Source organism: Zea mays, chromosome 7 (genome assembly GCF_902167145.1).
Source record: "Zea mays cultivar B73 chromosome 7, Zm-B73-REFERENCE-NAM-5.0, whole genome shotgun sequence".
Taxonomy (NCBI): domain Eukaryota; kingdom Viridiplantae; phylum Streptophyta; class Magnoliopsida; order Poales; family Poaceae; genus Zea; species Zea mays.
This window is the reverse complement of record NC_050102.1, coordinates 102,782,075-102,854,163: the sequence shown is the minus strand read 5'-3', so window position 1 is coordinate 102,854,163 and position 72,089 is coordinate 102,782,075. Positions and strand designations below refer to the sequence as shown.

The 72,089-nt window shown below is 43.1% G+C and overlaps 2 protein-coding genes across 3 annotated transcripts; one reads left to right on the top strand and one right to left on the bottom strand.

Moving 5' to 3' along the window:
* Window positions 1–36,460: 36,460 nt before the first annotated feature.
* LOC109939251 (uncharacterized) lies at window positions 36,461–42,724 on the top strand. Its single transcript, XM_020541439.3, has 13 exons — window positions 36,461–36,758; window positions 36,853–36,949; window positions 37,023–37,705; window positions 37,858–38,027; window positions 39,846–40,032; window positions 40,132–40,601; window positions 40,678–40,770; window positions 41,063–41,161; window positions 41,249–41,593; window positions 41,674–41,850; window positions 41,945–42,181; window positions 42,262–42,301; window positions 42,378–42,724. Exons 4-13 carry the CDS (start codon window positions 37,866–37,868, stop codon window positions 42,407–42,409), a joined length of 1,842 nt encoding a protein of 613 aa, XP_020397028.1. The 5' UTR covers window positions 36,461–36,758; window positions 36,853–36,949; window positions 37,023–37,705; window positions 37,858–37,865; the 3' UTR covers window positions 42,410–42,724.
* A 24,522-nt stretch (window positions 42,725–67,246) lies between these two features.
* LOC103632644 (CRM-domain containing factor CFM3, chloroplastic/mitochondrial) lies at window positions 67,247–71,870 on the bottom strand. 2 transcript variants are annotated; one of them, XM_008654395.2, is made up of 9 exons: window positions 70,516–71,849; window positions 69,956–70,421; window positions 69,729–69,859; window positions 68,931–69,281; window positions 68,620–68,776; window positions 68,159–68,451; window positions 67,968–68,027; window positions 67,782–67,871; window positions 67,247–67,693 (listed from the first exon to the last, which is right to left on the bottom strand). In XM_008654395.2, the coding sequence occupies exons 1-9, from the start codon at window positions 71,776–71,778 to the stop codon at window positions 67,610–67,612; spliced, it is 2,895 nt and encodes a 964-aa protein (XP_008652617.1). In that variant the 5' UTR covers window positions 71,779–71,849; the 3' UTR covers window positions 67,247–67,609. The 2 variants fall into 2 exon arrangements, with proteins under 2 accessions (XP_008652617.1, XP_008652616.1); XM_008654394.2 differs by having other exon boundaries at window positions 67,433–67,708; window positions 70,516–71,870.
* Window positions 71,871–72,089: the final 219 nt, after the last annotated feature.

Below are 72,089 nucleotides of genomic sequence, written 5' to 3'. Positions count from 1 at the left end.
GGCTTCGCAATTCGAGAGAAATCTGGAATGAATCTTTGATAATAACCAGCCAATCCTAGAAAACTTCGAATCTGACAGACAGTTGTTGGCGGCTTCCAGTTCATCACCTCTTGCACCTTATCGGGATCAACAGCTATACCTACCTGAGAGATAGTGTGACCCAAGAATTTGATTTCCTTTAGGCAAAAATCACATTTTGATAATTTGGCATAAAGACGGTGCTCTCCCAGACGTTGAAGCACTACATGCAGATGACCGGCATGTTCTTCTTCGCTCCTTGAGTACACCAAGATATCATCGATTAAAACCACCACGAACTTGTCCAGTTCAAGCATGAAGACCGAGTTCATTAGATACATGAAGTATGCTGGTGCATTAGTCAGCCTAAATGACATCACCAAAAATTCATACAACTCATATCTAGTTGAGAAGGCAGTCTTCAGAATATCACTTGCTCGTATCTTGATCTGATGATAACCGGAGCGAAGGTCTATCTTGGAAAACACTTTGGCTCCGACCAATTGATCGAAAAGAACATCAATACGAGGCAAAGGATACTTGTTCTTGATAGTCACCACGTTAAGTGGGCGGTAATCTATGCACAGCCTTAAGCTTTCATCTTTCTTCTTCACAAACAAGGCTGGACATCCCCAAGGCAAAGTACTTGGGCGGATGAAACCTTTGTCCATCAATTCTTGCAATTGCTTCTTCAATTCTGCTAACTCAGCGGGCGGCATCCGGTAAGGTCTCTTGGAAATAGGTGTCGTTCCCGGCTGCAACTCGATGGCGAAGTCAATATCCCGGTCTAGTGGCATTCCTGGTAATTCATCAGGAAAAACATCCACATACTCACAGACCACTGGAATCTTCTTCAAGGGTAACTCTATCATAGCAAAAGCACATGATCGAGTAGAATCTTGGCGGGGCAGAAGTAAGGTGAAACTCCCACAGATTGGGGATTTGATTTCAATGATGCGGCTAGCTACATCTAGCACTACTTGGTGTCGGGTCATCCAATTGGCTCCCAAAATAATGTCCACATTTTCCAATCCTAGGATATGGAGCGTGGTTTTGACAATGTGGCTTCCCAATCGAATAGGCACACTTTGATTTAATTGGTTTGATGCAACCTTGCCTCCTGGCTTTGCGATCATAAAAGACCCTCGGGTAAGATAGAAAGGCAATTGACACTTAGCACTGAACTTCTGACTAATGAAGCTATGAGATGCACCAGAATCAAACATAATTAATATAGGTTGATTATAAACTGAAAAGATACCAGTCATGATGGGGGCTCCTTTTAGGTAACTCCTCCAGAGTAGTGAAGTTGAGCTTCCCTTGCCTGACTTGCACCTTCTGCTTTCTTCCCTTGTCTTGATTCGGTGCTGGCATCTGCCTTTGTTGATTCCTTGGGCAATTCTTGGCATAATGGCCCACATTGCCACAAGTGAAGCACTTGTTCCCATTTCCCTGGTAGAACTGCTGCTGCTGCGGAGGTTGATTGTTCCTTGGAGCGGGAGCTGGAAAACGATTGGGTGCTAGCGGCTGCTGCTGAGGTGGCCTGATCACCCATCCGCCTGCTTACTGCTGAAATCCTCTTCTCTGATTGTGGGAAACAATCCTGAACCGCTGGGGTTGAGCGGAGGGTGCTGACATTGGTGCCTTCCTCTTCTTCTCTGCCCAGTGAGCTACAATACAATCCTCCTGGGAGATGGCCAGGTTGACCAACTCATTGAAGCTATCAGCCCGAACAGTGTTGAGACGCTCACACAACTTGGTGTTGAGACCCCTGCGGAAGCGGTCTCTCTTCTTTTCATCAGAATCAGCATGATACCCTGCGTACTGGCACAGATCGTTGAAGGCCTGAGCATACTGTAATACCGTGTTGGTTCCTTGATTTAGTGCCAGGAATTCATTCAGCTTGCGATCAAGAATTCCAGCTGGGATGTTGGTCCCTCTAAAAGCAGTCTTGAATTCCTCCCAAGAAACTTCATGAGCAGCAGGTAGCATGGCGCGAAATTGGTCCCACCAAGTCCGAGCAGGTCCGCGAAGCTGCTGCGCGGCGAAGCGAGCCTTGTTGTCATCAGGGCGGTCTCCCGTGAGGAGGGGAAACTTGGACTCCACGACGCGCAACCACACGTCAGCGTCCAACAGATCCTCTGCCTTGGTGAATAAGGGCGGTTGCGTACTCAAGAACTCCTGGTAAGTTGTCGCAGCCGGAGGTCGCTGCGGCTGGCCTCCACCATGCTGCTAAGGGTGGGGCTGGCGCTGCAATAGCTGTCACAGAATTTCGTTCTGTTGAGCCATCAGCTCCTGCACCGTGGGAGCTGGGGGAGGTGGTGGGGGAACTTGCTCGTTTTGCCCGTGACGCTGCCTAGCTGCCATCTGAAAACAGAGATTGTCGCCATTGTTATCCCAATTCACAATTTAAACAACATGCTTTTATCTCTTATGGAAAGAAATTGTCATAATCATATCATTAACTTTGAACGAGGATAACACGGTTACAAACATTCCACTGATCTCAAAAGTTCTCATGGGATACATCAACCCTAGTCCAAAATCTGCCATTAACTAAGCTCGCGTAGGTTTCTATCCTCCCAAAGCGCCAAAACAACTTATCAACCCTAAGTAGTGGAAGCGACACTGGATACGGGTGAAGGGGGCATCACGGAGGTAGTCACATTGGCACCAGGGGCTGGTCCTGACTCCTCGGGAGCCTCTTCTCCCTCGCTTCCGGCCTCATTGGCCTCCATCTCCAGGTGGTGCATGTCCAGGTGGTCATTGGCTTCCTCAAGTTCCTGCTGTACATCATGGAGCTGGTTTTCCAGGACATCAATGGTGTTGTCCCGGATTTCCACCTGCTGCTCTAGGGTGGTGATACGCTGGATCAACCTTTCCACCTGTAGGTCCTTCTCTACCAGCTCTGAGGACAAGTCGACCACGAAGTCCTCTCGGCTGTTAATGGTGAGCTTGGTGGTTTGAGCGAGGTTGGCAAGATGTGCCATAGCGTCGCCCTGCAGGGCCTAAAGGCGGTACAGCGCACTCATGCACTGAACGATGATCCTCCCAACCAAGTGAGGATACATCGCCCATACATCCTTCACATGGCTCACATGGTTGCACCACATGGGGTCGTCCTTCTTCTCAGCAGGGAAGAGTCCCAAGTGGTGCATCACCATCTCCAGGGGATGGTAGCCACAGAAAGTCTTCAGGGTCTTCATAGCTGCCGCTTTGGTGGTGTCGTCCGTCCTGAATCCAATCGTCTCGGAGTCAAGGGAACGCCAACCCGGCTGAAGGGGATGAGCCTCCAGAGTCAGCTAGACTTGGCAACGTGGCACCCGATGCTCCTCGTACAGCTGCACTGTATACAAAGGGGGCGTAGGGTAACCGGCGGAGTTGAGCACTTCCCACAAGATGGAAGGAAAACCCTCGTGAGAAAGGAAATAGGAACTGAAACGAGTGTCTCCTCCACTAGCGGGGGTAGGTGAAGTCATTTGCGGAAGGGTATCAGATGTAAAGATTATGGTGAAAGAAAGAAAAATAAAAGAGCCTAGGTGGTTGAAAAGAAGCAGGTTAGATCAAATTTTTACTTCTTTAATTTCTAATCCTTTTAGTTTTATAATGCATGCATGCTGAAAATAACATCTCCTCTCCGAATCAGAAGAGTGCTTTTTAGGGCATCCTTTAAATCCTAAGACTGGCCCATAGGGCCTACTTAACTAGCCACCTATTTCTCCCACTATTCCTAAGGCCTTTCGTCCTAGGTCTAGTGTTCTAGTCCTGACGATTCAACACTAGTTTCTAAGCAAGTTTTAGATTTTTGAAAGTTGGCATTCATGGTTTATTGCTTTCTCTATGATGGTATTTGCTCCAATACCAGCTGTGGCAGAACCACCTGAATTATTCTAGCTTAAGTGCCTCAGTCACACCTTAAGGGCCGCAACACACTTAAATCGGAATAACCCGTCAGTCCCTAAGATCAAGTCTGATAAAGCCACTTATCCAGGATCAAATACCACTAACTCACTCGATGGTGGGTCACAGAAGAAATACAATAAAACAGGAAAACCTCAATTTAAAGTGCTGGAGTTATTACATAAATTGGAGTTTTTCAAGTAGCGGATATAAGTTCATGAAATAAACTGCAGCGGATAATCGATATCGTCGAAAGCGAGGAATAGGGCAAGGCCAAGCCCACTACTCCTCCTGCTCCTCTCCTGCCAGAGCAGCATCCCACTCGACCATCCAACCCGGTGGCAAGGTGGTAGGCCAAGTCACACCATCAACCATATCCTGAAGCGTACCTGCAAAAATTATGCCACAAGCAAGGCTGAGTATGCTAATACTCAGCTAGACTTACCCGGTGTGAGGAATCTACTCCTCTACCTCTAGACCATGCAACTGTTTGGCTGAGGGGTTTGGTTTGCCAAAAGCACTAGCTAAGTCTAAAATCAATTTTTAGCTTTTCCAATTCTAGCATCATTAATTTAGCTAAGTTTGCTCCTTCTAAGCATACATGGTAACAATCATTTAATACAATCAACATGTTATCTCATGTAATCCTCATTTCACTTCTTACTCAATGTAGTATAAGGGGACAAGCAGTCTCATTAGCTGCGAGAAGCAGACGATTCGAATCGAGTTTTAACCTTAGAAGGTAAACCTAAACACACGACATGTCAGGGCACTCTGTCCCCACACATGTCAACTGTTCCCATCGATTTCTCGTTCGCAGCCAGGCCTCACCGCCTTGGCATACAATGCTCCACTGACCCCGGCTGCCGCCGTGCAGTGACCACACTTGTACCCACCATAGCTAGCATGGGAGACCCAGTCTCAGGACGCGTGAGGGGTAAAGTCCGCGCCCGGCTTCACTCAGGTACTAGGTTTACCGGTTACCATATTTCCTGACATGTGTTTAGTACGTTCAAACGCTTGACTCAGGTATCCACACATTAATCCTTAATTCCTTTTTCCCGTCTTATGGACAAGGCATCCTCCCTGGATCCAAGTCCATAGACCATCATCGATCCCGTTATCAAGATGAATATAATCAATTCCTGACCTCGCGCGAGTGTTAGAAAAATCACCCGACTTCTACCGAGATCCTGATTTAGCAAAGCAGCTACTCGACCTAGCATACTAGTATCCATCTCAAAAAGGAATCCTGAATTCATGCAACTAAGGGTTTCAAGCAACTCCTACACTTAAGTGCACATTACAAGCCTACAAACATTAAGTGTAGTAAAGTATCATATATATACATATATATATATATAACTTGGTTATGCATAAAACTAGGGCTTGCCTTCAATTGCTGGGGCTGCGGGGAGATCCTCGATGGCAAGCTCGGGAGCTGCCTCCTGATCTTCCTTGTGGATAGCTCCTTTCTAAGGGATGAGCACGTACTCTCCGTCAGCGAGGTTGCAATCTAATGAATGCAATGAGTAAGATATATATATGGCATGATATGCAATTTAGTAAATAAAATTGTATGGTGAAAGATTAATTAAAAGGAAATAGAGTTAAGTGTGGCTATTAGAGATTTTTGGGGTGTACTTAGCATGTTTGGGTCAAGTTTGATTACTGAATGGTTAGACCATTTTTAGTGTTTTACTAATTTTCCTTTTTATATCTTAGTGATATTTTTTTAACAAGATTCTTAGTTACAATTATTGGGGTGATACTTGATTAATCTTTCTAATCTATCTTTTTATTTCTATTTCTTTTATGCCTTTAAGGTGGGTTTGAACTATAAGATAGTTTTACAAATTTCCAAAAATTCTGTAAACATTACAGTGGCTTCTCACTGGTGTATAACTCTCGGTCTTAAAATTTGGGGCTTAAGAAGTGAGTGGTTCTCTCTGTACAAATTTTTTAAATATCAGGGCAGAGGGGGTGTTTTGAACTACAACTCCCTTTTTATAGTGAGTTAATCTCTAAGGCTTATTTTTGCCGACATTTAGGTGTAATAACATGGTCTTGTACAAATTTTCAGCCACTAACTCTTAATGGTTATTTTACTCTTATTTTCTAAAGTTTCTAGCCAAAGGGGTGCTTTCTACTATCATTATACTTGAAATATATCAAACAACAGATTTCTAAATTTTCTTATCTTCTTCTTCGTGCAAGAGCAATCATTCTAGAAATTGGTAACTTTTTGCTTAAGGGAAGAGGTGGTAAAAATTTCTTGAATTAAATGGCCTTTTTCAAAAGGTAGGGGCAATGAGTGTTATTTTGTAGTTTTGAATAGGTTTTGTATTTTTCTCTGGTGGCCTATTTCATTAATAATCTGGTAAAAAATTATTTGCCCATTGTTGCACACTTTTTGGCTTACTTATGATTTAATTGGAATATGGCTAAATATCAAGTTTTATTTGTTCAACCCACTTAAGATGATGGGTTGGGGTGTTTATCATTTTTGTAGGGATGTTCTAGTAGTTAGGAGTCTACTGAATTTTCTTACCAATTTTGAAATGGTCCTTGTATTTTTAATAATAGCATTTATGGTTTTATTAGAGTCTAATAAAACATTCCACCTTGGATTTTTTCTGGACTAGGGTTCTTTATATTTTTCCTAGGTTCTTCATTGCTTAAGTGGACTAGGAAAAATATGTTCATCCACTGTTCAATATTTTCTAGTGTCTTTCTCATTTTCCTAAATTTTGGGCAGATATAGTTTTTAATAGATAACTTGTGTTAATCTTGTATACTGGGGTGCTTAGTATTTTTAAACAGTGCCAAAGTTGGGTTTGGACTTCTACAAATTTTCTTAAGTCTAGCACAGAAGCATAACTATTTTTCTCCATTTTAATAAGGTTTGGGTAGTTTCCTTATTTAATTCCAAACTCTAAAATTTAAAACAGAAAGCATAGAGTTCAGTATTTTTAATTGATAGTTCATAATATTTTGAATCCAGTAAAATTGGTTTGACTAAATTTGGTTGAACATTTCTCAAGATACAAATTTCCTAAGTTCTCTGCCTATTTTAAAAAGAAATAACAAAAATGGTTTAAAGGAAAAAGGTTTTGCATCTGGATCCTTGACGAAAGGTTCTAAGTTTATTACAGATAGGTCCTCGGTTTACTATTCACATGAGTCCATGACTATGCAGAAAACCCCCTAGGTGTGTGCTAAATCGAACTCGCGATCCTTCCCCTAATGGAACGGTGACCGCGGCGAAGGAAAAGGGTGGAGGGGCTTACCGGCGGCGAGATCGCTCCGGTGAAGTGGTCGAGGGTGTAGGGGAGGTCTTGACGGTCACGCCGATGTGCGGATCATCTCCAGCGATGGTCGGAGTAAGTCAGTCCACGTGCGTAGGCGGGTGAACTCGTCGGCGGCGAGGATTCCGGCCTGCTCACGGCGCGATAGTCCAATTGGTTAGCTCGGGAGGCTCGACCAGGTGATGTAGAGACGGTTTGCAAAAGGAATTTGAGAATGGCGCAGAGACTTACCCGGACCACGTTCGCCGGTGAGCGGAAGGAGTCCGGCGAGGGTGATTCGGCGTCTCCGGTGAGGCTCTACCGGGTCTGAGGACTTGGGGAGCTTTACGGGCCTCTAGCGAAACTAACCGAGCAGTTGGCGCAACCTGGAAGTGGCTGGAGTGAGCTTGCCGCGGGTGCCGAGGCTCGGGTCGCTTGGCGGATGGTGGCGCGGCGTGTTCAAGGTAAAGTCCGGTGAACTCTGGCTTGGGTAGGACCGAGAGCGTGCGGGGGAGTACAGCCGAGGCCTTGGGGCTACTTTATAGGCACGGCGCGGTGCACGGGCGGGCGTGGACCAGCGTGGGCGCGCGGTTGTGCTCGGTTGGGCGCGGGTGCGCGAACTGGCGTGAACCGGGCGTGTCAGCCACGATCAAACACGTGGCTTCAATGTTTCTGCCCGAGTTCTAACGTCGATAGGGCGCAGATCTTTGCGAATTTGGGCAAGATCGCTGTTTAGGATTTGTTCTCCCGACTACACTCTATCATTTACGCGTGGAGCCGAGCGATTTTGGGTCAAGGGCAGAGAGTTGTCTCCTCGGCAATGTGGCAGTGTCACAGGGTGGAGTCCCGAGGCAAATCTATGCCAAGATCATGTCAAACGACCGAATTTTGCTCCCAAATTTCTCCAGTGTGTGTTCAAGGTAATTTGGTGCCTCTTTCATATTTGGGTTTTGTAGATTTGAGTTTTGGAAAACAGAGAACACGGCTGAACTTTACAAAGGGCTAGAAATTCAGTTCTGAATTTTCTGAATTTCCCTTTTGAAGTTTAGCTTGAAGGGCCTTTTGAGAATTTTGCAAAGCCTTGCTGATCAAACTTTTTTACTATGTTTTGTAGTTTATTTAGTGCATTTTAACTTTGTTATTTGGTTCTCATCATGATTTTGTGTTTTTCAAAATCTTTTTGCAAGTTTTTCCCTTTTGCACTAAAATGGCCTATTTAGGGTTATTTAGGGTTTGTGAATTCTTCTCACCCTGAGGTGCATGACATGGTTAAGGCATAATTCTTAAGATGAAAAGACTTACTTAAACCTTTGTTCCTAATTTTTGAAGTCCTTTACTCAATTTGGTTCACATGTGATAATGGTTATGAGTTAGCTCCGAGAAGAAACCCTAGGTGATACTGGGGTGTCACAATATGGGTGAATAATGTGATGCCAAAATGAGTAGTACCTCAAAAGTTATTGGAAATGTTCACAAGAAATTAAGTTTGATGGGTTTGAGCGGCATAAAAACCCTAAAGCACCCAAAAAACCCTAAATGGAACCTTGGAAACCCTAATTTGTGCCTATATGGTGATTTTAAATTCTAGGAACTTTTGGACCAAAGTGTATATATCAAAGTGGTAGAACATCAAAAACCAAACAACTTTTACATTGGAGGATTTTCATGTGATGTGGAGCAAATTGGACTTAACTGCAAAAAGCCTCAAGGGCATCTATGTGGTTAACTCTAAAAAATCAGTGTAATTAGGCCAAGTTTGGAGCCCTATATTTCTTAATCCATAAAGGTTTTGCCCTAGGTCAATACATAAAACTTGTAGAGCCATGTTAGGAGTACAATTTTGATTAAGAGACTAAGCATTGGTGTTGTACAAAAATTGGAGAAAATGGACTAAAAGTTGGGCTATCAGTCGTATCAGGTGTTAGGGTTTGATTGACATTGAGTTCGGATGAATTTAGAGGCTGAATTCTATATAATTTTTGGTGAGAATTTGATCAAGGTCTATATAACAAAATCCAAGCTGGTTTATAGACCAACAACTTTGGTGCAGATGGATCGGTAGCTCTCCACATGAAAAATGAAGAATGGAGCTTCTCAATCTTCTCTGTGGGCACACTGAAAGGAACTCGCATGGTACAGTAACCTGACGAAGATCGCTAGGTTCAGTGCACCGCCACCGGTGATCCCGCGTCGTGATCCTCGTCGGCGTTGCGATTTGTGCCTGGTGGCGTGCGGATAACTACGTAGGGTGAAAGATATCGCGCAGGGGATGAAGTCGGGGCACTATTACTGCCCAGTTGTCGTACCCACTTGCGTAGCGACGTGGCCAGACGGTCATCGCCGTGGAGATCGCCGTTCACTGTGATTGCGCCACGCCGTAGTCGATTCACCACGTCGTCGCAAGCTATAAGGACTCGGCAGTGACCGTCGTAGATAGTTAGCCAGTGAGCGCCACGTTAGCGACCTCCGGTGACTCTTCCCCCTTCTCACCGCGAGCGCTTCCCCGTCCAAATTTTCCCTCCTCTCGGTCGTCCTCTATAAATTGAACCCAGTGAACCACTCCTCGCGCCCGATCGTCCACCGTAGCACCCTAATTTGGAATTTCCCCCAAATCCACTCTCTGCACTGCCGTGAGCACCTCCTCCGTCGACCCACTGTCATGTCCCTCCACCGGCCTTCCTAGCTGTCGTTCTTGAACCCTAGTACATTGCAGAAGCTTACCGTGCTCCCAATTTGTGTGTTTATGTACTGTGTCGTCGGAAACACGTCGGGATTGTCTCAAGCTCCGCGGTTGCGCGTGGACTGAGCTTTAGGGTAGCGTTCGGGTTAAATTGGTGATTCCCAGTGGATCACCAAGGTCTGAATTAGGCGTAGACCATATTAGGGCACGGATTGTTGTGTCTTACGGCCGGTACGAGTTCGCCGGAGAGCGCACGCCGTCGTTCACCGTCGGGGATTTGGTCTTGCGAAGAAATTGTAGTCTAGGGGCCTTGGTGCAAACGTCAGTGAGACAAAGGAATAGTGCCAGGGATTCCTTTCTGGTTATTCAAATCACCGAGGGCCCTGTGCAAAATCATCCGCGCGGGCGCGTTTCGCCTGGTCTTGGGCCGGGTCAGGATAGTTAGCCAGTGAGTGTCACGTTCGCGACCTCCGGTGAATCTTCCCCCTTCTCACCGCGAGCGGTTCCCCGTCCAGTACAGTTCATAGTTTTACCTTTTTATTTTTTGCCAGACTTGGAAATTTATAGGAAATTCTAGAAAAATGGTAAAAATAAGAAACCAATTTTATTAGACTTCTAAAATCATCTAGTATTTATTAAAAATAGTTCCAAGATTTTTAGTCCAAACCTGGATTTATTTGGTATTTAAAGATACCTAAACCTAGCCTTTTAGAATTTTAGGATTAATTTGGTAGCTCCAAAAATAATAAAAAATTTTGGGTAAGCTTAATTTGATGATTAAAACCCTTGGGTAAAGTTTGGCATGCTTTGGACAATGTTTGGTCCCAAACCCAAGATACTAGCCTCCTAGGATATAAGTGCCTAATTCTAATAGAGTACTAACCTAGGAAACTCTAGTGACTAGTGGGCACCGTGAAGGAAAGTTGTATTCAAGATACAACTTAGTTTGTTTTATTACAACTACATATTCATAGCATCACATAAGCATTCATGTATATGTATTGTTATGTATAGAGAACGAAGAAGAAGTGGTAGTCGAAGAAGAAGTTGCTCCGCAAGCTGAAATTCCACCTGTCGAGAACAACTTCTACTTTGATATCTGTGGGATAGACCCTGAGTCTCCTACAACACAAGGCAAGCCCCGGTGCATTTACCCCTTTCCTTGTTGTTTTAAACTCTTTATCACTTGAGATGATGCATTAGCTGATAGGAGTTGTGTGCTAAACAATTGCTGCATTCCCTTCCTTGGAACTGATTACCATTCCTTGATACCTGTTTTACTTAAAGGTTTTCTTATGCTTAGTTTTGCTTAGAAAACAAAATGTTTTGTTTTAAACTAAAGATGATGCTTCATATGGAATGGGAAGTTTTCAAAGAAAAGACTTGATGGTGAATCCATCATGGCCGTGATGGGTTCAACATCTGAAAAGATGTACCTCTGTTAGGTACCAAACTTTGGGTTGTAAATGATAAAGACGAGACCGGGTGGGTGGTGCACGAGAAGGAAGTCTCGGTGTAGTGTCTCCTTCTGAGTCGATTAAGGACCGTGTCGACATAGGCTTGATGATCGAGGACCTTTTAACTGGCCACATGCCTCGTCATGGGTAAGCTTTGCCTCGGTCAGACCAATACCAGAAAGGCCACCACACAATGGGAGTGGAGAGATGGCGAGAGTAGCGTGTACCCTCTGTGGCAAGAGGCTGGATGGTCGTGTATCTGTGCTCTCGGTTGGTGTGAACCCATTCTGGTGTTGAGAAACCAGGTGGCGAGTTGGCATATGCAAGGGTTAAGTGCTACATATGTCGTGTGGTTGGAGATCCCCAGCTAGGTATTAATCAATTCGGATCGCCGTTACTTCTCGGACATGAAGACTTGGTCACTGACTTACACGTAGCAATCCAGTGAACACAAGGGGTGATAAAAGATGGCTAGTATAGGCTAAGGGCCTGAACTAGGATAGAAAGAACTCTAGATACAGGTAATGACTTAACCTGATAATAAGACTAGATTTTTAAGGATCCACTGTTAGTAAGCATTTCTGCAAACAGAGTCATTGATTCTTGATAAGCTTACCTTGAATCCCACAAGCCATCATATCCTTGAGAGTCTTTTCCTTTGTCGGGTAAGACTTGCGAAAGTACACTCCATACTCAGGGTTTTCGAACCCATGTTGTAGGTGATGAAACAACCGAGTTTTGTTGTTTCTGCTCGAAGCTGGTGCCAAAGGAGGAGGCAAATCAGTGAATTTATTGGTGGGAGGATGTTTTACCTCCCTGATATGTAATATTATGTTATGCACTCAGACACCCGGTATTGTAATAAATACTCTCCCTATATTTTATGAATGTAAATTAAGTTATTTTCATTCGCTTCCGCTTATTCTTTGCTCCGACTATGTGTGTAATATCTGTGTGATGGGTGAAACGCTCTTGGGCGATACGATGATGCTACAGATGACCGAACTTGTCGAGTGATTATGTGCATCTACATGATTGTCCGAGGTCCTTAGGACAAGGATATCTGTAGGTGGGCCTAATACCTTGGGAAGTTCCGTGATAGCTGGTATCGGAGCGAAGCCAGTCTCTTCGGACATTACGTAGTACTTCAAAAGAATTTTAAATACTTACCTTGAAAAATTCTTTCGTTCTTATCTTACCACTTTCTGGTAGTCACTTTTTAAAACTGGGTAACAGAGTGTAGTATATGTAAGGAAGTAGGGGATCGACAAAAGATTGATCCTATAATTATTAGGTTATGCATGCATCATGTTTAAACTATACTAATAAATCTTCCCCTCTTATGGAGATATGGCGCGCACTAAAACTACCCAGCGCAAATCAACTGGACCTCATGGTGTGCTCAACAGTAGCTGACCTCTAGGCATGAAGGAAGAAGCAGTGGAAGTAATGACCCCATCGGGGATTTGGAGGCCAGAGTGGAGCAACTCAGGTCTGAATTACGCCACGGGTGTAGGGAGCGTGTGCGCGATAGTCGCCGCATTGCTGAACTATCAGCCGAAGTTAATCGCCTGCAGTATGAAATTTCGGAATGCGATACGACCATTGAATGGGTCGTAAACTCGCGCTCTTTTGCTTGGGACTATGAATCCAAAGCTCTAGCTCGAGTAGCAGAACTTAAAGCATCCCTCAAAAACCTGCAAGCATACTGCAACACCTTGCATGAAGATGTGCACGTGTTGTATGACCGGCTGCACCCGAACGTGCCACCCGATGTGGCAGCAATGGGAGCTGGACCATCTAGAACAACAAATGGAGGATCTAATGAAGGGATTGACCTTTTTGGAGCCCCTCCTTCCATGAATCTTGTAGATGAACGATCTCCTGAAGCAGGCAGTGGAGTAGCTAAGGATGAAGAAAATTAGAATAGTATAGTTTAAGTAATGTACTTATGTAAAATAAGTAAGGAAGTTGAGTTGTATAATCACTACAAGAAACTGATAAATGTTCGTGGGTAAAATTAAGAACGTGGGTACCCACGCTCTTACTTGAGTTAAGTTCATGGGTTATGTTAAGAACGTGGGTACCCACGTTCTTAAGTTAAGTTCGTGGGCCCTAAATAAAACCGTCGAAGTTAACAAGTTAAGAACGTGGGTACCCACGTTCTTAACGTAAGTTCGTCGGGCTTGTACACACCGTCGAACTTAATCCTGAAAATCTAAATCCAAAAATCCCACGCGCGCGGCTCTTTCTCTCACCCTGTCTCATCCCGCCCACACACACGCGCTCCTCTCTCACCTGGCGCCAGCCCGAGCCGCCGCCGCGCCACCTCGAGCGGCCGCGCCGCCACCGCGACCGGGCCGCGCCGCCGCCCCGGCTCGCCAGCTCGGCCCCACCCCGCGCTCCATGCATGCTGCGGCTACGTACCCTCGTTAAATCTCCTCACTTCTTCTCCGGTTGATTTCAGTTCTGCTTTTCCCTCTCTCCCGCCCAGGGCCGTTCCTGGCTTTTCAGAGGCCCAGTGCGAAATTCGATATAGAGGCCCCATCCACGCATAAATATATATAATTATACATATATCACAGAATATTTGATGTATAAAAATTATTATGCACTGTTTTAAAGTTTATAAGATAACATATATAAAATATAGCAAAAAACACTTACTTGTTACATGATATTATTAAAAACATCTTCTAACATTTTGTGATACAAAGTCATCGCTTATATCATCGAGATCAATCTCATCCAACAACTTTTTTATATATAGAATCGCCAAGCTATTTAACCTCTCTTGAGTTATTGTTGACCATAAATAGTTCATAAAAAATTTAGTTTTAAAAAGCTTCTCTCTACCAAAGCAACCATTATATGTATAGTTTATAATACTCTCTCTATATAAAAATAAAAATTATTTTTCTTCTTTAGTGGATTTATCATCATCAATATAAACATTAAAATTCAGAGCTAAACCAAATACTATTTTGAAACGGATGGAGTATTTGATAAGTAATTGAGACATTAGTTTAACAATATAAACGAGACTAGTCGATAACTCGATAGCGCATCGTTTTTTGTGTATTGTGTCTAGAATAGATAGGTTTAACAAAAAAATACTAGCGTCCACTGGCTAGGGGGCCCTTTTTTGGGGGGCCCGGTGCGACCGCACCCACTGCACCCCCTCAGGGCCGGCCCTGCTCCCGCCCTAGATCCGCTGGGATCCATGTCTCTGTTTGATGCTGCTTTCCAAGCCCCACCCTAGATCCGCTGGGATCCGAGTCTCTGTTTGATGCTGCTTTCCAAGCCCGAGGAGTTCCGGCCGGAGCGGTTCATAGGCAAGGAGAAGAGCGTGGACGCCACCGTCGGCAGGAAGGTGAGGAGAAGAGTGTGGACGCCACGCGACGTCATACAATCGTATTATTGTTTGGTTGGTACTCTAAAGAAGCCTCTGTTTCTAATTTATTGCCTGCAAAATCATATGCTAAATTAGAAACAGACGCTCCGTTTCTTCCTAAATAGAAATACTAATTTGCTGCTTTAGAATCTAGACAAGTGAACCACACATCTACTATGGGTTCGACTGTTTCTGCCCAGCGATTAGTGCTCCTATGTTAACTATTTTAATAATTTGTCTCTGAGATAAGCACCTCCGACAAGATCGCTTTTCTATTAACTATTTTTCTGTAGAAATGTGACAATTTGTATCTACTTTCTGGGAAAGCATTGAGAATTTGACGAGTAAAGCCTAATAGAGTTTTAGTGTGCAGTAAGGGCTTCAAACTGGAACAACAAAGCATGTTTGAGAGTTTGATGAGTAAACAGATGATTGGGTGTTCTATATCAGGCTAAGCACTGCTTCCACACATTGGAGTTACAAGAGTACATCGATTCTCTGTCCTAAACCTGCTCCTTGCATTCAAAGTAGAATGTTTGAGGAATTTTGCACATTTCACAAGCACTTCTTTTAATTGTCACTCATTATGTATTTATGCATCATAATATAGCAGAATTTACTTACAAGAAAAAATATTACGCGAAAGCAGAAATAATCTACAAGATCAAGGGTACTCACTGGAATAAAATTTATATAATGATTCTTCCTTAAATTCTTAATGTTTCATGATCAGTTTTTTATATGTATAGAACAGCAGACAAGCACAAACAGACCAAATGGAAATTATAAATTATCATTTCTTTATATATTTGATTCAATTATCACACGTGTAGTTATGTATTGGTCCATGTGTGTAGATTAGAAATAAAGATGCAGGTATTCAGAGGTACACTTCTAGACATTTAGCAGTACAAGATAATCATGGTTACTGATCCATCTGAGTATCAATTCATTTTTTCCTCTGTTGTTGTCACAAATCACAGAGTAAAGTCTGAGATGATTCGAATATCTATCTTTCCTTGTCCCTATAATTAGCATTATTTTTTGCACAGTCCCCTGCACAACTATGGTGAAACCTAACAAATCACTACAAGAAACTAATAAAAGTTCGTGGGTTAATTTAAGAAACTATGGTGAAACCTAACAATTATTGTAGGATTCTGTATTTACAATATCTGTTCTGCCTAAGAAAAAAATTATTACCATGCTCTTTCATTCCAACACTCTTAAGTATGTAACTATTATGTAATCCCTTTTGGATTAATCTGTGTTCCCTTTTGGATTATTTTTTCTGAAGGTCACATACAATGTTATTGATCAAGGGTGGAGGTCATGCTATTTATTTTAGACGTTGGATTGAAAATAAAATCTAGAGATTTTTTCATTGGTGTGTTTATGGTTGTTTGATCATCTGGTGACTATGCTTGTATGTGAATGTAGGACCTAAGTAAAAAGGAGAAAGAACTGCAGGCAAAGGAAGCTGAGCTAAACAAACGGGAAAGGGTATGTGCCTTTGTGATCAAAACTTGAAACCACAATATGAACTCGCATGTTATCCAATGCGCTTTGTTTTTTTGTCAAATGTCAAACCATGTGTTTACAAATTCTTGAAGTGGCCCTACTGTATACAGTAGTTCTTTACTCCCGTGGACAAAAATCCTTGCATAACCTGGATGATATCTTGCAAGGCTCCTGGATATTGTGATTTTATTGAGCTAAAAATATGTAGGAGTAGAGCCAGTAAAGTATTATTATGTTCACTTTACTTTTTCCAGAGTTACTAAAAATGTAACCAACTAATCATGAGGCAATATAGTAACTGCTCAGCTTAAGTTGACATGACACACTTAAGAGATCACTCCTAGCCATTAAGTAAATCACCAATAAGTTCACCTCCTTCTGTTGACGGGGAACCACCTTCTTTTAGCTAGGTGCTGCAGAGCTTCTTACAAGAGCTGAGCTGAGCTTCTTACAAGAGCTGAGCTACAAGAGCTTCTTACTTTTTATGTCTATATTCAATTGTGCACTCCACTTGTCATTTCTGGATTTTTCTGCTTGTTTGATATACCGTTGTTGTTAGTGTGCATATTATTTATTATTTAGTAGTTAATGCCTAAGTTTGGCTTACTTATTGGTACTTCTATATAGCAAGATATGCACATTATTTTGTTTGCTAATGTATCTTTATGCAAGTTTAGGTAATTCGGGATCCCTTCCAGCATTGTTGCCTGACCAGGTCCGAAAGCTAAAGCAACTCAGTGTGCTAACTCTGGCAGAGTCAACTAAGGTACAAATTCTGACAGAACTTGTCTAATACCTGGAGCAATCATCTGTAGCATGCCAATGACACAAAGCTATGATTATTTGTAGCTATCACTTGCAGCCATGTAAATGGTAGCTACCCATCTTGTTATGTAGGTTTCTTAATCCTCTTTGTTCTTCTAATGGCAAATATTTCTGTGTAGTAGCCTAGTAGGAACCAATTCTGAAGGGGGAAAGTGTTATTTTCTTTAGTCAATCAGTTAACCAAAGGCTGAAAAATTAACCTTATATGTACGCCAAATCTATGAAATACAGGGACCTATATTATTCTTAGTTTAACATTGGGAGAAGCGTTCTTGTAGCAAAATCTTTTACTTTCTATTCCATACCATATTTTTCCTGTAGAATTCTAATGTACTCCTTTTTTTACTATATTTTTTTCTTCAGATACTACCATATGATCAGCTCATGCAAGAGTTGGATGTTTCCAACGTAAGAGAACTCGAAGATTTTCTAATCAATGAGTGCATGTATTCAGTGAGTTGTTACATCCTCTTTAAATTAGATACTTAATATTTGTATAAACCATTCTTGTGAGACTCGTAAATGTGTCATTTACCACTAATGGTAGTATTTTTTCTTCTTATTTTTAGTGGTTTTACATTGGTCTTTAGTATCTAGTGTTGCTTAAAGTATTTTTGGTATCATATCCATAATATTATGCATGTTCATGTAGGGTATTGTCAGAGGCAAACTAGATCAGCTGAGAAGATGCTTTGAAGTAAGATGCTTGCAGCCTGTATCTGCAGCATCATTATCTATCTGTCCAATGATATTTTATCTGCATACTGCATTCGTTTTAGGTACAATTTGCAGCTGGAAGAGATCTTACACCTGATCAGCTAAATAACATGATAGAGATCTTATCTGACTGGTTTCTATGCTTATTTAAGAAATTTTCTACATACAGTAAATGTGCATGCTTGCCTAATACAACTTTTCCACTTCTAAAAATGTGAATGCTTGTTTTGGTAATTGCCATTTAATTTTATTTCTCATGTACAACGTTACAATGTCATATTGTGGTTTGTTTGCCATGAGACATATTGTGGTTTGTTTGCCATGAGACGACAACTTCTTTTTATGTTATGTTTATTTTTCTATTGATTATTTTCACTTTGTCTAACTTTTCTGCCTAAGGTTAGTTATTCAATTCAAACGACTAACCTTAGTCAAAGTTTGGCATAATTAGCCACAAACCAAACATGCCCTTAATGTTTCGTCCAAATGTTACTTTGTACAAGAGCTACCATGAGTCACCGTGTTATTAACCCTCTTTGTCATTGTACAGAATTGTGTTCTATTGTGAATACTATACTGATGTATTAGTTTGTTACACTGATATTGCAGGAGGCGACAACCACCGGCGTAGTTTCAATTAAGCCCTTACAAATCTCTCCCACAATGGGAACTGCTGATACCTTGATTGAGACATTTTGATGCCAGAGCTGAGGAAGCATTGTACATTTGTCATATAATGCCTCCAATGTAGCGAGTCAGATATTTTGCCTTCTGGTCAAACTGCTCGTGTGTGTGTGTGTTATGGTAGGGAATGTACAGGTTCAAACCTTGACGTTATGTTGTATTTTTTGGTAGATGACCCATGGTAGAAATAGCGCTGTTATGTTTATGGCACTCTCGTGTTCATGTTCATGCACAAATATAGAAGCCACATTTTGTGTTCATCATGCTTTCCTATATCTTTGTGTACATGTGATTTAATGACAGTTGTGTATTTATGAGAATTTGTGATATGAACATATATCAATGTGTTTGAAATCTGTATTGTATGTGATACATTGTGTTGCATGTGATATTATGTGTGTCTAATTTTTCATTTTTGTACTTTTTATTTTTTTCTGAAAAGGGTTAAGAACGTGGGTACCCACGTTCTTAACATTAAGAACGTGGGTACCATCGAACTTAATGTGCAGCCCTCACAGACCCACGCAGGACACATAAATTCAACGGCCCCGTGGCCCCGTCGAACTTAACCGTAAGAACGTGGGTGCCGTCGAACTTATGGGAAAAAATTTGACGGCCCCCGTCGAACTTAAAAACTCACGTTCTTAATGTTAAGTTCGACGGTACGCACGTTTTTAATGTTAAGTTCGACGGTACCCACGTTCTTAAGGTTAAATTCGACGGGGCCGTCGAACTTACTTCTCTAAGTTCGTCCAAAAATCGTCGTCGGCTATATTCGTCGGTAAACCCACGTTCTTATGGTAAGTTCGACGGCTTATTACATTAAGTTCGACGGTTTTTCACCCACGTTCTTTAACCAGTTTCCTGTAGTGAATGGAGTATGAATAATTATTACAGGTCAGCAATGTAATAAAGAGGGTGTATGTTTGGCATGTTATATTTCTAAATGTTCTTTTGCCTCAGATGCCATCCCGGACTCGTGCTCGTGATGGGGCGGGTACATCCAGCGGCGGGGAGTACACTCCCAATCCGCCACCTGTACCTCCTACCTTGGCCGAGGCTATCGCTGCCTTGGTCAACGCCACCACCGACAACACGTGCTTTCTGTGCGAAATGGCGGGAAACCAATTTCAACAACACGGAGGAAGAGGTCAACCACAAGGACCACACGACACCACCTATCTGGAATTCTCTGAAACCCGTCCACCGCTCTTTGTCAAGGCGGAGGAACCCTTGGAGGCTGATGAATGGGTGCGGGTGCTAGAACAAAAATTTGGGCTAATCCGATGCACCGAGATACACAAGCCCTTATTTGCCGCTCAGCAGTTAAGAGGCCCCGCCAGCACCTGGTGGGCAAACGTTTCCGCCATCCAACCTGCGGGACATCAAGTCACTTGGGAAGAGTTCAAGCTAGCATTTAGGGAACATTATGTTCCGGAAGGAGTGCTACAAATGAAACTAGAAGAGTTCATCCGACTGAAGCAAGGGGGAGATTCTGTGATGCAGTATCTCAATAAATTCAATCACCTCTCCCAATACGTCATTGATCAAGTGGATACAGACTTGAAAAAGAAGAATTGCTTTATGAGGGGACTAAATGACAGACTCCAGAGTAAGATGGCAATGTGTCTGGACCTCACATACAGCAGGGCTGTCAGTATAGCACTGTCAGTTGAGGCAAAAATGCGGGACAAGGAAAGTCAAAAGGATATGCGGGTGAAAGATCAACTCAGGGACCTAAAAAGAGGACAAGGTTGGTAATCCGGCCTTTCAATCCAAATCGTTCTTCTCCTCACCCACCTACATATCCATTCAGACAACCTGTATTTATTCGTCCTACCCTCACCCCGACCAATCAGCCGAGTGCCCCTGGTACTCGTTTCCCCGCCCTTCCCAGTTCCACCACTGGTTGCTTCAATTGTGGAAAGTCCGGACATTTCATCATGGACTGCCCATATCTGAAGCAGAACAAATCCAACTTTCAGCAGACTTCTAGGAACTCAAATCAAGGAAAGGGGAACACGACCAACTCTTCAACGTGAAAAAATTTGAAGAAAACTGGACGAGTGTATTATACCCAGGTGGCTACTACACCAAAAGGCGAACCGGTGATGATGGGTACGTTCCTCGTTGCCAACCACCCAACAATTATCCTTTTCGATTCTGGTGCATCACATACCTTCATAAGCAAGACTTTTGTGGAGAAACATTGCATACATTGCACTGAATCAAGGGAGGGATTTGTTATCCACTCACCTAGGGGCCAAATATTTACTAAGGAAGTAGCTTTCCACATACCCGTAACCTTGGCTGGACGGGAATTCTCTACAAACATGATTGTTATAAAGGGGCAAGATATAGATGTAATTCTAGGAATGCACTGGTTAGCCCAGAATAAAGCCATCATCAATGCGGACCAAAGGACAATTAAGTTGAGTTATGGTCATGAAGAAGTCCAATTGTCCATCCCTATAGTTGTCCCTGTAAAGCATCTGGACAAGTTTTTGAGACCATGGTACAAGAAATTCGGGATATTCCGGTTGTATGTGAATTTCTGGATGTATTTCCCGAATACTTGCCCGGATTGCCTCCAGAAAGGGACGTGGAATTTGTGATTGAGTTGAAGCCCGGTACGGCTCCTATTTCCCGAAGGTCGTACCGTATGCCACCTAATGAACTGGCGGAACTCAAGACTCAACTACAAGACTTGTTGGAGAAAGGGTTCATTAGACCAAGTTCATCACTGTGGGGATGTCCAGCAATTTTCATCAAGAAGAAGGATCAGACACTTCGAATGTGCGTGGACTATAGACCCCTCAATGAGGTTACCATCAAGAACAAGTATCATCTTCCTCAAATCGATATTTTATTCGATCAACTTACTGGAGCCCGGGTATTCTCTAAGATTGATCTCAGATCGGGCTATCATTAGATCCGTATTCGACCCGAGGATATTGTGGGGGACAGATATCCCCCGGGTCCACTAGAAGAGTAAAAGACCTCATGAAAGGCCCAAGGGCCCAATAAATCGTAAGGTCATTCTTTCGTGGGCCTGGGGAGGGACAATCAGCAAAGCAGATTGACATGAGGCCGGATTGGTGCAAGCCCGGACGGCCCACAACGTCGAGCGAGCGACCACAACAGAGATCCAACTTTCCCGCGCTGGAGCCCCCATGCAACGGAGCCATGCGAGGATAGGTCGGCAGAACTATAGGGAGATAAACTCAAACAGTTCACTATCTTTTAGCTACACATTGTTATCATATCCACGTGTATTGCCCCACGGTCGAGTATATAAGGCCTAGGGGGCACCCCTTCAGAACGATCGACCCTATTACTCAGCCACCCACCTCAACTCTCTGCATTCTCAATTCGGAGAGCTCCCTTGTAACCTCATTCACCAAGAACACTCCCCAGGACGTAGGGTGTTACGCATCTCTAAGCGGCCCGAACCTGTAAACATTGTCCACTGTCCCTCGTGCATCTGGCACGAACCATTTTGCTACAGTCGGCGACACCGTCCTACTCCTAAAAACACCTTGAGGGGCAACCCCGGGTGTGCGGTCGGACCCAAAACACCGACAGCTGGCGCGCCAGGTAGGGGGTGTGTCGACGATCCAAGCTAGCTCAATGGCCGTCACCTTCCACAGCAAGATCACCCTCCGTCCCGGATCCGTATTCTGCTTCGGAACTGTGATACCCGGTTTGCAAAGAAGAGAAGTTGAAGGTTATTCTTTTTGTTTGTTTTTTCTCTTATTCGGGTGTCGCGCTTTGGGGATTTAGAATTTATGGAAAACATTCACCAGTATAGCAGTAGAGTGGTTGGTCGGGAGCTGTCGTGCAAGCGAGTTGGGCCGCGAATCGCAATCCGGCCCACTAACCCTCCCCTAACCCTAGCCGCCCCCCCCCCCCCCCCTTTTTCCCCCTTGGGTTGTTGCAGCCGCCCCTTCCCCTCCCCTTTCTCTTGGACGCCCCCCCCCCCCCTCTCCCATCTTCTTCCTCCTCAAACCTTTGCAGCCCTCACCACCCAAAACCCTAGCCGCCCCCCCCCCCCCCCCCCCATTTCTCCCCCTCCTCCAAGGTGCAGCCCTCCCGTGTGGTTCTCCGTCGTGTGGCTGCGATCTCAATTGGAGTTTGGAGGGAGGAAGAAGGAAGGAGAAAGGGAAGAACCTAAGGTGAATTTGTGATTAACTTTTGTTGTTTTTGTGCTGCAATCAATTGGATTATGTGTTTATCTTTGCGAATCGGTAGAGGTGCTGTCCAGGAATTTTGTGAGTGGGTGAACAGCAGTAGTTCTAGGGATTTCTGGGAATTTTCGTGGGGTAATTAGTGGGAATCAGTGGGATAATCATGTAGAGCTTTGTCATACCTTTCCAACGAGTACTTATGCGCTCGATTCGGAGTTATAATTTAGGAGATATCGTTGTTTGAATCCGGGTATGTTGCTGTCCAAAAAAACAGATTTTTCAGGTGGATGAACAGCAGTAGTATTAGCAGTTTCTGGGAATTTTTCGTGGGTAATTAGTATTAACCAGTATTATAATCATGTAGGGCTTTGTCTTATCTTTCCAATGAGTACTTATGTGCTTGATTTGGAATTATATTTTAAAAGATATCGCTGTTTGAATCCGGGTATGTTGCTGTCAAAAAAAAACAGATTTTTCAGGTGGGTGAACAGCAGTAGTATTAGCAGTTTCTGGGAATTTTTCGTGGTTAATTAGTGCTAACCAGTATGATAATCATGTATGGCTTTGTCTTATCTTTCCAATGAGTACTTATGCGCTTGAATTGGAATTATATTTTAAAAGATATCGCGGTTTGAATCCGGGTATGTCGCTGTCCAAAAGAGAAAAAAACAGATTACAGGGTTCATCTTGTGAACTGTTTTGGGCTAATTAGATGTTGGAATTTAATTATAAATTGTATACAAAACTTGTGGGGAATTTTATGTAGATGCCTCTGGAGTATTTGTTTGTTACCAATGCTGTCATAATTTTGAAGTTATGAAATTATTAAGCAGCGCCGCTGCAGTTTGGTGGGTGTGGGGAGAGATGTAACCCGCGGCGGGGTTTGAGTTTGTGCGTAGGTGCGGCGTCGTTTATGAGCCTGGTTATGTGAAATTGGTGCACTAAGTTGTGTGTCAAAAACAGGTGGTGGACTTCCGGATCGTACTTAGGGATTTGCCCAAACTTCCGGTAAAGGCAAGTAAATACAGTGGTGGTTGCTACCGTTTGGTTTGCATCCTATTCCCTGTCATTGAGTATGCATAAGTTTTAAATATGTTAATCATTGAATTCTATGATGAAATTTATTTGTTTGGAAGTATTAATTCTCAATTGTCTAATATTGTGGATGATCATAATTGGATAATGATATATGTGGTGGATTCCCATCTTGGATGAAGTTGAAGTATTTTTTTTGAATCACATTATGTGAAGTGTTGTAGGCATGACATGCACATCGCATCATCCATCTTGCATTTTGAAGTTATGTCGTGATCTTATGGTCCGACCGTACCGGTACATTTTTAGCATCGTACGTTGCCCGAGGAGGGGTACGATGCGGCTTCATATCCTTAGAGGTATGAAGGCAGAAGTCATCCCTGCATTTGCAGACATTTGCATTCATGAGGAATATATGAAGTGTGACATTACTATGTTACTATTGTGGTTTCTACCTGCGAGGTGTGGTAACTAGGTGTGTTGTACGTTGTATACGTGCTGCACCTTCGTAATAAGAAGGTTGTGGAATCAAGTGGTGGTAAAACAATGTTCTTATGTGGTTAAACTGTTTGATATTATTTTACTTGCTGAGATGTGTCATCTCACTCTTGCATTACTCAATGCAGGTACTGGATACATGTTGGGAATGAGGGGAGTAGCAGCACGTCCACTTTCACTCTCACAATAACGCTGCCCAGGCGCAGCCAGGAGTTAATTAGAAACTTATTGTCGAAGGAAGTTTGTTTTTTTTATATAGTCATGCGCACTGGTTAAGTCAGTTCAGGTCGTATGTTAATCTTTCCTTGCTAGCCGATTAATAATACTTAGTATGTTTTTGGCATGATATATGTTTATACACTGTTGCCCCCTCATTTATGCAAACTTGCAAAGGGGATGCTGCCGAAATTTTATATATGGACGTCAGAAGTGTAGTTCAGTAGCATTCCAGGTTGTTTGTGGAACCCGGGGTGTTACAGTTGGTATCAGAACATAGGCTTTAGATTCTACGCAATTTGAAGATAAATTTGACACACTTGCACATATAGGAAGGGTATGGGTTCATACATCTTTCATATTAGTATTTTATTGTATAGATGACTAGAATTTCCTTACTCCAAATCCCTTTATGGTTTGATGGGGTATGTCGTTAACGACGTAATGCTTGATATGATATGTTACTTCTATTTAATATTGGTTTCTTGATGTGGTTGTTATTGAAATTATTATGCAAGTGAAGCTACTAATGTACTTGTGATATATACATATCGTCATGATGTTTTTTTTTGGATGCAATGTTTTCAAATCTCTGAGCTAATACTACCATATATTTTTGTATGCTTGACTGTGGATGTTTTTTTCCAAAAGGATTCTTGGGTTCTAGTACTTGTAGGACCGATTGTTTATTGAGCTTGTGTATAGAGGATCTAATCCGACTTGGTGTAGTGTGAAAACACTATACAATGTAGTTTTATGTTGTTGTTGAGTTTGATTGACTGTTGGGTTACAACCCAACTTATCAATGTAATATTTCCATGGGTGTTGTGCTTTACGCCTCACCTTTTTTTTTGGCTAGTGTGGCTACTTGCCAACTTGATCTTAGAGTACAATAGGTTTGTCTCCATAGAGCAAAGGCAATGTTGTACTGTCTATGAAATCTTGAGACTGGTAGAACTCAAGTGAGTTTGTAAGATGATGTGGATAGATAAGTTCAACCATGTTTACATGATAGGTTTTTCTTATTGTGTGCAACATTATCTTTAATAATAAATAGGGTGATTTCAAGTGGATTTTATGTCTATATTATAGTTGAAGAGGCATGCATGTTTTCCTTCTATGGTTTGTTTCTATAGCCAAAAAGGTTATGCATAATTTTTATTTGTTGGAGGCTAGTCAGGTGGACGATATGGACAACCCGTTTTATATTGTTTTTAATCGCCGATGATATATGGTAGTTTTTTTTATATGATCGGTTCTCTATGCATGCTTGTTGAATTATTATTTGGACCGCTTTATCTTAAACAAAGTCAATGCTTAACTGGAAGTTGCTTATGTTTGTTAGTCATCTATCTCTATAATGATGTGGTTGTTGCATCAGATGGAGATTTTTTTTATATGAATGATGGTTTGATAGATCATGTATGTCTACTACTTTGAATTCATCCTATGACATCACGAGGTACAAATTGTTCAAGTGCAATAATAGGAGGTATTGTTGTATGTGAGGTTAATCAAGGTAGTTTGGTTAGGTGGATTGTCTTATTGAAGTCCAATTACTCCTGTTGAGCATAGTATCATGTTATTATTTTAGTGTTGAAAGTAATATTTATGAAGCTTTTGCATGAGTCTGTGTCAAGAAGTACATTAGTTTTTCTTGTTGTTATCCCTCCATTGCTTTATGAGTAGTGCAAATTTTATCTCTTTTGAGAGGAGAAAAAGATGTTATGACATGAGCACCATTTGCTTCACGTCAACAGAATAGTTTTGGAGATTTCTAGTAGTTGGATTCTAGTGTAATAACAACCATGTTTTATAGTGCTTGAGACGAGTATGTCAGGTGTTTCATACATTGTCGATACATGGATGTTTGACCTTAGTGGCATTAACTAACGAGGTTGTTGAATTCATTGATTGTTGTGCTTAGTGTTCTAACGTATTTGGTAGAGTGTTATTTAAAGACTTGGTGGAGTTGCATCCCAGTTTGGTAGTGGAAAATCCTAGTGTTGATTGCACCTGCCAATGACTTGGGTTTCATTTTATATTATTTTTTTTTATTGTTGTTAATGTGTTGTTTGGTTTCGGGAGGCATTTTAAATTAGTTGGAGGCTGAATCAGGCTTCACTTATCTAGAATGTTTTGTAGTATGTTTCTTCATCTTTCCATAGGATGCTTAATCACCATGTTTGGTCTAAACAATTAAGAGTTATGGGTTTCTTAAAACATCCTTGTTGGTGTCTCTGGCAGAGTGAGTCTTTAATTTTGTACAGAAGAGTAGACATTGAAGACGGTATAATTTAGTCTTTGTGGATTATGGAAGTTTTAGTAATTTCATGACCTTTTCAAAGAGTATTGGTTTCTAATTCTTATTGCATATAATTGGAGTCAGGCTGCTCTGAAGTTGTTGCACTGTTGTGTCTAAACTTCAGGTGTCGTTATAGTCACCAATAAATCGGCCGCGTTTTGATAGTTGCAGAGCCCAAATTTGGGAATTCTCTTTAAGCAAAACTTGTAGGTCTTTTCTGTACCTTTTTAATGGGTATTTACTTGTAACTGTCTGTTAAATAGATTTGGAGAGGTGGTTGCCCGGATATAAGTCGAATCTCTATTGTGCAGTATCTCAGGCTGAGTTTAGCGGTAGGTCATGCAGAGTTGAGGGTTATAAGGATAAATTTGGGTGCAATTTTATTGCAAAAGTCGTGGACAATTTTCAAAACTTTTCCAACGCGTGTTTGTTGTAGTTTAACTTGAGTATAGCAGGAGTTATAGGTTTTTGAATTTTAGTTGTCCATTGTTTCAATCCTATCAGTTTTGCAACAAAAGAGTTGCATTGTTTTATCAGTTTGGAAACCAATCCTGAGACACTCATTACAATAAAAGTTCTAGGGAATGTTATAATCTTTTCAATGAGTTTATATTTGCAAAATGTTGTTAGCTGCAGGGAGTTATGATATAATGTATAGAATGTGCTTCGATGAATATGTGGGCAAACATAACATACTTAAATTGATTCTTGTTTGCATGATGTGAGATTAGGATTAAATGATTTAAAAAGTTATCATATTGCTTCTATACTTATATTTGTTCTAGATGTCTCCTAATGAAGAACCTAAAGTTATTAGTCTTTCAATGAACGCTTAATCTTAGAAGAGTAATGAACCTGATAAACTCTATTGCTTGCTGTTGGGACTGCATGACCAGTTTTAGTTATGCAGCTAGTTCAATGAAGTAAACCATCTTTTCTGTAGAGATGTTATATATAAAAGTTGTAGCCAACTTATTTATCTTACTTGTGTAAAAATTTCATGACCATTGGTCAAGTAGTTTGGGAGTTATGATTTTCTCAAGTCCAGTCTTGAAATTTGTGCAGATTCTGTAGAGATTTCGAAGCTGACCTTGTTTGCCCAATTTAAACTTTGAATAACTTATTATAAATTATAAAGAAGTTGTAGTACTTTTCTTAATCTTTTCAACGAATTTTGGATCACCCTTTTTGGAGATCTATAAGTTAAGTTACAGCTGTTTTAAGTGTGATCTCTGAATCTGTCCAAATTTGAACAGCAGAGCCTTTCTCATGTCTTTTGACCTTGACATGCATTGAATTAACTTGATATGTTTATAGATGAATTATAGACAATTCTACTATCTTTCTAAAAAGCCTGGGAGCACCTGGATTGGATGATTGAGACTCTAATTATGGATTTTTGAATTGAGTAGTGGAATTATGTCCAAGTCTGGACATAATTTACGTTTAGCATTGTTTGACCTTTCTAAGTGTCAAATCTTGTTGTGATGATAATACCAAGGGTATAGTGGACTTTATAAGATTTTTATAAAGTCCTAGTTTACTATCTTTCGATGCATATTTTGTGAGTTAGGAGCAAAACAATTAACCGCTGTGCTGCTATCTAGAAATATGCAAGCATTGAATTGATCTTTTGAAGTTACTCTTGTTTGGATAGGTTTGGTTTAGGCTATATGAGCACCGTATGTATTGCATTCATATATATATATATATATTCATTGAAGTATTTGCATGTGTCAATGTTGATTTGGTGTCAGGAAAGCTTTGTCCGAGGTATATAGGACCGTCTACTATCTTAGCCGAGTTGGCCACTTGGCTTAGCACATGCAATGGTCGGAGTCTATGATCAGAGTACACCATGTATTCCATGTCTCTATGTTGAGAAAGTATTTGCGGAATCCGGATCGATAAATCGAGCTAGAGTCGATTCCCATGTAGCAAGACCTGAATCTAGAGTGTCGTCTGCTGCGTATCCTAGAATCCTTGAAGCTCGAGGAGCTGATGCGGCAGAAGTACCCCGAACTTTTTGTTATGGGGTGAGTTTTTGTTGTCGCTGATCTTTCCTTGTCGTTCCTATAGAAGCGTCGGAATTCGAGGTCGAATTCTTTTTAAGGGGGGTAGAGTGTGATACCCGGTTTGCAAAGAAGAGAAGTTGAAGGTTATTCTTTTTGTTTGTTTTTTCTCTTATTCGGGTGTCGCGCTTTGGGGATTTAGAATTTATGGAAAACATTCACCAGTATAGCAGTAGAGTGGTTGGTCGGGAGCTGTCGTGCAAGCGAGTTGGGCCGCGAATCGCAATCCGGCCCACTAACCCTCCCCTAACCCTAGCCGCCCCCCCCTTTTTCCCCCTTGGGTTGTTGCAGCCGCCCCTTCCCCTCCCCTTTCTCTTGGACGCCCCCCCCCCCTCTCCCATCTTCTTCCTCCTCAAACCTTTGCAGCCCTCACCACCCAAAACCCTAGCCGCCCCCCCCCCCCCCCCCCCCCCATTTCTCCCCCTCCTCCAAGGTGCAGCCCTCCCGTGTGGTTCTCCGTCGTGTGGCTGCGATCTCAATTGGAGTTTGGAGGGAGGAAGAAGGAAGGAGAAAGGGAAGAACCTAAGGTGAATTTGTGATTAACTTTTGTTGTTTTTGTGCTGCAATCAATTGGATTATGTGTTTATCTTTGCGAATCGGTAGAGGTGCTGTCCAGGAATTTTGTGAGTGGTTGAACAGCAGTAGTTCTAGGGATTTCTGGGAATTTTCGTGGGGTAATTAGTGGGAATCAGTGGGATAATCATGTAGAGCTTTGTCATACCTTTCCAACGAGTACTTATGCGCTCGATTCGGAGTTATAATTTAGGAGATATCGTTGTTTGAATCCGGGTATGTTGCTGTCCAAAAAAACAGATTTTTCAGGTGGATGAACAGCAGTAGTATTAGCAGTTTCTGGGAATTTTTCGTGGGTAATTAGTATTAACCAGTATTATAATCATGTAGGGCTTTGTCTTATCTTTCCAATGAGTACTTATGTGCTTGATTTGGAATTATATTTTAAAAGATATCGCTGTTTGAATCCGGGTATGTTGCTGTCAAAAAAAAAAACAGATTTTTCAGGTGGGTGAACAGCAGTAGTATTAGCAGTTTCTGGGAATTTTTCGTGGTTAATTAGTGCTAACCAGTATGATAATCATGTATGGCTTTGTCTTATCTTTCCAATGAGTACTTATGCGCTTGAATTGGAATTATATTTTAAAAGATATCGCGGTTTGAATCCGGGTATGTCGCTGTCCAAAAGAGAAAAAAACAGATTACAGGGTTCATCTTGTGAACTGTTTTGGGCTAATTAGATGTTGGAATTTAATTATAAATTGTATACAAAACTTGTGGGGAATTTTATGTAGATGCCTCTGGAGTATTTGTTTGTTACCAATGCTGTCATAATTTTGAAGTTATGAAATTATTAAGCAGCGCCGCTGCAGTTTGGTGGGTGTGGGGAGAGATGTAACCCACGGCGGGGTTTGAGTTTGTGCGTAGGTGCGGCGTCGTTTATGAGCCTGGTTATGTGAAATTGGTGCACTAAGTTGTGTGTCAAAAACAGGTGGTGGACTTCCGGATCGTACTTAGGGATTTGCCCAAACTTCCGGTAAAGGCAAGTAAATACAGTGGTGGTTGCTACCGTTTGGTTTGCATCCTATTCCCTGTCATTGAGTATGCATAAGTTTTAAATATGTTAATCATTGAATTCTATGATGAAGTTTATTTGTTTGGAAGTATTAATTCTCAATTGTCTAATATTGTGGATGATCATAATTGGATAATGATATATGTGGTGGATTCCCATCTTGGATGAAGTTGAAGTATTTTTTTTGAATCACATTATGTGAAGTGTTGTAGGCATGACATGCACATCGCATCATCCATCTTGCATTTTGAAGTTATGTCGTGATCTTATGGTCCGACCGTACCGGTACATTTTTAGCATCGTACGTTGCCCGAGGAGGGGTACGATGCGGCTTCATATCCTTAGAGGTATGAAGGCAGAAGTCATCCCTGCATTTGCAGACATTTGCATTCATGAGGAATATATGAAGTGTGACATTACTATGTTACTATTGTGGTTTCTACCTGCGAGGTGTGGTAACTAGGTGTGTTGTACGTTGTATACGTGCTGCACCTTCGTAATAAGAAGGTTGTGGAATCAAGTGGTGGTAAAACAATGTTCTTATGTGGTTAAACTGTTTGATATTATTTTACTTGCTGAGATGTGTCATCTCACTCTTGCATTACTCAATGCAGGTACTGGATACATGTTGGGAATGAGGGGAGTAGCAGCACGTCCACTTTCACTCTCACAATAACGCTGCCCAGGCGCAGCCAGGAGTTAATTAGAAACTTATTGTCGAAGGAAGTTTGTTTTTTTTATATAGTCATGCGCACTGGTTAAGTCAGTTCAGGTCGTATGTTAATCTTTCCTTGCTAGCCGATTAATAATACTTAGTATGTTTTTGGCATGATATATGTTTATACACTGTTGCCCCCTCATTTATGCAAACTTGCAAAGGGGATGCTGCCGAAATTTTATATATGGACGTCAGAAGTGTAGTTCAGTAGCATTCCAGGTTGTTTGTGGAACCCGGGGTGTTACAGTTGGTATCAGAACATAGGCTTTAGATTCTACGCAATTTGAAGATAAATTTGACACACTTGCACATATAGGAAGGGTATGGGTTCATACATCTTTCATATTAGTATTTTATTGTATAGATGACTAGAATTTCCTTACTCCAAATCCCTTTATGGTTTGATGGGGTATGTCGTTAACGACGTAATGCTTGATATGATATGTTACTTCTATTTAATATTGGTTTCTTGATGTGGTTGTTATTGAAATTATTATGCAAGTGAAGCTACTAATGTACTTGTGATATATACATATCGTCATGATGTTTTTTTTTGGATGCAATGTTTTCAAATCTCTGAGCTAATACTACCATATATTTTTGTATGCTTGACTGTGGATGTTTTTTTTTTCCAAAAGGATTCTTGGGTTCTAGTACTTGTAGGACCGATTGTTTATTGAGCTTGTGTATAGAGGATCTAATCCGACTTGGTGTAGTGTGAAAACACTATACAATGTAGTTTTATGTTGTTGTTGAGTTTGATTGACTGTTGGGTTACAACCCAACTTATCAATGTAATATTTCCATGGGTGCTGTGCTTTACGCCTCACCTTTTTTTTTGGCTAGTGTGGCTACTTGCCAACTTGATCTTAGAGTACAATAGGTTTGTCTCCATAGAGCAAAGGCAATGTTGTACTGTCTATGAAATCTTGAGACTGGTAGAACTCAAGTGAGTTTGTAAGATGATGTGGATAGATAAGTTCAACCATGTTTACATGATAGGTTTTTCTTATTGTGTGCAACATTATCTTTAATAATAAATAGGGTGATTTCAAGTGGATTTTATGTCTATATTATAGTTGAAGAGGCATGCATGTTTTCCTTCTATGGTTTGTTTCTATAGCCAAAAAGGTTATGCGGTTAAACTGTTTGATATTATTTTACTTGCTGAGATGTGTCATCTCACTCTTGCATTACTCAATGCAGGTACTGGATACATGTTGGGAATGAGGGGAGTAGCAGCACGTCCACTTTCACTCTCACAATAACGCTGCCCAGGCGCAGCCAGGAGTTAATTAGAAACTTATTGTCGAAGGAAGTTTGTTTTTTTTATATAGTCATGCGCACTGGTTAAGTCAGTTCAGGTCGTATGTTAATCTTTCCTTGCTAGCCGATTAATAATACTTAGTATGTTTTTGGCATGATATATGTTTATACACTGTTGCCCCCTCATTTATGCAAACTTGCAAAGGGGATGCTGCCGAAATTTTATATATGGACGTCAGAAGTGTAGTTCAGTAGCATTCCAGGTTGTTTGTGGAACCCTACACGACGGTTGATCTTTAGCGACCCTTATTAGGTACCAACTGTTGGTTGCTAAAGGTTAGGGACCGATGGTCAGTCGCTAAATCCTTTTGTAGCAACGGTCGGTTGGTCGCTAAAAGTCCAGAAAATTAACAACTTATGGTTGGTCGCTATAGATATCGTCGGGGACTAGCGGTGGGTCGCTATAGAGCAACCTGAACGTACCTGTGTAAGGGAAAGCCCGTGTGAGGGTGTTTGGAAGCCCACGAGAGGGAAAGTGTCGCTCGCATCGAGGCCGGTTCTCACAGGCAGAGAAAACACGGCTCCAAGGCCAGACACACAGCACCCTCCAATCCCCATCTCGCCGCTGCCCTCACCCACCGCCGTCGCCACCTGCCTCGTCCACCCGATCTGAGGAAGAAGACGCAAATCTAAGACATGGATCCGAGGGTTGACTGCTTAGGATGAAGACACTACTCCCCGTCTAGATCCAGCCGTCGTCATCCTCTGATCTGGTGAGCACAGCCCTTTTTGGCTTCTATCCATCACCGGTATGCAGACCTCCCTCCTCCTCTCTTCGTTCGTCGCTTGCTCATCCCGCACGCACATCAGGTTGTTCCTCGGGCGGTCAAGCCTGTGACGAGAGGCACCAGGCCATACGCCATGTCAACCCTAGCTCATTGATGGCTTATCTAGCTAGTAGTAGCCCACTAGACCACATCAGTGTTGTTGCTGTCGTAGCACCATGGCCAATGGTTGCGTGCTTGTGCAGAGAGAATAAAGAAACAATACTAGTATGAAGGATAATTTTATATGTTTTACTTAGCTTGTTGAGGTAATATACTATGGCATTAATTTGGTTGCAAATGAATAACAAGTCTAGTGTTGTGCTTGATTTATACAGTAGGTTCTTATTTGTCACGGTTCAAACTTCTTTGCTGCATGAACAACCTGATCGAGTGGCTGTGTCTAGCCTTTTAACTCCAAATTAGGATGACTTGTTGCTCGTACTAAACCTAGGCCTAGGTGATCTAAGTTATTAATCCTTGTCATATCATGTCTATTTTTTGTAATCAAAGCTTCCTTTCTCCTAAGTTGGTTTATTTACTTTAAAAGTAGTTATGAATTGTTTTTTCAGGATGTGTTAGGAAATTGGCAAGGAATCTTCACTATTCAGCTGGTAATCATCTATGATCCTCTAAAATTGATATTTCTTTCTCATGTGCATATGCTCTATACCTCTTTAGAAAATTTGCGTGGTGATTTATTTCTTTTTAATATTGCTTGTATGTTTATTTCATGGTTTGTTTATGTATGGACATGACTATAGTATGCAACTGTGTTCTTTGTGCTTATATGATATTAGATTCGAGTTGAAAGTCGTTTCAAATCCTACATAAAGAGTATGGATAAATCATGGATCACAAGTGAGGCTAGGTACAAAGCAACTTTTCATAGCAACTCTTATGTTATTCTATAGTTATATTGATATGTAACATAGGAACTGTATGTAGGGAGACAAAGGTTTATAAACAAGGGGTGAATGGTTTTCTAGCTTTTGCATTTAGACATTCGGCAATAGGAAACAAGATACTATGCCCTTGCAAGAAGTGTGTTAACTCATTTTGGAGAGAGGCCGGTGAAGTGCGAGAACACTTGATATGTGATGGTTTTCTAAAAGGGTACACAACATGGACCTTACATGGAGAAGCTTCGTCCTCTTATGTGAATCATGGTAACAATGGTGATGAGTTTAGCGAGCATCCTACAGAAGATGATGCAATATCTGAGTTGTTAAAGGATTTAGCTTGTGGTTTAGATGATGGAGGGGATATGGAGGATGATGGGTCTTTTGAAGAACCTAATGAAGACACAGTAGCCATTCGTAAGCTAGCAGAAGACAATAGTCAAGAATTATATCCGGGTTGTCAAAACTACTCAAAGCTACGTTTCCTAGTTCGTTTGCTTCACATCAAACTTCTTGGAGGATGGACAGATAGAAGTTTTGATTTGTTGGTAGATTTACTTGTTGATGCACTACCTAAGGGTTCAGCACTTCCTAGAAACTTTCATGAAGCAAAGAAAGTGGTCAAATCTGTAGGAGTCGGGTACACTACAATTCATGCATGTGAAAATGATTGCATTCTATTTTGGAAGGAGCATAAAAAACTTGATTCATGCTCGGTATGTAGTGTCTCACGTTGGAAATCAGAAAAGAAGAGTCTAGATGGGAAACGTGAGTACAAAGTTCCTAGGAAGGTGCTTCGTTATTTCCCTATTAAAAAAAGACTCCAAAGATTGTTTGTTTCTTCTAAATTTGCAAGTCTCACAAGGTGGCATGATGAAGATAGAGTAAAAGATGGTTTGCTTAGGCATCCTGCCGATTCACCCTTGTGGAAAGATATTGATCAAAAGTATCCAGAATTTGCTATGGATAGTCGTAATATCCGCCTAGCATTTACTACAGATGGTTTCAATCCATATAGGACAATGAATGTTAGTTATAGTATTTGGCCTGGCATATTGATTCCACTCAACTTTCCACCATCAATGTGCATGAAGGATTCAAATTTTATCTTGTCTGTCTTAATTCCTGGTCGATCTTCTGCGGGTAGTGATATGGACGTTTATTTTCAGCCCCTTGTCTATGATCTGCTTGATATGTTTGTTAATGGTGTGAAGACCTATGATGCCTCAAAGGGTGAATATTTTCAGTTGCGTGCTGCAATAATTTGGACCATCACTGATTTCCCTGGTCTAGGCAGTGTATCCGGATTTGTCACCTCTGGTGAAGCAGCGTGTCCTGATTGCCACTCATTGATTTGTTCTCTCAGACTTGGAAATGGTAGCAAGTCTTGCTACATGGGACATCGTAGGTTCTTACATCCAAACCACCCATTTAGGTCTGATGTTGATTCATTTGGTGAAAGTGAGTTGAGGCCAGCACCTACTCCTCTTTCAGGAGAGGAAATTTTAGATTGTACAAAAAATTTGAGAACAATTTATGGCAAGAAGTCATCAGGTAAGCCAATAAGGAATCAGAAACGCAAGGATGGGAAACCATTAGTCTTTTTGAAAAGGAGACCTATTTGGTTCACTCTTCCATATTGGAAGGACTTGAAAATTCGATATAATTTTGATGTCATGCACATAGAGAAGAATGTGTGTGAAAATATAATTAATACTTTGTTGGACATTGCTGGAAAATCTAAGGATAATCTGAATGCTCGCTTGGATCTTCAAGCTTTAGGTATTAGAAGCGACCTTCATCCTATTGAACTAGAAGCTAATCAATTTTATTTGCCTCCTGCACCCTACTCAATGAGCTCTGTTGAGAAGAAATTGTTTTGTCAAGTATTAAAAGGGGTCAAGTTTCCTGATGGATATGCCGCTGATATACGACATAATGTTCTTGTCAATGAAAAAAAGATAGTTAATCTTAATACTCATGGCAACCACATTCTTCTACAAGATTTACTGCCACTTGCTATCCGGAGAGTTCTCCCTCAAGAAGTTAGTGCTGTGCTGATTCGTTTAAGCACGTTCTTTAGAAAATTGTACTCTCCTGTTATTCGAATAAGTGACATGCAAAGGTTAGAATCTGAGATAGCTGAAATCTTGAGCCTTTTAGAGATTATTTTCCCTCCATCATTTTTTACCATTAATGTACATTTGATGGTACATCTTCCTACCCAAGCAAGAGTGGCAGGCCCAATCCATTTTCGAAGCATGTGGCCGGTGGAGAGGTAATTTTCTTTGGTATATTACATAGCAAACAAATAACGATATAATTTTTCAATAACATGATGAGTGATGTCGTTTACATGTATAGGTTTCTAAAAAAATGCAAGGGCTATGTGCGTACAAAAAGTCACCCGGAAGGATCAATTATGGAGGGTTCTTTGTTTGATGAGGCTCTCACGCTTTGTTCTCGGTATTTACAAGATGAGACCCACTTCAACCATAGAGTTAGAAATCGCTTACCAACACAAATTTGTGTTACAACTCCATTCTTTCACAAAATTGGTCGAGCATTGGCTGGAAAGTGTGTTGTCAATTTAGATCACAAGACATGGCTTCAAGCACATAGATATGTCCTTTTCAACTATTACAACATAGAAACATATTTAAAGTAAGCTATCTAACTCAACGAGTATCGTGTGATTATTTACTCTTCGTTTTGCTCAATACCATACTTCAAAGAAAATTCATGTTGGCCATTTCAGCAAACATGCTCAATACCTCTCCTCAATTGGTGTTCGAAATCAGCGTGAGATCAACCACATGCAACATAAAACCTTCCATGAGTGGTTCAGGTTACATGTAAGTATAAAAGGAGAATTGAATTTACAATTTCATAAAGTTTTTCACTTTAACAATAGTATTGGTACCACAGGTTGAGGAAACATGTGAGGAGGCCTCAGGAGAGATCAAAATTTTAGCTAAGGGACCAATGATGATTGCACATCAGTATAACAGCTACTCAATAAATGGATTCAACTTCCATACACAGTCATATGATGAGAATAGGTCTGTCCAAAGTAGTGGGGTAGTGTTAGCTGCTGAGACAACTCATTTCGAAAGAGGAAATGATGACAACCATACTATAGGGAAAAACATCTTTTATGGTATCATAAAAGAAATTCTTGAACTCAACTACCACCACAAAGGAAATATTGTGCTTTTCAAGTGTGATTGGGTTGATAACCGTGTAAACAACAAATGGGTTCGAACGGATCAATTTGGAATCACCACAGTGAATTTCAAACATTTATTCAATACTGGTGAAAAGATCTCGGATGAACCTTTCATATTAGCATCACAGGCAACGCAAGTTTACTATGTTGCTGATCCAATTGATACTGAATGGGTTGCTGTTGTTCAGCCAAAACCGCGAGATTTGTATGGAAGTGATGTTGATTATGGTATCATTGATGATGAAAATGATGTAGTTCCGCCAATCCTTGATCTGCAATCTAATGTATTCGAAAGTCTTATTGTTGGATGTGTCCCATGTGCTAGAACAGATATAGATGGTGTCATCGTTAGTGGAGTAAAACAAGGAAAAAAATCTAGAAAGTAAGTTTGATGATTCCATGTTTGATGATATTTTTTAATATATGCATGCACTTGTTGTTTGAGTATAAATAGCTAATCTCATCGTTTGAGTATAAATAGTTAATCTCATTGTTTGAATAAGTTTGATGATTCCATGTTTGATGATATTTCAGGAAAAAAAATGGCAAGCGCAAGAGAAAGCAATAAAGATGGTTCATGTAGTGAATACGAGCAGCTGAAGCAAGAAAATATTGAAAGAAATAAAAGGAGGTTGGCATCTCTTAACATCCCTGAAATCGTCAAGAGTATGGAGCACCAAGGTCCATCCAAAAAAATTTCAAAGGTTGGCATCTCTTAACTGAATTTCAGTTTATACAGTTTTGTTCTCACCGACTGCTGATTGTTGCTATTGCAAATAAATTCCGAAGTCTGAATAAGCTCAGTTAGTGTTGTCGCGTTTCAGAGTATGGACACTAACGATATTTATCTTCAATAAACACTGCTATTTGAATTAGCCACGCTATAATTTTAATCATGTCTCACAGCAAATGTCATCATAAAGGAATGTTCACTAGGTTGGGACATATTGAAATGCATGGTGGATGGTTCACTTAGCGTTAGACATTGGATAGGGAAATGTAGTAGGCCATGAACTTGTTCTCCTGTACTTACAATTCCGTTTCCATATATGCATTTCTATCTGAATTACTTTTTGTCGCGTTTCTGTTTCATACAATTCCGTTTCCATATATAGCGTTTCTGAGTCGCTACTTCCGTTTCCATATATGCAATTCCGCCGCACCATACTAGCTGATCATACAGGCTGCGGAACACTAACAGAAACTAGATGGGAACTCAGTAACTTCCCAGAAACATACTAGCTGGGAACTCAGTAACTTCCCAGAAGTCTGGGAACAGCGACGAGTTTCTGACCTCAGTAATTTTCTAGTGTTCCCAGTTTCTGAACTCAGTAATTTCCTAATTTCCTAGTGACCTCAGTAGTTTCTGACCTCAGTAATTTTCTGACCTCAGTAATTTCCTAGTGTTCCCAGAAGTCTGGGAACAGCGACACGTTGGATCCACAGCTGAGAAGGAGGCACTAGCTGGGAACTCAGTAACTTCCTAGTGTTCCCAGACTTCATACCATCGCCCAGTTCAAGAACTCAGTAACTTCCCAGAACTCAGTAACTTCCCAGTAACTTCCCAGAACTCAGTAACTTCCCAGAACTCAGCTGGGAGCACAAACACTAACAGAAATACTAACAGATTGGGAGCACAAATACTAGCTGGGAGCACAAACACTAACAGAAACAAATACACAGAACATACTGTCATTACAGTCAAGTCTGGGAGCACTAGGAGGAGCACAAATACTATTACAGACTGGGAGCACTACTACAAATACACAGTCACATACTAGGAGGAACACAAATACTATTACAGACTGGGAGCACTAGGAGGAGCACAAATACACAGTGACATACTAGGGGGAGAGAGACGAATGGGGGGAGATAAGTATAACAAAATTAAGAACAGCACAGATAGCCATCTACAGAAAATTGATATGCCATCTACAGGTGATTACATCCTGCTGCTCCACATTCTGGGCAAGAAAATCATTTTAAGAAGCTTCCATGTTTGATGATATTTTTTAATATATGCATGCACTTCGTTTCTGGGCATTGGAGTTAACATCTGTGTCGATGGCCTGTGTGGCCTGGTCTGGGGATGTGGCTTGCTGTGTATCATCTGTGCCGATGGTGGCTTATCAATTTTCAGTTTCAGTTTCTGTAGACGGCATATCAATTTTCTATAGATGGCTTAGCACATTTTCTGTAGATGGCTTAGCATGTTACATTTTTTATAGCACTTGCAGATTGCTGTTTCAGTTTCAGTTTTATATAGCAGTTTTCAGTGTATCATTTTCAGTGTATAGCATGTTTCAGTTTTATATAGCAGTTTTATATAGCACTTGCAGATGGCTTAGCACATTTTCTGTGTATCATCTGTTTCAGTTTCAGTTTCAGTTTCAGTTTCACTTGCACATTTTCTGTAGATGCTACATTTCAGTGTGTATTTATATAGCAGTTTCAGTTTTATAGCAGTTTTAGTTCTAGCAGTTTTAGTGTGTATTTATATTGCTGAATCCATTTGCTTGTAGAAAAAACAGAAGACAAGTGTTCCAACAACTAAACCTCCAAACTTGCGACCAAGGCCGCAAAGACAAAGTGTTCCAACAACTAAACCTCCAAACTTGCGACCAAGGCCACAAAGACAAAATGCTCAACCTCAAGACGAACAAGCGATTGCTGATTTGCAGACGGTGGGAGATTTTCTCACCGACAATGGTGATGACTCATAATCCTCATATTTATATATCATGTATATCATTTAGTACATGCAACTTCTTTTAACAGTTACCAATGTGTGCTTTTCATTTGCTTAAGTTGAAGTTACCGAGGATGATCCAATCAATGCTACAAAAAAGAGGCCTGCAAGGGGCATAACTAAGATGGAGGGAATATTCTCAAGGTCACCTGAAATGCCAAAAATCAAAATTTTACTCAATGATCGAGGTCAGCCTATTGGTAAAAGTGCTAGACAACTTTCAAGTGCTATTGGGTGTCAAGTTAGAAAGAAATTGTCTATTGCTACCACGGACTGGAGGCTTGTTGATATTAACAAGAAGTATGAGCTGTGGGAGGATATAAAGACATATTATGATGTAGATGATGCTGCCTTAAACTGGGTGATGCGCACAGCTGGAAAGAAGTGGAAGCAATTTAAAGCATCCATAAAGCAACGATACTTCAATCCTGAATTGTCTATAAAAGAAATTCCAGAATGTCCTGATAAGAGGGTTAATGATGATGATTGGCACTCTATGTACAACTATTGGATGTCTTCTGAATTTCAGGTAAGCTCTACACTTTAGTTCTAATAAAGCAACCATACTTCAATCCTGTAACACATATTTTTTATTCTATTTTTAGGATCGCTCAGAAAAAGCTAAAATAAATCGACAAAAGCTAAAGATGCACCATACAGCCGGCAGTGTGAGCTATGCATGTTCAGAATATGATTTGGTAATGTTCTTTGTATTTTACTATCTCTATTCATGATTACATCCTGCTGCTCCACATTCGATGTATTTTACTACTAGTGCTGCTGTCTTGTGTTCCTTGTGCTGTTGTAGTCCAGCTTTCACCACTTGACTACTTGTGCTACTGTGCTGTTTTCCTCAGAACTCACTCCTAAACCACCTGTTGTAGTCCAGCTTTCACCAAAGATGATTCCTTGCTGTTTTCAATGAACTCACTTGATAATCATTCATTGTTTACTAAAATGTGGGCACCAAATAACAAAGTATGTTTGCAGGCTGTGAAACTAGGACGTCCTCCACGAAGAGATGAAAACTTTATCCAAACCCATACAAGAAAAAATGGAGTTCCTACAGAACAGGCAAAACCAATAATTGTAAGGCTTTGTTGTTAATTTTTAGTACAATATGCATTTCTATCTGAATTACTTTTTATGATGTGAATCATCTTTAATTCTCTATAGGACCAACTTAATGATGTTGTTGGAGTATATCCAGAGTTAAAGGACCGGTCAATTCAAGAGGGTGATGTATTCTCTGTTGTTTGTGGAACGAAAGAGCCAAAAGGATATGTTCGTGTTTTGGGTTTAGGCCCTACTCCTCAAGATATTGGCACTCCAGGGTTGAAGTCTTATACTGCAACAAGACTACAAATGGAGATTCTTGCTCGTACAAAGGTTCAAAGTGAGAAGGCTGCTTTAGAACAGCGTGTACTTGAGCTACAGACTCAAATTGAGCAAAGGGCTCAACCAGACCGGGCAAGTGAAGAGCCCACGTCACATCGCGGCTCTACTTCATTTCAACATAAGGTATTCAATATTTTCATTCATGCTCTTTATCCTAATTTTCTAGATTTCTTGTACTATGCTATGAAATTGTGTTTCTTAAGGTGATGAGGAACAAGTTTGCTGCTGAGGATGAGGAAGACAATGAAGAATATTGTGCTTCTGAAGATGAGGAATTAGATGATGAGGATGATCAAATATTTCATCAGATGCAAGGTGCAAACTCACCAAGATCTACAAGGCACTTTGCTGAAGCTTCACACTCTAAACATGATGATCTTGTAATGCTCTCATTCATTTCATACATTTTCTAACCTTTATTTTCATAAACCCTCAAAAACATTGAAGTGAATTATTCTTAATCATTTGCACCAGGTTGGAAAAGATGTCATATTATATGCTATGTTGAGATCTGATTTGCCTGTGGCTAAAGGGACAATTGTTTCAACTAAACCAAGCACAACAGTTGGAGGCCAGATCCTTGGAAGGCAATATTGTGAAGTTATTGTAACTTGTGTGCTAAAACGAGATACAATTTTGCCTCGCCCTTGTGCCAATGTGGAAACTATGGCTGATGCTTACATGATGTCAGTTGCATGGCCGTACAAGAAAGTAAGTCTATATCTTATCTTTTTTATGTTTAGATTTATATGAGCCATCAACTTAATGATGATTAACCTTGATTGCACCAGCTGAAGTTGGTGCATAAGGCTGCAACACCGTCTACTGAAGGTAGACAAGGCATCAAAACTGTATTTTTATTTGCAAATGTAGCAACAATATACTAATTTGATGTATTTTTTTCTAGGGTGTTCTGGACAAAGAAAGCTTGTACCTTAAAACAGGAGGATACAAGAAGCTGGAGTGGTTGTCTGAAGGTTTTTGAACTGCCTGAAGTATTAGTGTAGCTTTGGTGCTTTTGTGACTGATCAGCTCTGGAGCAGCTAGAGTGATGTAGTTGTGGGCTTTTGAACAATAGCTAGAGTGATATGAAACATTAGTGATGTAGTTGTGGGCTTTTGAACTGCTTCAAGCTGGAGTGATGTCGCTGCGGTGCTTTTGTGACTGATTATCTCTGGAGCTTTTGTGAATAATCTAGCTAGCTATCTGTAAATGATCTAGTTGTGAATGATATTATAATTGTGATGCTTTTGTCATATAATTGTGGTGCTTTTGTGTTTATGTGATGGATCTATGACTGTGGTATACTGTTGTGTATGTCTTTATGATTTGTGTATAAAAATCTGTGATTTGTGGTGCTTAATTAAATGCATATTATTATTAATAAAAACTGTAGAAACCGTGACTTTCTGTTGGTTGCTAAATGTATAGTATGACGATTGACGGTTGGTTGCTAAATCTACAGTACAGCCACTCACGGTCGGTCGCTAAATATACAATATTAGCAACGGACGGTCGGTCGCTAAAAAGATGTCGGTCGCTAAAGCCTTTAGCGACGGCACTTACAGCGACCATCCTTATGGGTCGCTAAAGGTTTTTAGCGACCAACCGTAGGTCGCTGAAGGCCGTTTTAGCAACCAACCGTAGGTCGCTGTAAGTGAACCGTCGTGTAGTTTTAGCACTTACAGGAACAATCTCATCCGTAGAAGATGAAGAGGGAACTCTACACCGCATTGCAGATCCGCCGGAAAAGAAGTCTCCTCCAACAAACTCCGAAAATGTCGGAGAAGCGCAACCTCCAACTCTCCGGAAAAAGATCGTCTCCAGAAAGTCAGGGGCCGAGAGCCCGCTGACCCGGAGAACTCCACTGTCTACTTCCCCGACAAAAGAATGGACACAGATCGCGAGGAAGAAGGAGACCAAGGGGAAGCAAGTTGTTCTTTCCGTTCCTCCGCCCTCAAAGGAGAACGGAAAGAAGGTCGCCACGACAGCAGCACCATTCTATCCCGACGTCCTCTTCATCGGGAGAGTGGAGTCGCCTCCCGTCTCCGACGACGAGCCGACTGCACCCGGAGAAGAACCACCTCAACGAGAATCCCGCCGACGGAGAAACCGGCGCCGGAACGTTCGGCGACATCACGCGGCCGGAGAACGGGATCCGGAGCAACCTGTCTCGCGGGACGAGGTCTCGGAGATAGGAGAAACTCTGGAGGAACGCGTCTTCAGAGAACGAAGGAACTCCCGACGACGTGATCGCCGCCGAGCTCAAGAACAAGCTGAGCAAGACGCAAGGCAACGCCGGGAGAATCCACTCTTCGGGCGCAACCTGAATCCCGACTTCGCCCGTGCCATGAACACGCCGAGTGAAGTTGGGGGAGTACTAGCTCGGATAGCTGACGGACTCCCTCGGACTCCCGACGCTGAGGGCTACCGACGACTGTTCACCCAGGCAGCCAACCATCTTCTACCGCTTGCTCACCCGCCAAACGATCTACGACACGCCATCAACAGTCGCTGAGACGCGCGAAGCTCCATCAATGCTTCGCGTGAACGACGGCATGAGAACGAGATCCGCCGCCGGGAGGAGTACGACAGGGATCATGGCATCCCAGCTCGGAGCCAGGCCACCAGAACTGAGTCGGCAACGGCCTCAACTGGCGGTACCACCCGGGGACGGTCGAGGAACCACAACAACTACTCCCCTCCCCGGGACAGACATCATCCCCGACGATAGGAGGACACGTGTGGAGTGTCTGCTCTTACTCCACGCCTTAGGGCCATCCAATGGCCTCCTAACTTCAAGGTATCCAATGTCGATAAATATGAACCTAAGCAGGATCCAGGGGGGCTGGCTAGCCGTTTACACCACTGCTGCTCGAGCTACCGGGGCGTCCGAAGACGTGATGACCGCGTACTTACCCATTGTCCTCGGGCAAGACGCGCTGCAATGGCTGCGACATCTACCCCGACACTGCATCGATGACTGGGGCGACTTCAGTCGACGCTTCACCGCCAATTTCCAGTCCCTCTCGGACAAACCGGCGCAACCATGGGACCTCAAATCCATCAAGCGCCGGGGGGACGAAACTCTCCGGTCATACCTCAAAAGGTTCCAGACCATGAGAAATCGTATCCCTGAGGTCACGGAGGCGGCCGTGATCGAGGACTTCTACAGAGGATCCAATGACTCGGCTTTCGTCCGAGCCATATTACAGAAGGCGCCGACCACCTCCGAGGAGCTATTCCGGGAAGCCGACCTCTACATCACCACCGACGAGCGAGCCCAGGACCTCATCGGAGGAGCGAAGCCCGCACCGGCAGCACCATGACGCCACGCGAACCAACAACCCGACAAACGCTGGGAGAAGAGACCTCGCGAAGAAGTACACGCCGCCGGACCACCTGCCTCTCGTGCCCGAGGAGGACCTCGCGGAGGCGAGCGCACACTAGACGACATCCTCGATGCCTAGTGCCCGTACCACAAGGACATGCGCCACACTCTTCGGAACAGCCGGGACTTCAAGCACTCCGTCGGACACGGTCGACCCTTCCAACCTCTACCTCCTCCTCCGCCGAGGGGAGGACCAGAAGAACCACGACAACCCCATCAGCAGGAGGAGGGAGGAGAAGGAGCTTTCCCGCGCGTTGACAGGGAGGTCAACGTCATCTTTGGCGGACACAGGTCGCAGGAGAACAAAAGACAACAAAAGCTCAACGACCGCCAGATACTGGTGGCGACCACCGGTCCTCCCGCCCCATACCGGTGGTCGGAGCACCCGATCACTTTCACTCGGGCGGATCAATGGCTCAACTTCGACCACCCAGGCAAATACCCGCTCCTCGTCGATCTGGTGATCCGAGAGAGCCGGGTGAAGAAGGTGCTAGTGGACGGGGGGAGCAGCATCAACGTCACCTTCCCCCGGACACTCCAAGGCTTGGAAGTTCACCTCAAAGAGCTCCACGAGTCGGACACTCCCTTCTTCGGCATCATGCCGACTGAAGGGGAATACCCGCTGGGCCACATCTACATGCCCACCACCTTCGGAACTCCGGAGAACTACAGGACCGAGTTCCTGAGGTTCGAAGTGGCGAACTTCGACTGCGGGTACAACGCCATCATCGGGAGGCCGGGATTGGCCAAATTCATGGCCATTCCTCATTACACGTACATGATACTGAAGATGCCAGGACCGCAAGGAATCATAACTGTGCGCGCCGACTTCCAAGGCGTCGCAGAGTGTTTCCGAGTGGCCATCCAAGCGGCCCTCACCACCAAGCCGTCGACGATTTCTTCAACACAGGCGAACTCTAAGCCTGAGGAGGACCTTGCAGTACCGGCAAACGAAGCTCAGGCCACGGCCTCTATGCGGCCGACTGAAGAAACTAAAAGGATCAACCTGGGGTTCATTGATGAACGCAAGACTGCCATCATCAGCTCCAGCCTGGACGACAAATAGGAAAGCGCGCTCGTCCAGTTTCTGCAAGATAACCGAGATGTATTCGCATGGCAACCTGCGGATATGCCGGGAGTCCCAAGAGAACTGGCCGAGCACAAACTAAAGGTCTATCCCCAGGCAAGGCCGATTCGGCAAAAACTACGTCGTTTCACGCCCGACAAGAGAGAGGCCATTCGCGTCGAGTTAGCTCGTTTGGTCGCGGCTGGATTTATTAGAGAGGTGTTACACCCCGAGTGGTTAGCCAACCCTGTTCTTGTACTCAAAAAGAATAAAGTGGATTGGCGCATGTGCGTCGACTATACTGATCTCAACAAACACTGTCCGAAGGATCCCTTCGGGCTCCCGAGGATAGATCAGGTGGTGGACTCCACCGCTGGATGTTCTATGCTGTCTTTCCTGGATTGCTATTCCGGATACCATCAGATTAGTTTGGCAAAGGAAGACGAGGAAAAAAACAGCGTTCATCACTCCGTTTGGTGCTTTCTGTTATACCTCCATGCCGTTCGGCCTCAAAAACGCTGGAGCGACTTATCAGCGAGCCATTCAAACATGCTTAGCCGATCACTGGGGCAAGCGTGTGGAGGCCTACGTAGATGATGTGGTAATCAAAACAGAGAACTCGGAAAACTTCATCGAAGACTTACAGCTGGTTTTCAACAGTCTGAGGCGGTATAGATGGAAGCTTAATCCCGAAAAATGTGTTTTTGGGGTACCAGCAGGAAAGTTACTCGGGTTTATTGTCAGCCACCGGGGAATTGAGGCTAATCCGGATAAGATTGAAGCTATCATGAAGATGGAAGCACCTCGATCACAAAAGAAGGTTCAGCGACTTACTGGATGTATGGCAGCTCTGAGCAGATTTATATCCAGGCTGGGAGAAAAAGGTTTGCCATTTTACAAGCTGCTCAAGAAAGTGGATAAGTTTCAGTGGACTTCAGAGGCACAGGAAGCTCTAGATGCACTGAAGAAATTCTTGACAACACCACCAGTACTGAAGCCACCACGATGAGCCACGTCAACTCAACCAGCTGAAGATCTGCTACTGTATATCTCTTGCACGACTCACGTGGTAAGCACCGCGTTGGTAGTCGAGCGAGCAGAAGAAGGACATGCCTACCCAGTGCAACATCATGTTTCCTTCATCAGTGAAGTTTTGGGTCCCTCGAAGAAAAAGTATCCTCAAGTTCAGAAGCTATTGTATGCAGTACTTCTAACTGCCTGCAAGCTACGTCACTACTTTGACGACCACAAAGTCATAGTGGTTACTGGTTTTCCAATAGGGGATATCCTTCACAACAAGGAAGCCATTGGCCGAATAGCCAAATGGGCCTGCGAACTGGGATCTCATGACATCGAATTTCGACCTTGCACTGCCATTAAAACTCAGGCATTGGTTGACTTCGTATCAGAGTGGACTGAACAGCAAGTACCAGATAACCCAGAGACTGCAGAAGTATGGCGGATGTACTTTGATGGCTCGCTGAAGCTGCAGGGAGCAGGAGCAGGAATTCTCTTCACCGCACCTGGAGGCGAGCACCTCAAATATGCCCTCCAGTTACTGTTTCCGGCCTCCAACAATGCAGCCGAGTATGAAGCTCTGATCCATGGATTGAACATCGCCATATCATTGGGCATCAAGAGACTGATGGTGTACGGGGACTCTCTGGTAGTCATTAGCCAGATAAACAAAGAGTGGGATTGTTCAAGCGATTCAATGGGAAAGTACTGCACTGCCGTCCGAAAGCTGGAAGATAAATTTGAGGGTCTGGAATTTCATCATGTAGAAAGAGATCGGAACACGGCAGCCGATGTATTGTCCAAGCTAGGATCCAGTCGAACTCAGGTCCCACCTGGAGTTTTTGTACAAGAAATACTATAGCCGAGCATCTCAATGGATCAAGCAGAAGAGTGTAATATTGTGAATCAACTAGAGTCAGACTCTGATGACTGGAGAAGGCCAATCATCAGGTATATAAAGAATGAAGAGGAACCGGATGACAGAAATGCGGCCGAGCGTATTGCCAGACAGTCAGCTCACTACACACTCATTGGGGAAACATTATATAGAAGGGGTGCATCAGGCGTCCTCATGAAGTGCATTCTCTCATCTACTGGGAAGCGACTTCTGGAGGAGGTCCATGCTGGGCAATGCGGAATACATGCAGCGTCCAGAACACTAGTCGGAAGGTCTTCAGGTCAGGATTCTATTGGCCAACAGCGAAGAGTGATGCGGCCGAGTTGGTTCAGAGGTGTGAAGCTTGCCAATACTTGTCAAAACAACAACATCTACCAGCACAGCAACTGCAGACCATACCAGTGACTTGGCCCTTCGCATGCTGGGGACTGGATATGATTGGACCTTTCAAGAAAGCTCAAGGAGGACACACTCATGTATTGGTAGCAATCGACAAATTCACTAAATGGATAGAGTTCAAGCTCATTGCTTCTTTAACCTCAGCTAAGGCCGTAGAATTCATACAAGACATAATATTCAGATTCAGGATACCAAACAGCATCATAACTGACCTAGGATCCAACTTCACAAGTTCAGAGTTCTTCGACTTCTGCGAGCAAAAAAGCATTCAGATCAAGTATGCTTCTGTAGCACATCCAAGAGCCAACGGGCAGGTTGAGCGAGCCAACGGGATGATACTGGAGGCACTCAAGAAAAAGGTCTTCGATAAGAATGAAAAGTTCGCAGGAAAGTGGATAAGGGAATTGCCCTATGTCGTCTGGAGCCTAAGAACCCAGCCCAGCCGAGCTCTGCATGGAAACACTCCTTTTTTCATGGTCTATGGGTCAGAGGCAGTATTACCAGCCGACCTCAAGTTCGGAGCGCCAAGGTTGATCTTCGAAAGCATAGCAGAAGTCGAAGCCACCAGGCTGGAGGACATTGATGTACTCGAGGAAGAACGGCTGAATGCAGTAATCCAATCAGCACGGTACCAGCAGACTCTAAGGCGCTATCACGACAAGGCCGTGCGACAGCGATCCTTCTCAGTAGGAGATCTCGTCCTCCGCCGAATTCTAACGGGGGAGGGACGGCACAAGTTATCACCCTTATGGGAAGGACCCTTCATAGTAGCAGAAGTCACTCGGCTAGGATCATATCGTCTCACTTAGATGGACGGCACAGAAGTCGGGAACTCCTGGAATATAGAACACCTCAGGAAATTTTATCCCTAGCTGTATTTCAAAAGCTATCGGGACGATGATGCACTCTGTAAAATGGAAATATGTCATCAATAAAAAAGGGCTTCAAAGATACTTAGTTTGTTCATGATTGACTTGCATTCTTACTTAACTCGGGGTGACCACTATGCCCTGCTAACGGAGCAATCGGCTTAAGTCGGCAACGACTTAAACTGGTGCAACATGCTCACGCTTACTTAACTCGGGGTGACCACTATGCCCTGCTAACGGAGCAATCGGCTTAAGTCGGCAACGACTTAAACCGGTGCAACATGCTCACGCTTACGTAACTCGGGGTGACCACTATGCCCTGCCAAACAGAGCAATCGGCTTAAGTCGGCAGCGCCTTAAGCCGGTGCAACATGCTCGTGCTTATAAAACTCAGGGTGACCACTAAACCCTATTAGCAAAAGCAACCGACTTAAGTCAGTAGCAACTCAAGGCGATCTGACGCGATTACGATTACTCACATAGGGAAGGCTTCTATATCCCGCAAACAAGTTTCAAAACCGTCGCACATCATTTTACTACTGCAAATTTACGAACTGATGAATTCTGAAACAGTAGGAGAATAACAATGCCATTTAAGTACTGAAATGACGTCCTCTAACAAATGTCCGACCATGCTAACCGCGCACTCAAAGCACGCAAAGTGTTTCTCTATTTTGTGATATCTTTCTCAGGAGCAATCGACGAGGAAGGGCGACTCGAGGAATCAGGAGCAGCATTCACGTCAGCCCTTATATCTTCGGGAACAACCACACCGGGTCTCCTCATCAAGATTCGCCCCGCCCGAATGGCCTTGTCCATGGCTCTGTCGCGCTAGGCTCTGAGAGTAACGGAAGTTTCTTCGGCAACCTTGACGGTCAACCGAGCAGCTTCTAACTCCTGGGCGATGGATTTCTTGGAAGCACGGAGTTCTTTGATAGTAGCATCCTTCGCTGATATCAATTGCTTGAGCCGAGTCACCTCATCTGTGGATTCCTGCAGCTTACAGCGTTGGTTGTCTAACTCTTCCATGGTGAAGCGATGACTCCTCTCCAGGATGGTCAGCGAGTTGCTAGAATCGCGATACAATCTGTCAAGACTGTCGCGAGAAGCAGCAAGGATACGTTTTTCTTCCTACAAACAAAATCCAACCCCCTCAAACATCAAACAAGCAATAAGAGCACAACAAGGCAAGGCACAGTTTCATAAGTCACCTTTTCAGAATTAAGCTGAGCGTGAAGGGAAGAGCTCAGTGCATTGGCGTCATCTAAGGCAGCAGAGACCTGAGCTAGTTCAGTCTGACTTTGAGAATACTTTTCTTCAAAGTCAAAGCACCACTGGACCAATTCAGCCCGATCTTGAGAATGTTTTTCTTCAAGAGTGGAAATCTGCCGAGTCATACCTAGCAGGAGACAACCAAACAAAAGGGGTCAGAATGTAAAGCAGTTTAATAGTGAAGACAAAGAGAAGCAAAAAAAGCACTAACCAGCATTGGTCGCCTCCAAGTCAGAGACACGATGTTGAAGTAACACTGGATTCCAACGTGCAAGAGACGAAGCTACTTCTGGAACAGGAGCACCCTGTAACCTCAGCTGGCTAGCCATCCCGTCCACCAAAGCCTGATAAGGAGAGCAGATGAGTGTAATGACAGCAGTTCATGCGGTGTAAAAATCAAGCTAAAGTATACCACAGTACCTGGAGGTTGGAAAAGAACGAAGGGACCCCCAAATCATGAGAGATCAATTGATGACCGGGCGTAAGGCCGCCACCCGAACTAGCTTGCAACGAACCAGCAGGAACCAACTCAGTGCCATCAACAGAGCCCACAACTTGGTCAGCGGGGACGCTGCCCTCTAAAGCAACCCCCTGGTCCAAAGCTTGGGCTACCACCATGCAGCCGGAGTGCGGAGGCGATCCCGCATGAACGTCCATGGAAGTACAAGAGGGAGACCCCGCTCGGACACCCTCGGGGGCTGGGTCATAGTTTGCACTGCCCACTTGAGCCGGATCATCCCCGGCAGCACCCTCGGGGGCTGGGCAGTGGCTTGCACTTCCCACCCGAACCAAGTCATCCCCGGCAACATCCTCGGGGGCTGGGCAAGTGTCAACACCATCCTTGGGGTCCAAGTTCTCTGCGGTAGCCACCTCTAAGGCTGATGGGCCCTCAGTTACCTCCATGGGACCGGGACGATCCAAATCAGTCTCCTGACCCTCGAGATCGCGCTCTAAGGTCGACGAGGCACGGGATGACCTCAACCCAGCATCAAGCACATCAGCGCAAACCTCCATCACACCATCATCTGCTGGCTCTGATAACAAATCCTCTGGAACCATATCCTCAAGAGTTTGATCAAAATTCGCCAGGGACAATTCTTGCAGACCAATGAGAGCAGACAAAGCAGGAGAAGGAACTCCACTACTTTCACCACTAGCGATGAACTGCCGACTGTTTTTCCGAGTCAAAGGAACTTCATCCTCTTCCTCCCCGTCGTCTTCATTAGCAACATAGGCGGCACACCCATTGGGATCGGCAACAGATGGAGCACCCACATTGGGATCAGCAGCAGATTGGGTACACCCATTGGGGTCAGCGTCAATAAATTCAGTCACAGGCGTTTCTTCAGTAGCAGGAACCGAAGTACCAACGTCCCGATCCAAACTAGATACTCGCCGGAGGCGTCTCTTTTTCTTTTTCTGCTCATCAGCAGAAGGATCAGGTTGATTGGCTCGGCAAGGGCGCCTCGAGCGAGTACTGGCAGGCTTCTGAATATCCAAGGTCGTATCAGCCTCTGGGAGGGGCGCCACCACCGATGTCCCAGCAGGAACAGCATCAGAAGAGTCCTCAGCCAGCAAATCAAGCATAGCACTTATCTCTGCATCACTAGGATTCAGGGGCACCTCAAAATGGACCTGTCGTTCATCATCAGGAATCTCCCCGAGCGAGGCAACCAAGGCGCTAACTTCTTCAGCAGAGGGTCGCACTCTAAGGCCCAAACTGCCATCAGTGACAGGTGGATTCGACACAAAAAGAGTGAAGGCTTTGGGAGGAGGCAAGTTCCAGGCTGAGTATGCCACTGGGGCACCAACATTTGACACCTTGCCTCTAAGGATCATCTCAAGTCGGTTCACCAAGTCTATAGAGGGAATTCTTCTGTTGGTAACTCGAGTTGAGTCGGCTAGGCCTCGATACAGATAAGTCGGGTATGCCCTGTCTTTCAACGGCTGAATATTCTTGAAGACAAAATCAGCAACCACAGCTTCAGCAGTCAGACCCCTCTCCTTCAGCAATCCAACTTCAGCTAGCAAAACACCTGCCTCAGCTACCTCCTGACCCGTGGGGGACTCGGTCCAGCTCGGGGTGCGAACGTCCGGCTGTCTTCCTGACCGAGGGGGGAGAGAGTTTCCATAATTCTCAACAATGAACCACTCCAAGCGCCATCCCTTGATGTTGTCTTTGAGAGGGATTTCGAGATACTCAGTCTTCCTCCCGCGGCGCATCTCCAAGCTAGCACCCCCAACCAACTGATGTTGTCCTCCGGCCATCCCAGGGCGACAGTGATACAAGTACTTCCACAACCCAAAATGTGGCAGCACGCTAAGAAAAGCTTCACATAAATGAACGAAAATGGAAATTTGCAGGATAGAATTGGGATTCAGATGGGTCAAGTTAAGATGGTAGAAATCAAGGAGGCCGCGGAAAAAGGGAGAAATGGGAAGACCGAGGCCGCGGAGAAGGAAAGGAGCGTAAATCACGGACTCATGGGTATCCTCTGTCGGGACAGTGACCCCATGGCAAATCCGCCAAGAACAGAGCTCCCTCGGGGGAAGGACCCCGATGGACACAAGGTGGAGAAGTTCGGGCTCGGAGATGACAGACATGTGGTTACCTGCGAAAGGCAACTGGTTGTTGGGGTCGATTGGAGGAATCACCGCGGCAGACGAACTCGAGGCCTTCCTCTTGGGCGCCATCTCGATTCTACCGGCGAGCAGAGTGGGAGGCGAATTGCAGAGAGGATTCGGAAGCAAGAGAGCAAGAACTAGGGCACGGAAAGCAGAGGCGGCTAAAAGCGCAGCACTTATAGGATATTCCCGAGCCAGATACCGTTTCAAAAAGCGCCCAGTCAGCACCCGGCGGTTATTTCCAAAACACCGGCATGCCACGTTGTCACCCGGCAGTTATTTCCAAAACACCGGTGCGCCACATCATCACTCGGCTATTATCCTCAAAGTGGCCCACGCAGCCCGCTATCGCTCGGCGTTACCTCTAAAACGCTGACGTTGCCCTCAAGTCGCTCGGCAGTTGACTCTAAAACTCTGACATCGTGTTCAGTCACTCGGCGTCACTTCTAAAATGCTGACGTTGTCTTCAAGTCGCTCGGCGTTACCTCTAAAACGCTGACGTTGCCCTCCAGTCACTCGACAATTGACTCTAAAACTCCGACATCGTATTCAGTCACTCGGCGTCACCTCTAAGACGCTGACGTCGTCTTCAAGTCGCTCGGCGTTACATTTAAAACGCTGACGTTGCCCTCAAGTCGCTCGGCAGTTGACTCTAAAACTCCGACATAGTGTTAAGTCGCTCAGCGTTACCTCTAAAGTGCTGACGTCACCCTCAAGTCGCTCGGCAGTTGACTCTAAAACTCCGACATCGTGTTGCACTCGGCGTTGCCTCTAAAACGCTGACGTTGTCTTCAAGTCATTCGGCGCTACCTCTCAAAATGCTGATGTTGTCTTCAGTCGCTCGGCAGTTACCTCTAAAACTCTGACGTCGTCTACAAGTTACTCGGCAGCTACCTCTAAAAACGTCGAAATGATGCCAGAGTTATTTACTTACAAACTCCAAGGAAATCAACTTCACAAATAAGCAGGATAATTGGCACAGAGAAGGCAACACAAGTTCTTCATTAAAGGGAAGATATCATACTTACAAATCAACTCATTATGAGTTGATACTTCCCTACTACTACTACTACTACATTACATTATACTACTACTACTACTACTACTACTACACTACACTATACTACTCTACACTACTAAATATTACTACATTATTCTAACTATACTATATTAACATCTAAGGACCAGTGGCATCTAGCCACTGGCCCTGTTGCTGCCTCTGCCGCTGCCGCCCCTGTTGCTGCCTCTGCCGCTGCCGCCCCTGTTGCTGCCCCTGCTGCTGCCGCCGCCGCTCCTGCTGCTGCTGCCGTCGCCATCCTTGGTGCCGCCGCTGCCGCCCCTGCCGCCGCCGTCACCGTCACCGCCGCCACCGCCTTCGTCGTCGTCGTCGCCGTCGTCGTCGTCCTCGCCATCGCCGCCGTCGTCCTCCTCGGACGAGTCCCCCTCGTCCGAGGAGTACTCCGACTCATCCGAGCCCTCGAGCCCGGAGCGCTCGACGGCCCGGATGTAAATCCAGACCTCCGCCGCGAGCCCCTGGGAGTCGTCTGAATCATCAGACGACTCACGCAGGGGGATGGGAGCCGGAGACCCCTCAGACTCTGAGGAGAACTCCTCCTCTGAGTACTCCGAGTCACCAAAATCCTCCGATGGAGGAGTTGGCTCACGCTTGCGCTTGTTGTTCTTGCCCATGGTGGAAGCGAAAGGGAGAGAAGAAAAGCAAGCAACAGAGAACAGCAAGAGATGTGAAAAAGCCGGAGAGACAACGACATTATTTATAGAAGGAGAAGGCAACCGCTCACCTCCAACCACGGTCACTGAACAGTCGCAAAGCATTCAATAAGCACTTCAACTCGTCTGAAGATACGTCAGGCGGCTGACGCCGTTTCACGCAACACAACACCCATTGGGACTCCAGTCAATAGCGCGGAGGATATGATTACACCCGCCGTCACATCACATTACTACTCAGAAGCAGCCGGCTAAAACACTCAGTGTACCAAGCCGTCCCTTGCCCACACCCATTGGGGGGGACGCCCAGGAATTATCAGTATATTTTTCAAAACTGTCACATCTGTGCAGGGCGTGCAATGAATACCTCAAGACAAAAATGAGATATCAGTAAGGAACAGAGGAAAGCCAAATATAGCCGGGGAAGTACAGAATCTGACCAACAGAAGCGATGTGAAGACTGGACAGGGAACGTCCATCAAATGTCAAACCAACCGCAGAGCAAATAAATTGCACCACCTAGCAAGATATGGATGGATTGTGAACTCGACTGCAAAAGACAAAATACATGCTGACCTCTGAAGCATAATATTGATGACATAATGCTGACCTCCAAAGCATAATGCGGATGGCATCATGCCGATTTTCACAGGCAGAAAGGATAATCTTCAACAAAAAGACACCAAAGGAAGACCTTCAAATGGATTATCCTCAAAAATCCACTTGAAGGTCGGGGGCTACACCCATTGGGTGCACCTTCGGTGCACCCCATGGATCACCATTTCAGGCCAAGATAGTGCCGACTTCTAAGGCATGGGACAAGATTAAAGACAAGGCTGACCCTCAACCAAAGCACAAGAGTAAGATGAAAGTAATTTCTGATGAAGACCTTCGAGTAGATTATTTTCCAAAATCTACTCGAAGCTTGGGGGCTACACCCATTGGGTGCACCTCCGGTGCACCCAATGAAGTTCAGGGTCCTACAAGATGAAATGCCGACCTCTAAGGCATAAGCACGAAGCAAAGCTTCAGTTTACGAGTGATCAAAGCAGGAGGAGACAGTAAGAAATCGTTTTCCCCAAATTACCTGCAAGCTGGACCTGGGATCTTTGGGCTGATTACCTCAAAATCAACCCAAAGATCGGGGGCTTGTGGGGGACAGATATCCCCCGGGTCCACTAGAAGAGTAAAAGACCTCACGAAAGGCCCAAGGGCCCAATAAATCGTAAGGTCATTCTTTCGTGGGCCTGGGGAGGGACAATCAGCAAAGCAGATTGACATGAGGCCGGATTGGTGCAAGCCTGGACGGCCCACAACGTCGAGCGAGCGACCACAACAGAGATCCGACTTTCCCGCGCTGGAGCCCCCATGCAACGGAGCCATGCGAGGATAGGTCGGCAGAACTATAGGGAGATAAACTCAAACAGTTCACTATCTTTTAGCTACACATTGTTATCATATCCACGTGTATTGCCCCACGGTCGAGTATATAAGGCCTAGGGGGCACCCCTTCAGAACGATCGACCCTATTACTCAGCCACCCACCTCAACTCTCTGCATTCTCAATTCGGAGAGCTCCCTTGTAACCTCATTCACCAAGCACACTCCCCAGGACGTAGGGTGTTACGCATCTCTAAGCGGCTCGAACCTGTAAACATTGTCCACTGTCCCTCGTGCATCTGGAACGAACCATTTTGCTACAGTCGGCGACACCGTCCTACTCCTAAAAACACCTTGAGGGGCAACCCCGGGTGTGCGGTCGGACCCAAAACACCGACAGATATACCCAAGACTGCATTCACCACGCGGTATGGGTTATTTGAATATCTGGTAATGTCTTTCGGATTAACAAATTCTCCAGCCCACTTCACATACTTAATGAATTCGGTATTCATGCCCGAGTTAGACAAGTTTGTGGTGGTCTTCATTGACGACATTCTGATCTATTCCAGAAATGAAGAGGAGCATGCAAAACACTTGTGGATTGTGTTAATGCGCTTAAGGGAACATCAGTTGTATGCCAAATTCAGCAAATGCATGTTCTGGTTGGAGGAAATCCAATTCCTTGGACATGTATTGTGTGCTAAAGGGATTGTGGTCGATCCCAGTAAAGTTAAAGATATTCTGGAATGGAATTCCCCTACTACAGTGCATCAAGTTCGGAGTTTCCTTGGACTGGCCAGATATTACCGCAGATTCATTCCGAATTTCTCCAAGATTGTTAAACCCATTACGGGTTTGTTGAAGAATGATACTAAGTTTGATTGGTCTTCGAAATGCAACGAAGCCTTTGAGCAGCTGAAAGTGTTGTTAACCACTGCACCGGTTTTGGCCCAACTGGATATTGAAAAGCCTTTTGATGTGTATTGTGACGCGTCAGGCAGTGGACTCGGATGTGTCCTAATGCAAGAAGGACGGGTCATAGCTTATGCTTCACGACAATTATGCCGGCATGAGGAGCACTATCCAACTCATGATCTGGATTTGGCTGCAGTGGTTCATGCCCTTAAGATTTGGCGTCATTATCTGCTGGGAAATACATGCCATTTGTATACGGATCACAAAAGTTTGAAACATATTTTTACCCAGTCAGAACTAAACATGAGGCAGAGAAGGTGGCTTGAGCTAATCAAAGATTATGACTTGGAAATCCATTATCACCCAGGAAAAGCTAATGTGGTGGCAAATGCTTTAAGTCGCAAGACTTTTTGTCATTGTCTTACAATAAGGATCCCTGACACCGCTATATGTCAAGAAATGGAGAAGTTGAATGTAGGGATAGTGCAGCAAGGAACTTTGACAAATGTGAAGCTTGAGTTAGTTCTTCTGCAAAGAATTATTGACGCTCAAAGAACAGATAAGGGTATGAAGTATATTCATGAGAAAATAGAGGCCGGCAAGGCAAATTGTTTCAGGAAAGATAATCAAGGTATAGTATAGTTTAAAGATCGCATAGTAGTGCCAAAAGATGTTGAAGTCCGCCAGCAAATTTTGGACGAAGCTCATCTTAGTCGATATTCCATTCATCCTGGAAGCACTAAGATGTATCAAGATTTGAAGCAGTACTATTGGTGGACTAAAATGAAGATTGAAATTGCATGCTATGTGGCAAAGTGTGACACTTGCAGACGGGTCAAGGCCATACATATGAAGGTTGCTGGGCCATTGCAATCTTTACCCATCCCAACCTGGAAATGGGAAAATATTATTATGGATTTCATTGTGGGATTACCCAGGACAACTAAAGGATTCCATTCTACCTGGGTCATAGTTGACCGGCTTACAAAGATAACTCATTTTCTACCAGTCAAAACATATTATTCGGTCATTACTTATGCTCAGATATATGTGGCTCGTATTCTCAGTTTACATGGAATTCCAAAGACGATAGTGTAGGACCGGGGACCACAATTTGTATCCAAGTTCTGGAGTGAGCTGCACAAATCCTTGGGTACTAAATTACTCCACAGTTCGGCTTATCATCCTCAGACAAGTGGGCAAACTGAGAGAGTAAATCAAATACTTGATGATATGGTACGGGCATGTGTCCTAAAATTTCCACAGAAGTGGGATGATTGTCTGCCATTGGCAGAGTTTTCTAATAATAATAGCTATCAAGAAAGCATTAAGATGGCACCGTTTGAAGCATTGTACGGACAACGATGCCGAACACCCTTAAATTGGTCTGAACCGGGAGAACGGTGGTTTTTCAGGCCTGACTTGGTTAAAGAGATGGAGGAAAAAGTTCAACGGATAAGACACCACTTGAAAGAGGCTCAAGCTCGGCAGAAAAACTATGCGGATAAACGACGCCAACCTTTGGTCTTTCAAGCTGATGATTATGTATACCTGAAAGTATCACCGATGAAGGGTGTTAACCGGTTCAGGGTAAAAGGAAAGTTGGCACCCCGATATATTGGTCTATTTCCCATTCTTGAATAATGAGGACCAGTGGCGTACAGACTTCAACTGCTCGAATCATTGTATGTGGTACATAATGTGTTACATGTATCTCAGTTGAAGAAATGCCTTCGGATTCCTGATCGAACCATAGATATGGTGGATGTTACTTTGGAGCCAGACTTGACTTATTCGGAACATACCATTCGAATTCTGGATCAAAAGGACAAAGTCACTCGAAAAAGGACTCAAATTCTATAAGGTACAATGGAACCAACACACTGAAGACGAAGCTACCTGGGAAACTCAAGATTTCTTAGAGAAAAATTTTCCTAGGTTTTTAGCCTCATGTAACCTGTAAGATTTGTATACCTTATTGTAAAGTTGGAACAAGCCCTATACCACCCCCTGTTCTGTAAAATAAACAAGGAAATAAAATTGTGACGTGTTTCCTTTTCCATTACTTGCCATAGGACCTTAAATCTTGGGACGAGATTCTTTTTTGGGGGGAAGGATGTAACACCCCTAGTGTTACTATTACTAAAACTTGAGCATGGAATCATATGCATATATTGTCATGTCATTATGTTTGTTATACCTAGAATGCATCCACTAGGCTAAAACTTCAAAACAAATGTGATGTGATGTCTTGAAGTGCTACTTAACCCTAGAGTAGGGTACTTAACCCTGGGATTAGGGCATATGGGTGAATGTGAGGCCAAAATGAGTAGTACCTCAAAAGTTATTGGAAATGTTCACAAGAAATTAAGTTTGATGGGTTTGAGTGGCATAAAAACCCTAAAGCACCCAAAAACCCTAAATGGAACCCTAGAAACCCTAATTTGTGCCTATATGGTGATTTTAAATTCTAGATGTGGAGCAAATTGGACTTAATTGCAAAAAAGCCTCAAGGGTATCTATGTGGTTAACTCTAAAAAATCAGTGTAATTAAGCCAAGTTTGGAGCCCTGTATTTCTTAATCCATAAAGGTTTTGCCCTAGGTCAATACATCAAACTTGAATAGCCATGTTAGGAGTACTATTTTGATTAAGAGACTAAGCATTGGTGCTGTACAAAAATTGGACAAAAATGGACTAAAAGTCGGGCTGTCAGTCGGATCAGGTGTTAGGGTTTGACTGACAGTGAGTTCGGATGAACTTTAGAGGCTGAATTCTGTATAATTCGGTGAGAATTTGATAAAGGTCTTTATAACAAAATCCAAGCTGGTTTATAGAGCAACAACTTTGGTGCAGAAGGATTGGTAGCTCTCCACATGAAAAATGGAGAATGGAGCTTCTCAATCTGCTCTGTCAGGCGCACTGAAAGGAATTCGCATGGTACACTAAGCTGACGAAGATTGCCAGGTTCAGTGCACCGCCGCCGGTGATCCCGCGCCGTGATCCTCGCCGGCGTTGCAATTTGTGCCCGGTGGCGTGCGGATAACTACGTAGGCTGAAAGATCTCGTGCAGGGGATGAAGTCGGGGCACTGTTACTGCCCAGTCGTCGTACGCACTTGTGCAACGACGTGGCCGGACGGTCATCGCCGTGGACATCGCCGTTCACCACGATTGTGTCACGCCGTAGTCGATTCACAACGTCGTCGCAAGCTGTAAGGACTCGACAGTGACCGCCGTAGATTGTTAGCCAGTGAGCACCACGTTAGCGACCTCCGGTGAATCTTCCCCCTTCTCACGCGAGTGCTTCCCCGTCCAGTACTGTTCATAGTTTTTCCTTTTTTCTGCTAGACTTGGAAATTTATAGGAAATTCTAGAAAAATGGTAAAAATATGAGACCAATTTTATTAGACTTCTAAAATCATCTAGTATTTAATAAAAATAGTTCCAAGATTTTTAGTCCAAACCTAGATTTATTTGGTATTTAAAGATACCTAAACCTAGCCTTTTAGAATTTTAGGATTAATTTGGTAGCTCCAAAAATAATAAAAAAATTTTGGGTAAGCTTAATTTGATGATAAAACCCTTGGGTAAAGTTTGGCATGCTTTGGACATTGTTTGGTTCCAAACCCAAGATACTAGCCTCCTAGGATATAAGTGCCTAATTCTAATAGAGTATTAACCTAGGAAACTCTAGTGACTAGTGGGCACCGTGAAGGAAAGTTGTATTCAAGATACAACTTAGTGTGTTTCTATTACAACTGCATATTTATAACATCACATAAGCATTCATGTATATGTATTGTTATGTATAGAGAATGAAGAAGAAGTGGTAGTCGAAGAAGAAGTTGCCCCGCAAGCTGAAATTCCACCTGTCGAGAACAACTTCTACTTTGATATCTGTGGGACAGATCCTGAGTCTCCTACAACACAAGGCAAGCCCCGGTGCATTTACCCCTTTCCTTGTTGTTTTAAACTCTTTATCACTTGAGATGATGCATTAGGTGACAGAAGTTGTGTGCTAAACAATTGCTGCATTCCCTTCCTTGGAACTGATTACCATTCCTTGATACTTGTTTTACTTAAAAGTTTTCTGATGCTTAGTTTTGCTTAGAAAACAAAATGTTTTGTTTTAAATAAAAGATGATGCTTCATATGGAATGGGAAGTTTTCAAAGAAAAGACTAGATGGTGAATCCATCATGGTCGTGATGGGTTCACATCTGAAAAGATGTACCTCTGTCAGGTACCAAACTTTGGATTGTAAATGATAAAGACGAGACCGGGCAGGTGACTTGCACGAGAAGGAATTCTTGGTGTAGTGTCTCTGTCTGAGTAGATTAAGGACCGTGTCGATGTAGGTTTGACGATCGAGGACCTTTTAACTGGCCACATGCCTCGTCAAGGTAAGCTTTGCCTCGATCGGACCAATACCAGAAAGGCCACCACACAATGGGAGTGGAGAGATGGCGAGAGTAGTGTGTATCCTTCATGGCAAGAGGCTGGATGGTGGTGTATCTGTGCTCTCGGTTGGCGTGAACCCATTCTGGTCTTGAGAAATCAGGTGGCGAGTTGACATATGTAAGGGTTAAGTGCTACATATGTCGTGTGGTTGGAGATCCCCAGCTGGGTATTAATCGATTCGGATCACCGTTATTTCTCGGACATGAAGACTTGGTCACTGACTTACACGTAGCAATCCAGTGAACACAAGGGGTGATAAAAGATGGCTTGTATAGGCTAAGTGCCTGAACTAGGATAGAAAGAACTCTAGATACAGGTAATGACTTAACCTGATAATAAAACTAGATTTTTAAGGATCCACTGTTAGTAAGCATTTCTGCAAATAGAGTCATTGATTCTTGATAAGCTTACCTTGAATCCCAAGTACACTCCGTACTCAGGGTTTTCGAACACATGTTGTTGTAGGTGATGAAACAGCCGAGTTTTGCTATTTCTGATCGAAGGTGGTGCCAAAGGAGGAGGCAAATCAGTGAACTTGTTGGTGGGAGGATGTTTTACCTCCCTTATATGTAATATTATGTTATGCACTCAGACAACCGGTATTGTAATAAATATTCTCCCTATATTTTATGAATGTAAATTAAGTTATTATAATCCGCTTCCGTTTATTCTTTGCTCCGACTATGTGTGTAATGTCTGTGTGATGGATGAAACACTCTTAGGCGATATGATGATGCTACAGATGATCGAACTTGTTGAGTGATTATGCGTATCTATATGATTGTCTGAGATCCTTAGGACAAGAACATCTATAGATGGATCTAATATTTTAGGAAGTTCCGTGATAGAGCAGATGGATGTCGTAGGTACTGGCAGTTTTTTTACTATTATAATTCTAATTGACGGAGCATCTCCTACCAGAAACCTCGTGGAATTACTTTACACTGAAGCGAGCAACGACGTGTATCACACTCGTGGCAAGCAAAGGGCCAAACAGCAAAAGCGGCCGGTCAGTCGATCACCAAAGGAAGGGGGAAAAAAGGAGAAAAAAAAGAGCTGCCACGTCGCGCAACCCAGAGCACCTACGCACGCACTTCGCCCGCCAAACTCCCTGTTTCTTCGCCAAAACCGTTTGCCGGGGTTCACCAAACCCGTTCCTTTTCAAAAACCCATGAGATATCCGATTAATCGTGATAAATAGGTAGAAACCAGCTAAATTCACATTCAAATCAATTTTTAATTAAAACGGCTTAAAACTAATTAATCAGTCCGATAGCCGGATTTATAGATCAGTTTGGTGACCCTTGCCGTCTGCCCACGGATCATCACAAAAGTGAAATCCTGGATGAAAAGCAAAAGCCTCCAACTCGTTAGATTTCGATGGACCTTCAGAGCTGATTTGGTGATAAGTAAATTAAAGAGGATCCATAAATGAGGAAATCTCTTGCTATTTAGGCCTTGTTTGGGAGAGCTTTATTTCAAAAATTGCAGCTTCGGTTTTCTAGTTTCACCATAAAATAGCTTCAACAGATGGGTAAGACAGGGTTCAAGAGTGTTTGGTCTACACATAGACTCTAGCTTATGTAATACAATTAGTTTTATGTGAGTTTTTTTAATTACCCTTAGGCCCTGTTTGTTTCCTTTCATTTCAAGGAATTGGAATCTTACTAATGGAATAGACTATTTTTTTTAGAATATGACATTCCACCACTTTCCAAAGTTATCATATAAGCCTACCTCAAATTCATGGGTTGAGAGATGGAAATTGATTCTATAGATTTACATGTTATTTTTCCGATGTACAACTTATAGCACATTCTTCTATTTGCGCCTCTATAACATAAATGTAGTATATAGCTATATCTCTCATATAATTTAGGATAATATACAAATATATTACATATATAAATATATAAACTTAATTAGTTTTGTCTAAATTATAATTATTAAAATGGAATTCAATTCCAACGAAACAAACGGGCCCTTAATGATTAGCGGGGAGAGAAAGAGACATTAATCGGTAGATCATGTAACCAATAATAAGGTGAATAATTTTTATGCAACTTTATGAGAAGGTATGAAAACAATGTTTTTGAAACACTTTTTGAGGAGCTTCAAAAATTTAATGAAACTAGGCTCTGGATTTAGTTTTTATTTTTTGAAACTAGAGCTCGTGGAGCCAAAGCCAAAGTTCTATAAAACGGGCTCTAAGAAATACCTCACCAACAAACTTTTCGAACTTGTACACCGCTTACATATAATGGTACCATAGGTAATATGTGAACGACCGCAACTGAGAATAGTTGGTTGATGTGGGATAAACGAGAAGATATTTTTAACACTAGCCTGAATTTCGATTTTTAGAGTCAAAAACTCGGAACGTGGAAATGCTACTGACCATCTGGCTAACCGAGACCCTTTCACTCGCACTCTGGAGACAAGTGGACAAAGGAATCGTTGTCGTGCGTGAGCTACATGCTCACTTCTTCCTCCGTGTTCGAGGCATAGCTACGTACGCATACAACTCACCAGCCAGTCGTCAAAGGTGACAGTTGCCGATGCACTACGTGGACACGTTCGAATACTTTTCACTGTCACGTGATGAAAAGTAGAAAGAGGGGGAGGGGGCATGCATTGGCTTCTTACCTGCAACCGTGAAACATTTGTTTCCACTACATATGTAGACCAAAAAATACGATCGACTAAATCTATGCTTAACTATGCGAAAGACAGACAAAACTTGAAGTTGGCAGCTATGTAATGTTATGCTGAATATAAGGACATATAGCCCATAGGTCCATACCTTCCGGTGTGGGAGTAAGACTGTCTCCAACAACGTACTCTATATTCATACTCTATATCTGTTTTTTACGGTCTGCTCTAAAAGATTTTCTCTTCTATATCTTTATCTCCAGCAGCGTTCTTTAAATCTCGTATTTTATACATAAATATCGATATTAGAGACACATTTTACTTTTAATTTTGTACATATATATTTGTCATACTCTTATATATATATTAATTTTGCTAAATCTATTATTTAAAGTATGAAAATGGATATAGGAAAGGCGAGCAAAACTCTATATATAGAGGATCAAACAGCGTCCTCTAAATTTAGAGGACCGTTTAGAGGACGCTGTTATATACGTAGATAATAATCCCATTCTCTAAATTTAGGGTACAAAACCCTTTAGGCCCTGTTTATTTCGTCGGAATTGAATTCCATTTTAATAATTATGATTTAAACAAAACTAATTAAGTTCATATATTTATATATGTAAATATTTGTATATAATCCTAAATAATATGAGAGAGATAGCTATATACTACATTTTATTATACCGAAGCAACTGGAACAGTGTGTTATAACTTGTATATCGGAAAATTAGCATGTAAATCTATAGAATCAATTTCCATCTCTCACCCCATGAATTTGAGATAGACTTATATGATAACTTTGAAAAGTGGTGAAATGTCACATTCTAAAAAAATAGCTTATTCCATTAGTAAGATTCTAATTCCTCAAAAATGAAAGAAAACAAACGGGACCTTAGAGATCTTTGTTGAAGTTAGTCTAAGAGCATCTCCAACAATGCCTCAAACTAGTGCCTCAAATTGAAATATAGGGCTCTACATAGGAAAAATCACTCCAACAGTGCCCCAATTCAACAAATTTTGTCAAAAAACTATAGGGCACCCTCTCAAGTGCCTCAAATATACTACACCGTAGTGGACTGCCCTATAATCTAGATTTGGGGCTTTACTGTTAGAGCGGGGTGTTTTGTTGGTGCCCTAAATTCTATAAAATTTACTTATTCTTAAATTATAAGGCATTTTTATAGATCACGTTGTTGGAGATGCTCTAAGCAGGTGTAGATGAGGGATCATCAAATATTCCATCCGTTGATTAATAGCCGCATTTTGATCCCTTAAAACAAAGCCATCTTGGTTTCTTGTGTCGATCTGTGCCGTGAAATGAACTTTACCGTTGATATCTATGTTGCAATGTATTCGGTTGCTCCATGCTATTTTTTTCTTGAATACACCGGAGAACTATGTATCTTTATATTAAGAAGAAAAAAAACCAAAAAATAAGCAAATACAACCTAGCCGAGGCAGGTACAAATACACACACCAACAAAAACCTAAAAACAAACTCTAAGGAGGTCACAACTCCGACAATTTCGCGTCACCCAGTCATACACTATAAACTAACGGGGCGTTTGGATCCCTTCATTTTAAAAGAATTGGAATTCACTCAATAAAGTAACTTATTTAGTTTGGAATTTAGCATTCCACCACTTTCCAAAGTTCAGATATAAGCCTATCTCAAATTCATAGGGTGGAGGATAGGAAATGATTTTATGCATGATTAGAATTTGTTTCTAATCTATAACTTACATGACACTCTTTGTTCTACTCCTCTATAGTTAAAATGTAGCACATAAATATTTAGGACATCTTGCTAATAATAGTATACAAATATATTTTATATAAAAGTGAATTAGCTTAATTGATATATGACTAAATTACTATTATTAGAATGGAATTCAATTCCAGTGATCCAAACGGGGCGTAAGGTGAATTCTGGTGGAATTTAGTTTAATTTTTGCTCCACTTCGCCTCAATACATATTTACATATGAATTAAGTATCCAAACAAGATCTTAATATCTAAAAGAGTTTAGAAACACTAGAGGATGGCTCGGAAAAAACATAAGCATTATGATGCTTCTAAAGGTCCCAAGCTACTAGAATCCCTACGAAATTGAAGCCTTTCTTTGTTTGGCTAGCCACCCGATCCTCAGCCTTGGTCCACCATTCCTGAAAACTCTACTCGACCAATGAGCTCCATGCTATTCTTGAAACCATGGCGTTGCAGATGTGTAGTCACGTGGAGACTGTCTTTACCATTGAACTTTTACTGCTTCAGAACATAACACGACCACCTTAAGCCTCATTAGTTATAACCGCACCAGTTTATGATGCATGTTTGGATCTGTATGGCAAACATTTAAGCGATTATAGCACTTTAGCTTCCAAACAGGCTGACTAATAAATTGACTAATTGTTAGCCGGAGCAGTGGCGGACGCAGAACAAAATTCTAGGTGGGGCCAATAGTACAAGAGACAAATCATCATACTAGACCATAAATGTATATTAATGATAATAACATGAATGTTAAATGGTAATATATAGTGTTTCCAAAATGATATGAATACCAAAAAAACCTTTTTGGCTATCTAAAGGAGAGCTAGAGAGAGAAAATAGGTGGACTGACCGCGGACGAGGCACTAGGACGGAGCAGCCGTATCGACGCGTCGTTCTGGCGAGTCATCGAATTTGTCGTGAGATGGCGTTGGTGAGACGACGACAGGTGGGAGGAGCGAGTGCAGGAGGCGAGGTAGCGATAGATGACCGTGACGGCAAGCGACAGCCATTGTCGTGTTGCGACGACGCGGTGGGACCCTAATAAGTTAGCGAGGGACAAGTGACGCCACGGTCCCACCAACAGCTTGCCCATCTGCTGGTGCAGACTAGGAGGCAAAATACCAATATTGTGTGTAGGATCCCGTTGAGTCGACGAGCTGATGAGTAATGAGAAGGCAAGGTGCGTTGCAGCGGGCGGGTTAGGTCACCGACTTACTAGTCAGTCGATGACCGAAGAAGCGAGTGAGCGGGCTTGTGCTGGGGAAGAGAATCAAATGGCTCAGGTGAATAGTGGACTAAGCAGTGCAGCGCCGAGACAAAAATAGATCAAAACCTAGTTTTCATTAGATTTGTCCACGCTAACTATACAAAAAGTTTGTTTATTTTGGTGTGTATCTAAACCTAGGTATAAGGGGTCAAAAAAATTAGGTGGGGCCATAGTCCACCTTGCTCACCCCTTGAATCCGCCCTTGAGCCGGAGGACTGGCAAACTGTTTGCTCGTTAGCCATTTAACCTTACTAATAAATGCTAATAGATCATATAAAGAGAAAAAGAAATCTGTTAGCCAAGACTCCAAGCATACACTAGCTAATTGTTGCTAGCTAATTATTTGCCGACTAATTGTTAGCTATTGGCAAACAATTAGCTATTAGCAAACAATTAGCTAGGAGGATCCAAACATGGCCTAAATATATTCATTAGCATCATCCTCGGCATCTTCTTCATCAGCGCTGCTGTAAGTCTGCAAATAAGCTTCTTCCCCATCATCCTGGCACATAATCAGCTGCGGTCAACTTCAGTTGCAAGCAAGACTTTGAAAGGTAACTGTCCCAAAAAGCAACATCTGTTTGCCTTACCTCTACATCATCATCTGATGATGAGAAGTCATCCTCAACTGTTTGAAGCAGCTTCAGATCATGTTTCTCACTTGCAACCTTTGTTTGTACCTGACGATGATAAAGTATGGGATTATATGGCGTGGGTCCATAAGAATTAAACGAGTCGGTAAAATAAATTCAGGTTCAAGGAATCTGATGCCTTACAAGTTGCGACTGCAACTTCGAGATCTTGCCTTGCAGACTTGAGATGTGATGCTTTAAGGCCTGAAAACCCATCCAGTAGATGATGAAAAGTTAAAAGTACAACTTACACGAAATAAAAAAAAGGGAAGACCAGAGTTTACAGTGGAGTTCCTGCATGTTCGAGAGAAAAAAGGAGTCCATATTAGAGTTACCTCCCGCCTTTGCAACTCTATAGAGCGTGCCAATGCTTGCCTCCTTGTTAGTAGATTCCTAGGCTTCATGATTTGGGGTCGCCTGTAGTTTTTACCCCGGTAGAAAATGATTACATATCCTTTAGTTGTCTTGTCAAGTGAAATGAGAACACCTTCACTCTCAGCTTCTAGAGAGATTGCAATATGTTTCGCTTGTGCAAAGCTCTTTCCCCTGACAACAATTTTAACCAACTCTCGATGCTTCCAATGCAAATGCATGTTTTGTACAGTTCCATCAAAAACTTCTCGTCTGCCTGTGAATTGTTTTAGTAAATAGATAGATGTAGGTCAGCAGAAGTTCATATCATGAATTCTACTCCATCCGTTCTTTTTTATTTGTCGCGGTCGAGTTCAAAAATGAACTAGCGGGCGACAAATATTCAAAAACGGAGGTAATATATAGTGTAAAGCATAAGTCATACCAAGCATCAAAAAGGCCCTCATTTTCAGGCCGATTCTGCGAAATAAGAAGCGTTCCTCATCTGTAACTGTTTCCAGATCAGTTGGAAGCTCTGCTGGAGTGAGAAATTCCTGGACTTTAGCTAGAGCCTTCTCTGCTTTTGCAACTTTTGTTTTTGCCTGCAAGTCCAAAACTTATTATAACTAGTATGTGCAATGGCTGCAATGATATTTTCTCCTAAATAGAGTGGAAAGTGTGATGATGTCTTCAAAATGAATGATGAAAACTGAAATTGGTAAACTTCATTGCAGGTAGAGATTTTGTAAAACATACCAAAATCAGTTTTCTCTTCAAGTTCTTCAAAAGAGAGGTATGCTTCAACAAAGACAAATGCTTCATCTCCTCTTCCCTCTGCTTATCATTAACTGACTTTCCCCATCTAGATTTTGCTTCTGTAGTTTCTGCCAGAGTACCAGCAACTAGAGGACCCTTTATATCCTTGGGGATAGTAATAATTGAGGCTGATGCTTTAAGCCGAGCCAGCTCTTCCTCATCCTGTTGAGTAATGGCTTGTTCTTGCTTCTCCACCAAGACCTGCCTTACTTTAGGAGCTATGAAATCATTGCCCCTGTAGAAGACAATGAACTCCTTGTTCCTTGACAAGAGCACTCCTCCTGTCAATTTCTGCAAGTGTTTTGTTACACAGACTCAAAACACTCAGCAAGTATGATATGCAGCGAGCAAGAATTCAATGACCAACCAAAGCAGTTAATAATCATTCAGAAGAACCAATCTAAAGATACACAACAAAAGATCTATCAATGGATGATCTACAGCACCCATTGCAAAATTGTGCCTTGTTGCATCCTCAACAACCAGACTTTCACGGCTAAACATATAATAAGCAGACAAATCCCAGGAGGTAATGTGAAGAACATTGTATCACCCGAAGATATAGAGCAAGAGAAGAATAGATACATACAAAGCAAACTTATATGAATTAAGCAAGCTAACCTCATATTCTAGATTGGGTCTAGACGTATGGTTATCAGATTCCACAGACTTAACCATAAGTGTGAGGGTGAGCTAACAGATAAATGTAACATATACAGGAATTTTGTATAGCTTTACCTTGATTTCTTCTGCCATTCTGTCATTGCATGTGTTTGGAATCCCTCTCTTGATGGCAATCTTTGCAATAGCACTTTTCTCCCATAATTTAACCATAGCAGCAGCTAAGCCTTGGTGTTCTCTGTTTCTCCCTGTCCACCGACAAGTACATTGACAACGGGTTGAAATGAATTGAAGATTGAGTAGTAATTAATCAAAGCATGCAATCTAGATACAAACTCCAATACCTAGAGCGAAATGAGGAGCAGTTTGCCTTGCAAGTCTACGCAGAGTTGTCATTTCCTTATCTCTAAGAGTGCTTTTAATCTTGTAGGGAAGTACTCTAAATGGTGGTTTGTAGCCATGTACTACACCAGGAAGCAAGTCGGCATCAACAGGGATAGGGCCACGACCAGACCAATCCTTGTACCGTGGTCCCAATTGATCCAAGAAGTTATCAATATCAAATGTTTCAGAGGACTCCAGAGAAAAATTGCCAGTAGACGTTAAACTCTTCATGCCATCTGCTCTTGAGGCCTGTAAGTTGTGACCATCATGGCTCAATACAGCACTATTAGCATCGCTAACTCCCTTACCCGAATCAATTTCTATAAATTTAGCATATGACTGCACACATTGAAAGTTGTAATTCATTCCCCTATACAACACAACTGATCTCCCTGACCTCCATATAACAACTCCCCCAGTCCTGTCCTGCATGACAAAAGCAAGATCAAGATCACAAATTCTAACCATTTTTCATTGGATTGAAAAACAACAGATAAAAATGAACCATAAAATTATACACCTCTAGTAAATCATGAGTTCTCTTCATGTTCAGGCTTGGAGGGCCTTCAAACCTCATCTTGACCACCTCATCCACCTTCCATTTCCTGTGGATGCTCTCCACTATGTCTTGAGTAACACCCCCTGGCCCAACCTTTATCCTCTCCTTCATCCTCAACGCCGTGTCCCTAAGCCTCCGCAGTTCAGGCTCTGGAATAGACCTCTCGGCCAGCTCCGTGTTGCTGCGCCTCACCGCCCTGCCACCGCTGAATGCCTCATCATCTTCCTCCTCCCTTTCCCATGGCAGGAGTGCAGGGCCCAATTTCTGGACAAAATCTTCTGCATTAGACAACTCAACCGTGGCATTCGGGTCACTTTCCTCCATCGAATTCCTCAATGTTTTAACTATGGTGTTTACACTGCTCTGCATCATACTCCTATCGAACCTGCTACCATAAGCATCTTTGTCCACTGACAAATCCACTCCATATGAAGAATTCATAGTTGGTGTGGCATAATCATCATAAAATTCATCTTCTAAACCCCCAGTAAGAAGCTCCTCACCATTATCCGTCTCTTCCTTATCCTCATCCACCAAGCCCAGTTCATCATCAGAAGCATCACGAATGTCCAACCTTTCCTCCTCTTCGGCCACCGGACCGGAAACCCCCCTATCATTGGTCGATTCCTCCCTGTGAATCCATGGCGCAGAGAATGGGTGGCTCCCAAGCAGATAGCTCGGCCGAAAATGCGATCCATCGTCCTGCTCCCGTGCCGCTTGGTCCGGTACTGCGGTGGTGTCGCACGCCCCTTCCTCTACTCGAACTCCTTCGTCATCGGAGGAGCCGCCAGCAAAGTAGTCCACGATGGAGCGCAACGTTGCGCTTGAGCCTCCACCACTGCGTTTTTGATCGCCCGCATCACCACTTCCTCGGCCAGCCCGGTGCGGCAGCGAAGGCGGCAAAGGCGACTGCTGCTGAGGTTGTTCCCAGGGGACCGAGGCACGCTGGGAAGGTGCCCGGGCGGACCAGCGGCGGAGGGCCTGTTCCTCAAAACTCGGCTTGAGGGGCCTGCTCTTATTCTTGCTCTTCCTTCCAACTGCGCCGTCCGACGCCACCGGCGAGGAGGTCGAGGGAGAAGACGTCGATGCGGGAGGACAGGTGGAGACGCTTGAGGTGGCGGTGGTAGTTCTAGTGCATCTGAGACAGGGTAGCCGTGCTGGTCGGGGAGCGGAGAGAAATGGAGGCGTCGTGGAGAGGGCGGGAGGTGGCAAGAGCAGCGCCATTGGAGGTGGGAGAGAAGGCTGGGGGCAGGTAGGAACTGACGAAGGCGAAGGGATATGGAGGGGCAGCCGGGCAGGGCTTTTGACGGGCCTTGGATTTTGGACCCTTATGTTGGACGTGGGCTGCCATTTAGGGCTGGGCAAAGTACTCGTGGCTCGTGAGCTCGCTCGACTCGTGGTCAGCTTGAATTGACTCGACTTGGCTTGTTTCAATTTTATCACGAGCTGAGCTAACTTCTCAGCTCAGTTCGTTAATGAGCCAGCTCGAATGAGCTAGCATTTATCTATAAAACAAAGTCTATACTTGTATTGGA

What these genes read in the sequence shown, in the direction of transcription:
- LOC109939251 (XM_020541439.3), top strand. Translation starts at nt 37,866, where the DNA reads ATGGCAAGCGCAAGAGAAAGCAATAAAGATGGTTCATGTAGTGAATAC. An exon ending in GGATGTCTTCTGAATTTCAG is followed by an intron (nt 40,602 to 40,677) that starts GTAAGCTCTACA and finishes TTCTATTTTTAG; the next exon opens with GATCGCTCAGAAAAAGCTAA. An exon ending in TTGCATGGCCGTACAAGAAA is followed by an intron (nt 42,182 to 42,261) that starts GTAAGTCTATAT and finishes TGATTGCACCAG; the next exon opens with CTGAAGTTGGTGCATAAGGC.
- LOC103632644 (XM_008654394.2), bottom strand. Translation starts at nt 71,778, where the DNA reads ATGGCGCTGCTCTTGCCACCTCCCGCCCTCTCCACGACGCCTCCATTT. An exon ending in GAACTCATGATTTACTAGAG is followed by an intron (nt 70,422 to 70,515) that starts GTGTATAATTTT and finishes TTTGTCATGCAG; the next exon opens with GACAGGACTGGGGGAGTTGT. An exon ending in TAGAGTTGCAAAGGCGGGAG is followed by an intron (nt 68,028 to 68,158) that starts GTAACTCTAATA and finishes ATGGGTTTTCAG; the next exon opens with GCCTTAAAGCATCACATCTC.